The 72,089-nt window shown below is 45.1% G+C and overlaps 1 protein-coding gene across 2 annotated transcripts; it reads left to right on the top strand.

Annotated features, from left to right (window-relative positions):
• Nucleotides 1–43,107: 43,107 nt before the first annotated feature.
• Nucleotides 43,108–69,605, top strand: LOC120977118 (ficolin-2-like). 2 transcript variants are annotated; one of them, XM_040404891.1, is made up of 9 exons: nucleotides 43,108–43,246; nucleotides 43,377–43,469; nucleotides 44,745–44,789; nucleotides 44,978–45,013; nucleotides 63,148–63,186; nucleotides 67,203–67,330; nucleotides 67,703–67,832; nucleotides 68,501–68,635; nucleotides 68,715–69,605. In XM_040404891.1, the coding sequence occupies exons 1-9, from the start codon at nucleotides 43,177–43,179 to the stop codon at nucleotides 68,963–68,965; spliced, it is 927 nt and encodes a 308-aa protein (XP_040260825.1). In that variant the 5' UTR covers nucleotides 43,108–43,176; the 3' UTR covers nucleotides 68,966–69,605. The 2 variants fall into 2 exon arrangements, with proteins under 2 accessions (XP_040260825.1, XP_040260824.1); XM_040404890.1 differs by lacking the exons at nucleotides 63,148–63,186; nucleotides 67,203–67,330; nucleotides 67,703–67,832; nucleotides 68,501–68,635; nucleotides 68,715–69,605 and adding exons at nucleotides 45,136–45,174; nucleotides 49,187–49,314; nucleotides 49,698–49,827; nucleotides 50,497–50,631; nucleotides 50,711–51,104.
• Nucleotides 69,606–72,089: the final 2,484 nt, after the last annotated feature.

Raw genomic sequence — 72,089 nt, 5'->3', positions numbered from 1 at the left:
CCAAAAGGTAACGGGATCGACTGATATTTTGTATTAGCAAAGATTTTACTCTGAACTCTGTAGAATGTAACCAATAGTAAAGCTTCTAAAATATTTTCTTGCTTCTTGAACACAGGAGATACGGGAGATACGGGTTCTCCAAAAGCTGTGTCTGGTGAGTGAATGTAATCAATTTTGTCATGTCTTGCTTGGGAACTCCTACCATGAAGCTGGTAATTTAAAGCAACTCCAGGTCTTTGTCTACTTTTAGGGTTTGTGTGCAAATCTGAAGAAGTTTTAGGTCAAATTTATGCAGAAATATATAAAATTCTGAAGGGTTCACAAATTTTCAAGCACCACTGTAAAAACCATACTGTAACAGAACACAGGGGAACAGTTTAAAAGAGTTTTCAGTAGTCTTTATTGTGTTGAGGTTCTGTAATCAGTAAGTATGTAGTAGATGGGACGGCAAGGAAAAAGTCTTTGTTTTCTGTAATCAACTAATGTAAAAAAAGATCAGATGGGACATGGTGGAATTTTCATAAGCTCAATACAATAGTTCAGGTTTCAGCCTCTGTTTCTTTACAGGTCATCCAGAGACGTTACGATGGCTCAGTTGATTTTCAACGTGATTGGGAATCTTACAAGATGGGATTTGGCAGCCGTCAGTCTGAGTTCTGGCTGGGGAATGACATTATTCATAAGATGACTTCATCAGGTAAACGATCATCAGGCCTTCCTATGACTGTACCCATGGAAGGTGCCAAGTTTAATCAAGTTGACCCATCATTGGCAGTGCTGGGTCCTTATCAGGAAACCCATTCAAAATGGAACCTGATCCATGTATATTAGAATTTAATCTTGAAGAACTTGTCAGACTTATCTAACTTGTTAGCGTTGATGGGTTTATGTAATGTCTCGACCATGGGCCCTGTGTTTCGAAGGACTGAAGAAAAGCCAAAGCCATCATATATAAAGTGATGGTCCACCCTTAAAAACTTTTTTTTTTAAATAATATTAATAAATCATAGATCATTTTAATCTATCTCCATAGAGCTTCATATTACTCACACAGAGTTTGAAATCCACTATGTAGACACAAACTCAAATGGGTATGTAGGTTAGAACAGGATAACTCTTAGATCAGTCAAGGTCCGACTACTAGGACCCCTTACTGGTGAGGCACGTGTCCTCCATTTAAATGGAATGGCAGAACAAGAGTGTTTTCTTGTCATTTATGGGGTCCCAATGGTGGGGCCCCACAGATTAGACAATTGTTCACTATCCAGCTGATCGGTAGGGGTGCAGAGTGTTTGGCCCCTTCCAATTTAATATCAACGACCTATCCTGAGGATAGGTCATCAATGTCTAAATTCTGAAAACTCCCTTTTAAGTGCAAATCTTGCAAACTTATCATGGATGTCACTATCATACATTGTATCGTGCTCCAGGAGATTCTTTGTCCTCTCAGAATGGGATGATGTTCTCCACCGTGGACCAAGACAATGACGCTGATTCTAGAAGTTGTGGGGATTTGTACAAGGGAGCCTGGTGGTATAGTGAGTGCCACCGAACCAACCTCAATGGACAGTACCGACCTGGGAAAGATGAAACCTTTACTGTTGGAATTAATTGGAAGAAGGTAAAGGGTAATACAAACTCCTTCAAGAGTTCTGAGATGAAAATCAGACCTGCGGAGTGAAGGAAAGTGCTCAGAACACAAGTAGTTCTCTTCTCTGAAGGTCTAAAAAGTCTGTCTAGATGTTTCTTAGTTATCCGTTACTTAGAAAACTAACCTTGCCATCATTATATCTACTGTAGGGGCTGCCATCCAGCTGAATGTCATAATCTTCTTAGTTCTGCATCAGTATGGGAAAGATTACACTGATTTGCAATTTCTAAACTAAGGTAGAAAAAGATTGACAAAGAAGTGACCCAAGGCTTATATTTCCTACTGATTGTAAAGCCTCATTCACACGTCTGTGCTCAAATCCGTGAGCAGGTGGTCAGTGATGCATCCTTGAAGCTGTCCGTGAAGGATCCGTTTTGGATCGGTGTGTCCGTTTTTTGCTGTCCGTGTTGCATCCGTGTTTTACTGACACTGAACAGCTGAAAAATAATTTTCAAAGCATCTCTTCCTAATGATCCATGAAACACGGGTGGCATCCGTGGTTTTCACGGACCCATAGACTATAATGGACATGATTGACGGACAAAATAGAGCATGCCTCCGTTCTGAAAACACCCACCCACGGACCGTGCTAAAACACTGATGTCTGAACACGCACACTGAAATGAATGGGGACGCGTGCTGTCCGTGGAACACTGACGTGTGAATGAGGCTTAAGGGAAATACTTATTATTGGGGTTTTCAAGGAGGCAGCGAGTCCCACAAACCCATCTTTATTACACTAAGCACACACGTAGGAAAATGTTTGTGATATACTTACTGTTCTATAGTTGTGTGGATCAGCCTCTCAGGAACCCAGACACATACAGTCAGGTCCATAAATATTTTGGGTCTCAATTCTAACATTTTTGGCTCTATACACCACCACAATGGATTTGAAATGAAATGAACAAGATGTGCTTTAACTGCAGACTGTCAGCTTTAATTTGAGGGTATTTACATCCAAATCAGGTGAACGGTGTAGGAATTACAACAGTTTGCATATGTGCCTCCCACTTGTTAAGGGACCAAAAGTAATGGGACAATCGGCTTCTCAGCTGTTCCATGGCCAGGTGTGTGTTATTCCCTCATTATCCCAATTACAATGAGCAGATAAAAGGTCCAGAGGTCATTTCCAGTCTGCTATTTGCATTTGGAATCTGTTTCTGTCAACTCTCAAGATGAGATCCAAAGAGCTGTCACTATCAGTGAAGCAAGCCATCATTGGGCTGAAAAACACAACAAACTCATCAGAGAGATAGCAAAAACATTAGGCCTGGCCAAAACAACTGTTTGGAACATTATTAAAAAGAAGGAACGCACCGGTGAGCTCAGCAACACCAAAAGACCCGGGAGACCGCGGAAAACAACTGTGGTGGATGAGCGAAGAATTCTTTCCCTGGTGAAGAAAACACCCTTCACAACAGTTGGCCAGATCAAGAACACTCTCCAGGAGGTAGGTGTATGTGTGTCAAAGTCAACAATCAGGAGAAGACTTCACCAGTGAATACAGAGGGTTCACCACAAGATGTAAACCATTGCTGAGCCTCAAACACAGGAAGGCCAGATTAGAGTTTGCCAAACGACATCTAAAAAAGCCTTCACAGTTCTGGAACAACATCCTATGGACAGATGAGACCAAGATCAACTTGTACCAGAGTGATGGGAAGAGAAGAGTATGTAGAAGGAAAGAAGCTGCTCATGATCCTAAGCATACCACCTCATCAGTGAAGCATTGTGGTGGTAGTGTCATGGCGTGGGCATGTATGGCTGCCAATGGAACTGCTTCTCTTGTATTTATTGATGATGTGACTGCTGACAAAAGCAGCAGGATGAATTCTGAAGTGTTTCAGGCAATATTATCTGCTCATATTCAGCCCAATGCTTCAGAACTCATTGGACGGCGCTTCACAGTGCAGATGGACAATGACCCAAAGCATACTGCAAAAGCAACCAAAGAGTTTATTAAGGGAAAGAAGTGGAATGTTATGCAATGGCCAAGTCAATCACCGGACCTGAATCCGATTGAGCATGCATTTCACTTGCTGAAGACAAAACTGAAGGGAAAATGCCCCAAGAACAAGCAGGAACTGAAGACAGTTGCAGTAGAGGCCTGGCAGAGCATCACCAGGGATGAAACCCAGCGTCTGGGGATGTCTATGCGTTCCAGACTTCAGGCTGTAATTGACTGCAAAGGATTTGCAACCAAGTATTAAAAAGTGAAAGTTTGATTTATGATTATTATTCTGTCCCATTACTTTTGGCCCCTTAACAAGTGGGAGGCACATATGCAAACTGTTGTAATTCCTGCACCGTTCACCTGATTTGGATGTAAATACCCTCAAATTAAAGCTGACAGTCTGCAGGTAAAGCACATCTTGTTTGTTTCATTTCAAATCCATTGTGGTGGTGTATAGAGCCAAAAATGTTAGAATTGTGTCGCTGTCCCAATATTTATGGACCTGAATGTAACTCTCCTGTTCTGAAAATTCTGCTTCTGGCAACATCACATCTTTTACCAGGTTTCCGGCTGGGCTATGGATGGGTCGTTACTTCTGCTGTGGATGGATCCAGAACGTCTCCTGTCCCTGGCGCATGTGCAAATGAGGTGGATTCAGAACTTTGAGCATGTTCCAGAGAGGACAATAGTGCACAGCGGAAGTGATGTCCTGTCCCCATCCAGACCAGAAACCTGGCAAATGACAGGTTTCTGGTGACATCAGCCAGCAGAAGCCGGAGTTTCAGCGGCGTAGCTTCACATGATCGAATTCCTGAGTGGCTGATCTACCAAACTTTGAAACGGTGAAGTATATTACAAACTTTTTTCTACAGGCAAGAAACCTGCCGGATCCAGCAAAAACGCTAGTGTGAAAGTAGCCTAAGACACACCTGATGATAAGACGCACCCCAGGTTTTAGAGGAGGAAAATAAGAAAAAAATATTTTTCATCAGACCTAATATGAGATCCTCAGATCAGACCCCCAGATATCAGGACATCACATCAGACCCCTATCAAACCTCAAAGCAGCCCTCAATGTCGGACCCCCATCAGACCTCAGATCACCCCTTAATGTCAGACCCCCATCAGACCTCAGATCAGTCCTCAATGTCAGACCCCCAATCAGAGTTCCTTGACAGAAGGATTTGACAGACATCAGATCAGATTAAAATAAAAAACTTCTCTTACCTCTCCGGTGCCACGGTTCCTCTCCACGTCTGGTGGTCTCTGCAGAAATCACACTCCCCCGTCTTCTCCAGCTCGCACTGCACTGTCACCTGACTGCCTGCAGCGTCACATCATAGTGCATGCACTACGTCCTGACGCCATACGCAGTGCAGCAGAAGCACTCGCAGCACTTCACTCCCCGCTCCCGAAACCTAATGCATACTAGTGAGCGCTTCCTTAATGTAAACGATCATTAATATTTGCTTTATAAGACTCACGGCCACAACCACATAAATCATAGTGCAAGTTGAACCTTCAAAATGCAATAAAGTAGAAAGTTAATGGCTTTGGATAGTAGCAATAGGGCAAATGTCCCCAAACGTCCATTGTCCAAAGTACCCTTGCTCCAGAGCACTAACCTCATAACTCACTCTGTTCCCTGGAAAACAAAACCTGACGAGTCCCACGCGTGTACAGTGCCTCGGTAGATTAACATAAAGCTGAGGAATGATAGAGCGGGAAGACTCAATATTTGGTAGACCACCCGTTCTTCCTACATTATGAATGTAGCACTTGATGCAATCTATGAAACAGATAAGATGAGCAGTGTGATGTGCCCAAGATTCATGGCAGAAGGTAGAAACCAGGGTATAAGAGCTGTGAATGAAAAAGGACACAGACAACCCCAACAATTAATGAGCAGGTCGTCTATGTAACAACCAAACCACTCTAAATCTTAATAATGGGTTAAAGGCTATGGACACCTTTAGGAGCATTTTACTCATTTCAGGTTAAAAATCTTTTTTTCATTTGGTCTTTATTAAAAATGTTCAGCCATTTTTGAGATACAAGGGTTAAAAAAGTCAGTCTGTTTGCAGAGTATCACTTCTCAGTCCTATCCTGAAGCCTTATCGCTGACCTCCTAGCTGACCTCCTAGCTGACCTCCTAAACACTCCTTTAAGCAGTATTGGTATCAGTTTGATAAGAGTTTAGCTACCATGAGTGTTTATGAGGTCAGGAGGTCAGGGATAAGGCTTCAGGATAGGACTGAGAAGTGATACTCTGCAAACCGACTGACTTTTTAACCCTTGTACCTCAAAAAACGGTTTTGATTAAAAAATAAATTTAAAAAATTATTTGTAGCTCAAAATTAGTCAAATGCATAGGACAAATGCAACATGTCCTCAAAAAAACCCTTAAATAGTCGTATTCAGTGAAGCCCACTGTGGAAATCTGGATTCCTGGTTGGCCTACAAAATGAGGAATCACGGGCTCAAAATCCTCTGGGGTACACCAGACAAGTTCACCGGTAGGGGGCTCCAGTGGACTTATCTGGTGGGCCGGAAAACTAGTACGAGCCCCAGGGCGGCTCATACTAGTGTGGGCCACCGTGTCCCTGGCATGGGGGTCCCCTTGCTTACCTGGCGGCGTCTCCGCCGCTTTGGGGGCTCATTATCATCACTAGATGATGAGGAGGACGCGGATGACAAGAGGAAAGTGGGGTCATCCTCGTCCTCACTGGGGCTCTCGGAGTCGGAGGCAAGCTGGGCGTATGCCTTCTCGGCCGAGAACGTCTGGCGGGCCATAGGGGAGTGTGTCTGCGTGTGTGGAAAACTTTATTTAGTGTGCGTGTGTGTGGGGGGACGGGTGTTCGCGTACACTTATCCCTAAACCTAACAGAAAAAAAAAAAAATAACTAAAAAAAATGAGGGCCCAAAATTTTTTTAAAAAAGATTCAAACTCGCTGATCAGCGGTGGGGTGGGCAATGCGCTAACAGTGACCGGATGCTAAGAGTGCTGGCCACAGTCAGCGTACGCACAAAAAAAAAAAAAAAGCTTGCGCCCCCAAAAATGTGTGTGTGGGGGAGGGCAGGGTTTGGCAAGCTGCAGCACCCCTGGGGGTCTAGGGTCACACAGCTGAGTGTGCTGTGGACCCCAGACACCCGATCAGGGTGATGCTGGAAAAAAAACTCTCCCTAATCTCCCTGCCTAATCTAAGCTGTCCCTAAACCTGTCCCTAGGTAACTGTGGTGGCTCAGATGGGGGGTGTCGGGCACAGATGAGGGGTGCTGGGCACAGAGATCGACGAGGCTCCTCTCTCCACAGCTCCAGGACGCAGAATGGAGGAGGAGAGCAGAGCTGGGGGAGGGCAATCCCCCCGCCCGCCCGTGCAGCCAATAGGAAGCGATCCTGAGGTGATGTCACCATCACCTCTCAGGATCTAAGGATGGTGATTGGTGGTGTATTATCACACCACCGATCACATCCTATTTCGGGTTATCGGGTCACCAGAGATCCGAATAACCGGGAAACGTAGCAAACCACAGGTCTGAATTGACCTGCGGTTTGCTGCGATCGCCGATACGGGGGGGGGGGGGGGGGGGTCACAGGACCCCCCTCGGCATTGTCACAGAGTGCCTGCTGAGCCCGACGCGCAGCGGTGATCGGAAATACACAAGGCGTGCCTGTACGCCCTGTGTCCCCAAGAAGTTAAAGGTTTTCTTTGGGTGTAAAAAAGTAAAAAAAAAAAAAAAAACATTTAAAATCTGGCCCAAAATATGTGTCAAACTAAAATAGAAATGCTCGCCTGTTAAAGGGCTGGTGTCCACTTCTCTAGTTCTCCTCTATCCACAGGATCGGGGGATAACTAAGTGATCCGTGGGGGTCTGAACGCTGGAGCCCCCACTGATCCCCCTTCTTGACTGAGTGACAGGTGGAGCATATTCCCTGCCTCTCCATCCATTCTCTATGGGGTCACCGGAGATGGCGGAGTACAGCTCTGGCTATTTCCAGTGGTCCCAAAGAGAATGAATGGAGCAGCAGGGCGTATGTGTGGCCGGACACACCATCAAAAAGGGAGGACAGGACCCGTTCCTGGGATCAGTGGGGGTCTCAGCATCGGACCCCACTATTCATATAGTTATGCCCTATGGTGTGGAGAGGATAACTTCAAAACCTGGACAACCCCTTTAAATCCTCCACCACTCCACATGGCAGCAGTGATGCCTGTAAATACGGAATATCATCACTGCTGCCATGTAAACCGTACGTGTCAATACTGGAGAATGTGACGCACTGTGCAGAATTTTTCAGGCATAAGTCCAACCCCCTTTGCAGGTCACAACCTTTAACAAATACTGCCACCTAGTGGCTACAATAATTATCTCTCCTGAGAAACTAGAGAAATAATTACTCCTCCGTCTTATCTCCGGGCGCAGGAGACTGGGGGCCTACCGAGGAATCCCCCGCCTCCCCGGTGGGCCAGTCCGAGCCTGCGCACGACCTTGTGACTTCAGACAATCTTTGGCCATCTCTTTCCCTCAGGATTCTCTCCTTGTTCTCTTTCCTTCCTTTCAGCTTCAGTAAAGCTACAACAGCCAAACAGGTAGTCAACCAGGCTCTGAGGCTGTTACTTCTCACTAGAAGACCCAGACTGGCTGCCGCCTCTCTCTCTCAGGTTAAACTAAAACTGAAGTGGCAGATGCCATACTAGCTTGAAAACTCCTGCCTCAGAGGGGAAAGCTAGATCCTGTTATGGACTATTAATACAAAATGGATACTTGCTTGTTGAGGACTATGTTTAGCTAAGATGGCGGCCAGGCATTCAGCCAACACCTATAAACTAGAATCTTACTTTGTGTTTTATCATGTGTTTCTTTGTGGTTTCCGTTCAGCTCAAGCAAGCAGTTACAAAGAGGTTTCCGTTCAGCTCAAGCAAGCAGTTACAAAGAATAAGAAGTAACGGTATCTCCCACGAGCAAGGGGGGAGGGTGGAGGAATTTCTTCTTCTGGCCGTCAAGGTTACAGAAAAGCATAGAGTGTTCGTAGCCAATAGAAAAGATATACTTTATCTTTCACCCCCCCCCTCCCTGTCGTAAAACCTATGTATTGTGTGTTGTTTTCAGAAAATAAAGCAGAGATCCTGTTTAACTCCTTGCTGTGAGTTGTCTCAGTCTGATCTCTCCGTGCACGTACATTAATTAATTTGGAGCAGTACATCAACCGAACTGGCAGCTTGGCCAGAACCAGAACAATTTTGGTGCCCAAACGTGGGGCTCGAGGATTGGACCCTCTGTTCCCGTACCCCCGGAGACCAGACGAGGAGAGGTGCACTAACGGACACCGGGATCGCAACCCGTGATATGAGGTGAGAAAATTGAGTCATCTTGCCCATAAAGTGTCCCCTGGTGTAGCCTCTGGGAGTTCGTCTGAGGGAGGGGTGCGGAAGCAGTCTGGGACGTCCTCGAGGGCATGAAAGTAAGAACCCCATATGTTTTTTAAAGTCTTGATGTACTGTGTTGTGCCTATAAGTTGTGAAGACCCTGTTGACAAGTATCACTGACTGAGACACGGAGTTCTCCTGTGTGCCTGTATCGGAGTTCAGCCCGGTGTCTGACTCAAATCTCCATAAAGGGGACGATCACAGATGGGTGGAGAGCGGTTCGGGGTAGCCCAGAGTGTGCTGCCGGGACTCAAAGGTCTTCACGTCCAGTGATTACTTTATACAGAGGTCTTTAGGCGGCTCCAGTAGGTGCGAGAGACTATTAGACAGTACGCAAGGGTTCTTCCTTGATGTATTGTGGTTTATTGTTTTTAATGTGCGACTCTTTGTAACGGAAACACAGACTGATAGAAACCCAAAGGTCTCCTAAAGTGCCTGTGTCAATCGGTCACCCTGGTGTTGTGACCGAGAGGCGACAGAAGGGAGGAGACCGGCCAGTGTCTACCCAGAGTGTGTGGGACATTAGGCTCAACGTGTTATATCGGGTTTCTGTGTTGTCCAGAACAAGGTGAAGGATCCAGAAGATGGGAAATGAGGAAAGTGTCCCGAAGGGCTACTGTTCACCCGAACAGTACGTGGCGGACCGGAGAAGCAAACACCTTCAATTGCTTTTCAATGGCTTTTGTTTCAAGATAACATGATGATTTAAGAAATTTGAGTTAAGAGTTTAAGTGCTAACCCTGCTACATCTATATAACATACCAAAAGGTGGCACACTGCCCTGTTATGCGGCAGACGTTGTTGAATGAGAAAAGAGAGAAGTTAGAGGATGATAAATTGACAGACATGGTCCGTGTGTGGTTGGACTGTAGTAAAGAATTTGAACAGACGGGGGGGAGAACAAAATTTTGATGAGAAAAGACAGAGATATTTCTGTAAACCTGGTGTTGCATTGATACATGACTTGCCAACACCCTATAATGGCGCCGGGAAGAAAGCAGGTGGGTGGACCTGCAAAACATGTGGTCAACAGAATCCCTCCTCCCGTGATACGTGCCTTCACTGTGGGGCTCCCCACCCACAAAACCACACCTTGGTAACTACTCCCCGGCACGTCCCATCACTTCCCGTGTTAGCTACAGCACCATCTTGTCCCCAGGCAACGCCCATGAACGGACCTTTAATATCATTCGGTCCGGACCCCCCCGTCACTCCTATGTCACCCTTGCCCCTTCCTACTACCTTGTACCCCATGGTTAACCCGGACGGTACATTCATGCTACCACACTCACCTGCCACCCTTACTCCTATAATGGTAGGAGGGCAACCTGATGAAGCAGAACAGGGGGATGCAGACGGTGCTGCAGAATCCACAATGGACATACAAAATGCCCCGGGTAATATGCAGACTCCTTCGCGGGGTACCCCGACAGACTACGGTGATCCGCCAATTTTATCCCTGGCACCACAGTGGACTGTGCCCATGGTCGTGCGCCCATCACGACGCTCGCAAGATCAAATACTGCAGGGTCAGATTACAGAGTTACAAAAGAACTTACAGAAAATTGAGCAGGGAAACCTTGAGACACTGAAAGAAGCCCTAGCACTTAACCGGCCACAGGGACCACCAAAATATGTGTCTTTCACCCCACAACAGTTATTCACCATAGTGAATTTACTGCCTGACCCTGAGACCCATCCCATGCCCTTTTTCAGGAAACTGTCCCAAGTGCATCAAACCTATGGGTGCACATGGTCGGACCTGCAAAGTATAGTGGAAAACAAGACAGGTGAATACTCCACACTGATAATGGATCAAATCCACATCCCTAAACTTAAAGGTGCTAACTTTGACCCCCGGGATCATGAGTCTGGAGAACTCTTTATAGAACAACTGCAGAAATGGGCGAAAGCAAGATTAGCAGATCATTCCACCACATTGCAGGACAGCTACGGGGGATCAGTTGACCCCCACCTTTTTTCTTTTCACAGAACTGTTAGTTTCTGCTGTGTTAGTTTAAGATCCTCTTTCTGATAAGAAACTGTCTTGCTTCTTGGTCTTTGTGGTTTTCACTCAAATTATGTGACACCCACGGCTGCTGGATGTCTGACAATAAAATTCTGCACTGATTCATATGAACAAGGGGATTCGCTGCAAACCATTTTGCACCTCATCCCCGATACTCTCTGGACCAAAGGACCCCAGGATATCGGACGCCTCAACGTCCCACCGGTCACTGTGACCCTGAAGGATCCCAAGGTTCTGCCATACAAAGCGCAATATCCGCTTTCTATCTCACAACAGGATGCTATTACCCTCCAGGTGCAGGCCCTCCTGCAGAATGGGGCAATCAAGATCACTACTTCTCCCTGTAACTCACCCCTTTACCCAGTACGAAAGAAAAGGGAGAAAGGACAGCCTCCAACGTACCGCATGGTGCAGGACCTCTGAGCTGTCAATGAGGCTACTGTTCTTGAGACACCTATTGTCCCCAATCCGCACACACTCCTTGCTGGCATTCCACCCACTGCCACTACTTTCACTGTCATTGATCTGGCCAATGCATTCTTTTCTGTTCCCTTACATGAGAAATGTCAGTTTCTTTTTGCTTTCACACATGCAGGCAAACAGTACACCTGGACTGTTATGCCTCAAGGGGCTCAAAACAGCCCTTCCTGCTTCAGCAAGGCTATGTCCTCTGTTCTGCAACCCTGGCAAGCAGATCACCCGGATGTGGAACTCCTCCAGTATGTGGATGACCTTCTCCTCTGTGCGGTCTTTCCCCAAATCTGCATGACAAAATCTGTCTCACTTCTCCAGTTTTTAGCCTCTGCTGGATGTCGAGTCTCACAAGCCAAACTACAACTGTGTCTCCCCAAAGTTGTCTTCCTAGGTCATTGCATCTCTCAAGGTCACAAGCACCTAACTGAGGCGAGGAAGAAGGCTATCTCTGACATCCAACTCCCGGACACTCCTCATCAGCTGCAAACCTTTCTGGGACTCATCTCCTACTGCAGGCCTTGGATATCTGATGCTTCTGTCCTCATGCAGCCCTTATATGACTGTATACCTCGCAATGCTGCTACTCCTTTCCAGATGACAATGGAGGCCGGAGAAGCTTTTCAGTCATTGAAGGCCGCCATTGCATCTGCCCCTGCTCTTGGCATCCCCAACTACAACCTGTCATGGAACGCCAAGGTCACGCCACTGGAGTCCTCACTCAAACTCATGGTGGCCGCAATCGACCCTTGGGTTACTATTCTAAGCGTCTTGACCCGGTAGCCAGAGCTGCCCCTTCCTGTGTCAGAGCTATCCATGCTGCCAGCTCTCTTCTAAAGGTCACATCTGACGTTGTGCTGGGTCATCCCCTCACTATTCTGGCTCCCCATGACATTTCTGCCATCCTCCAGCAGACTCAACCTAAACACCTCACTGCACAGCGCCACCTCCGGCTTCAGTGTAGTTTGCTTCTGCCAGATAATGTCACCATTCAGAGGTGCCACATCCTCAATCCTGCTGCACTCCTTCCTCTTCCAAGGGGGGAGTATAATGGAGATTCTGAAGATTTTATTGATCTACATGCTGAAGAGGATCTTCAGGAAGAAGAACTATGGGCCTCAACCGACTCTCTTTACAAGGAACAAGACCATGATTGCATCACAATGATGGAAGCTGAAGTAGGGACACCACCATCAGTCCAAGACACTCCTCTGACAAACCCTCATTGGATTCTCTTTGTGGACGGCTCAAGGTACGCCGATGACAAAGGGAAGTTCCATACAGGCATGGCAGTCACAAGTGAACATGAAGTGCTGTGTGCAAGACAATTGCGCCCAGACCAGTCAGCACAAGAAGCTGAACTCATTGCCCTCACTGAAGCCTGCCTCATGGCAAAAGACTCTACCGACCAATATCTACACAGATTCTAGATATGCCTTTGGAGTGGTTCATGACTTTGGACTAATATGGAAGGCCCGGGATTACATCACAGCTGCAGGAACCCCGATTAAGAATGCTGCAGCAGTAGCAGCCCTAATGGCAGCAGTACTCCTGCCCAACCAAGTGGCAGTGATCAAAGTAAAGGCCCATACTCGAGCTGACACCCCTGAGGCCAGAGGAAACGCCCTAGCTGACCAAGCGGCCAAGGAAGCAGCAGTGAAAGAGGAAAGAGTCCAGTAAGACCAGATTAGGATAACACAGGAGGACCTGGAACAAGAAGAAATCACATGGGACCTACTGAAACAAATGCAGAAACAGGCCACTCCCAGGGAAAAGGAAATCTGGCTGAAAGAATCAGCCCTCAAAGAAGAATCTGGACTCTGGACACAAGGAAAGAGAGTCTGCCTACCCAGAGCTCTTTATCCCCTAATAGCCTCAGTGGCCCATGGGCCCACCCACCAATCCAAAACCATCATGAAAGAACTAATTGACAAAATATGGGTGGCCCCAGGGATAACCCCTGTCCTGGTGAGACATACCCAAGCGTGTCTCATCTGTGCAGAGTGTAACCCCGGCAGAACCGAGCCCACTCCCAGAAAATGTCTCCCGAAAGCCTTATATCCCTTTCAGAGGATACAAATCGATCATATCCAGATGCCAATGTGCTAAGGGTTTCAATATGTGCTAGTAGTGATAGACTTGTTCTCTGGGTGGCCAGAAGCCTACCCCGTCCGAAACCAGACAGCAACCACTACTGCAAAAAAACTGATGCAGGAGCTTGTCTGTAGGTTCGGAGTACCTGAGGTCATTGAGAGTGATCAGGGCCCAGCATTCACTGCTAGTCTAACCCAAGAGGTCTGGAAGATGGTAGGGTCACACCTGGCGTATCATACCCCATACAGGCCCCAAAGCAGCGGCAAAGTCGAAAGATTGAACGGGGTGTTAAAATCTAAAATGCTGAAGATGACCAGGGAGACAGGGCTTAATTGGGTTCAGTGTTTGCCTATAACCCTCTTTTCAGTTAGGCATACACCAAGGCCCCCACACAAACTAACCCCATATGAGATCTTATTTGGAACAGGGCCAAGAATGGGACAGTATTTCCCACAACAGTTACAAATGCATTATGAATCTGTTGCAAAATATGTGATAGCCTTGAGCAAGCAATTGTCTAATATACATGCACAAGTTTTCTCTTCCATTCCAGATCCTAACTCCCTGGAGGGAAGCCACACTCTCAAACCTGGAGAGTGGGTGGTGGTCAAGAAACACGTCAGAAGCACCCTCGAACCACGATACGAGGGACCTTACCAGGTGTTGCTGACCACCCCAACCTCTGTGAAACTCGAAGGGAGACCCACCTGGATCCACGCTTCACATTGTAAAAGAGTGAAGGCTGTCCCACCGTCCCAGGAACCATAAGCCATGAGGATTCACATACTGATCATGACTTTGACAGTGGGCATATCTGCAGTATTCACGCCACTGGGTGATGAATGGGACAATTCACTGATACGGCACCATCAAATTTTAGTCCAGGGGTTGAAGGAGACTGAAACTCTGAGAGATTGTTGGATCTGTACCCACAGTCCCGTGAGTTCAACCAGTATGCCTTATTTTGCAATACCCCTGGACCTTTCTGAACTGATTGACCTGTCTAATTCTACCATCTTTCTCACTAGTATACACCAAGTTAAATCCAGTACAAACAAGGACAGGGAAATAGCCTTACCTGTTGAAGGGTGGGCAGATGCCCCATGGCTCATGATAAACAGATCAGGACCCTCGGTAGATCAAAGCTCTACTCCTTGGCAAGAGGGACACTGGGCTAATGTCACATGTTTTCCTAGCTGGACACACTGTTATTGTCTCCAAGTACAAACCAAAGGTATGACATTTAGTCCACACATACACTCAGGTTGCAATGATTCAAAAACAGACAGCCACGTGCAGTGTATTGGTGTAGATGCTGTGAACGGAAAGGATCTGCCCTGTAACAACCGTACTGTACAGGATCTCCGGACAGGTATATTAGCTAACGACACCGAAAGTCAGTCAAAAGGATATGAGTTGGCGAAAGGGACACAATAAGCCAAACTAATTACCTGATTATTCAATGGCACAGCAGTAGCAGTTCCAGACGACATATACTTAGTGTGTGGACACAAAGCATACAAATGGTTATCCGAGAATGTCACAGGCTTACTCCTGCTACCTTTATAGTACCACACTCTGAAATTGACATAAATGCAGTACCTAAACACACCTTGTACCATAGGGCCAAAGATAACACACCCAGACCAAATGGCAAGCCACATGTAGTAGAGATGAGCATTACCAACAAAATTGTTAGTTCCATCTTCATATATCCCATGATAATGCAGATGTGGGATCATCTGGTAGTAGCAACAGACTACCTGGATGACCAAATATGGGAGGTGATGAGACTTATGAATACCTCAAACATTGTGCAAAACCAGTTAATCATTGTCACCAACCAACACACATTAGTTCTAGATTATGTTACAGCTAAAGATGGAGGTATGTGCCAGATTGTGGGACCCTCTTGTTGCCATTACATAGACCCGCAGGGTAATTTGCAAGTTAAGGTGGATATAGAGAAGATGGCGGATTTAAGAGATAAATGGCTGGATGCACATAAAGCTGATAAAGATACATGGTGGTCTGATACCTTCTCTTCCCTTAACCCCAATAACTGGTTCAAAGGTATTGGGGGTTGGTTCATGGGAATTGTCCAAGTAATATTGCAGGTAGCCCTAATAATATTGGTGATATATGTAGTGATTAAGCTCGTTCTTATTTGTGTGACCCGCTTTTCAAAAAGAATGAAGAAAACTGATGAACGACCTATTATGCTCCTCTACGATGAGGAAGGACAGAAGGAAACATCGTTCAACACAGCTCCCCCTCCTCACAATGATGCCTGGCTGAGATAGGGTGAGATGAATCCCAGGGTATTACCACAAGTCCAAGCAACCGAGAGCCTACCTATAAGGGGTAGGTTGTCGCCACTGCGGGTGAAGAGGATACGAATGGTATGCCCAGGGGATTCGCTAGGCGAAGGGAAAGTCTACAATCAAGTTTCCAAGGGGGGACTGTTATGGACTATTAATACAAAATGGATACTTGCTTGTTGAGGACTATGTTTAGCTAAGATGGCGGCCAGGCATTCAGCCAACACCTATAAACTAGAATCTTACTTTGTGTTTTATCATGTGTTTCTTTGTGGTTTCCGTTCAGCTCAAGCAAGCAGTTACAAAGAGGTTTCCGTTCAGCTCAAGCAAGCAGTTACAAAGAATAAGAAGTAACGGTATCTCCCACGAGCAAGGGGGGAGGGTGGAGGAATTTCTTCTTCTGGCCGTCAAGGTTACAGAAAAGCATAGAGTGTTCGTAGCCAATAGAAAAGATATACTTTATCTTTCACCCCCCCTCCCTGTCGTAAAACCTATGTATTGTGTGTTGTTTTCAGAAAATAAAGCAGAGATCCTGTTTAACTCCTTGCTGTGAGTTGTCTCAGTCTGATCTCTCCGTGCACGTACATTAATTAATTTGGAGCAGTACATCAACCGAACTGGCAGCTTGGCCAGAACCAGAACAATTTCTCTGCTGAGTCAGATCATAATTAACCCACAACTACAGACAGTTTATGGGAATACATACAAAGCATGAACAGATTAAATAACATCAAATCAAGAACAAATCGCAAGGACCCTGTTCTGGGGTACTGTATGTCCGATAGGTGCTGGCCTCACCTCTGGGACACACTACTATCTCGAGAATGGTGCCCTGTCATTTCCAGCTGGGAATGGAGAGGTGGCCATGTATGCACATCTGTCTCTGTTCACTACTAAAGCAAGGCCACCTATCCATTCTCACCCTGGAATGACAGGGCTGTGTTCTGGAGATAGGAGCCGGTCCCAGAGTTGGGGCCTGAACATATTAGAAATTTATGGTATATCCTGTGGATAGGTCAGAACTGTTCCAGGTTGGACAACCCCTTTAAGGATATTTAATTGTCTAGGCAAACACATGCTGGTGGTATAGACAATAAGAGCCTTCATCATCTCTGTATCTATTCATCATAGGCGTTGCTAGGGTCTCAAAAGATCCGGGGCCCAAGCCCCAATGCATATGGCCCAATTCTCTAAGTTGTCCAACCTACCCCTAAGCCTGCTATAGCTATACAGCTACAGTCAGGTCCATAAATATTGGGACATAGACACAATTTTAACATTTTTGCCTCTATACACCACCACAATGGATTTGAAATGAAACAAACAGGATGTGCTTTAACTGCAGACTGTCAGCTTTTAATTTGAGGGTATTTACATCCAAATCAGGTGAACGGTGCAGGAATTACAGCAGTTTGCATATGTGCCCCCCACTTGTTAAGGGCCAAAAGTAATGGGACAGAATAATAATCATAATTCAAACTTTCACTTTTTAATACTTGTTTGCAAATCCTTTGCAGTCAATTACAGCCTGAAGTCTGGAACGCATAGACATCACCAAACGCTGGGTTTCATCCCTGGTGATGCTCTGCCAGGCCTCTACTGCAACTGTCTTCAGTTCCTGCTTGTTCTTGGGGCATTTTCCCTTCAGTTTTGTCTTCAGCAAGTGAAATGCTCAATCCGATTCAGCTGAGGTGATTGACTTGGCCATTGCAGAACATTCCACTTCTTTCCCTTAAAAAACTCTTTGGTTGCTTTTGCAGTATGCTTTGGGTCATTGTCCATCCGCACTGTGAAGCGCCGTCCAATGAGTTCTGAAGCATTTGGCTGAATATGAGCAGATAATATTGCCCGAAACACTTCACAATTCATCCTGTTGCTTTTGTCAGCAGTCACATCATCAATAAATACAAGAGAAGCAGTTCCATTGGCAGCCATACATGCCCACGCCATGACACTACCACCACCATGCTTCACTGATGAGGTGGTATGCTTAGGATCATGAGCAGTTCCTTTCCTTCTCCATACTCTTCTCTTCCCATCACTCTGGTACAAGTTGATCTTGGTCTCATCTGTCCATAGGATGTTGTTCCAGAACTGTGAAGGCTTTTTTAGATGTCGTTTGGCAAACTCTAATCTGGCCTTCCTGTTTTTGAGACTCACCAATGGTTTCCATCTTGTGGTGAACCCTCTGTATTCACTCTGGTGAAGTCTTCTCTTGATTGTTGACTTTGACACACATACACCTACCTCCTGGAGAGAGTTCTTGATCTGGCCAACTGTTGTGAAGGGTGTTTTCTTCAACAGGGAAAGAATTCTTCGATCATCCACCACAGTTGTTTTCTGTGGTCTTCCTGGTCTTTTGGTGTTGCTGAGCTCACCGATGCGTTCCTTCTTTTCAAGAATTTTCCAAACTGTTGTTTTGGCCGCGCCTAATGTTTTTGCTATCTCTCTGATGGGTTTGTTTTGTTTTTTCAGCCTAATGATGGCTTGCTTCACTGATAGTGACAGCTCTTTGGATCTCATTTTGACAGTTGACAGCAACAGATTCCAAATGCAAATAGCACACTTGAATTGAACTCTGGACCATTTATCTGATTATTATAATTGGGATAATGAGGGAATAACACAGACCTGGCCATGGAACAGCTGAGAAGCCAATTGTCCCATTACTTTTGGTCCCTTACCAAGTGGGAGGCACATATGCAAACTGTAATAATTCCTGCACCGTTCACCTGATTTGGATGTAAATACCCTCAAATTAAAGCTGACAGTCTGCAGGTAAAGCACATCTTGTTTGTTTCATTTCAAATCCATTGTAGTGGTGTATAGAGCCAAAAATGTTAGAATTGTGTTGATGTCCCAATGTTTATGGACCTGGCTGTATACAGCAGCACATACCTCTCACATCCAGGGCCTCCAGGTGACATCTCCTCTGATGTAGATCTCCTCTGTCATCATCTTCTCCATTCCGTCCGGACAACTTCTCTCAGCCGCGCCTCGTCTCCACAGGGTGTGACACACAGACAACTTAGCTTCCTAATTTTTCTGTACCCCCAAATACTATCCTGAAGAAAAATGAGTGCCCCCCCCATAGTAATAGTGCTCCTCATAGTCCCACCAATAGTAATTCCCTTCTAGAATGCCCTCATTAGTAATACTGCCCCCTACAGTGCCCCCAACAGTGATAGTGCTGCCCAAGAGTGTCCCCATTAGTAGAAGAGCTCTCCAGTATTAATAATGCCCTTACAGAGCCCCTAGTAGAAATATGGCCCCCTATTGTTCCCCCAGTGGTAATAAAGCTCTCTACAGACCCCTCAGTAGTAATAAGACCCCCACAGTGTTCTTAATAGAAATAATGCGGATCTATAAGTCACTCCTGCAGAGCCCCCAGTAGTAATAAGAATGCCTAATGTCTCCTGGATTTAAAATGCCCCCACAGTGCCCCCAGTATTTATAATACCCCCTACTGTTATAATGCTCGCCCTGAATCCCTCCTAGTATTTATAATGCCCCCTGCAGTGCCCCCTGTAGTTATATTCCTCCATTTACTGTCCTCAAAAATTATAATTCCTCAGCCCCTCCACTATACAGTCCCATGTAAATAACATTATTTCCCTTCTCCGCCATAGAGTGCCATGTAAATACCATCACACCATCTCTCCAGCCCCCCTCCAATATACAGTCCCATGTAAATAACATCCCTTTCTATCTACAGCCCCTCTAAAATACAGTCCCATGTAAATAACATCACATCTCTCCTGCCCCCTTAATATACAGTCCCACGTAAATAACATTACCCCCTCCCCAGCCGTCTTCAACATACAGTCTCATGTAAAGAACATAACCCCCTCCCCAGCCGCCTTCAACATACAGTCCCATGTAAATAACATCACGCCCTCAATATTCAGTCCCATGTAAATAACATCACTTCCTCCTCCAGTCACTTTCAACATACGGTCCCATGTAAAAACCATCACCCTGCCCCAGTCACCTCCAACATGCATTCCCATGTAAATAACATCACTCCCTCAACTTTCAGTCCCATGTAAATAACATCAGTCCACCCCACTGTCCCATGTAAATAACTTCCCTCCCTTCAGCCCTAACATACAGTCCCAGTTAAATAACTACAACTTCCAACATTGCTCTGCCTCTCACACTGTGTAATCTACCCCTTCACTTACCTCTCCTCATGTAGCAGACCTCACCACAGCTTCTTCCCAGGACTTCTCATCACTGCTGAGCCGTCCTCTCCTGCACTGGTCACATGATGGTGACATCATCGCAGGTCCTTTTCAGCTACTGCATTTAACACTGATCACATGACCTGTGATGTCATCACAGGTCCTTCAGCTCTTGCAGGGCATTAGATTCAATTGTATTGCTGTCCTGAGGATGGCAATACAGTTGTATCTAGCAGGCAGGCAGTACATCCGGGGCCCAGGCCCCGAATGTTTTAACCTACCAACGCCCCTGCTATTCATCCATCCAATGTCGCCTTCCTAAAGTTGTAAGACCGAACAGACTTGAGATTCTTGAGGCAAGAGACAGCAGGTAGATAAAGTCCACTTCGACAATGCAGGGCTGTTTTTTTTATTTTTTTATTTGCAAAAATACTTTCTTTTTGTTTCAAAGCCATTCATAGCCATTGCTTAAATAACCACACAATAGTCCTCAGAATTTATAAGTGACCAAATAGTAGTGCAAGGTACTAATACATGACAGCACAGTAGAGCTAAATGTCCATAATGCCAGTTATTTATACGCACACAAACAGAAATACCAGGTAACCATAAGTGAGGAAATAGTAGTACAAGGCTGCTTAACTGATGTGCAAAAACAATTGTATGAACATTGCACATTGCATTAATGAGTAGGACATTATTTCCAATTCCTACTCAAATGATAGTTTCCTATGTCGTGGATTTTTCCACAGTTATAAAATATCTTCAAAGAGCAGATATATTTACTACAAAAATGTACTAGAAAATAAATACACCTAATGTTATTATTGTCTATTTAACCTTTATCTATCTTTGGACAACATGTCACAACCAGCATGGAGAAATCAAAGAAGAGTAGACGCTAAAGGTCATGTCTGGTTGTCTACACCTCGGTAAATTTTTTAGGCTTGTTTTTATTTATTTATTTATTTATTTTTTAGCTTTTCAACACTTTATTAATATACCAAGCCAATACACACAAAAAAAAGGTTAATATACTTATTTAATAGCGCTTTACCCTTCCCCCCCCCCCCCCGTATGGGCAGAGAGAGAAGGGGAAACCGGGAAGAGAGGGGAAAAAAAAAGGAAAAACAGTTAACTCAACACTTCCAGTCAGCCCAAATCTTAATCCATTCCTCTAGTGCATCTCTCTGCTTATAAAGAATCCATTCATAATTTTTTACCTTATTAACCAGGTTTATCCAATTATTTACCTCTGGAGTATGATGTGCGAACCAACTCTGACTAATCAAGGCTCTGGCCAGTAATAATATTCTACCTAGCAAGATCTTTTTATATTTGTAATTACCTAGTGAAGAAAAATCATTCAATAGAAACAATTGGGGATCAACAGGAATCCATATTTTCAATTTATGGATAAGAACATTATTAATACTATTCCAGTAGGCTCCAAGTTCTGAGCAAGCCCGGATCATGTGCAGGTAGTCCGCGCCTAGAGTGTCACAGCGAGGACATTTAGAAGTATCTCTTAGTCCGCACTTATTTAACCAACTGGGAGTAACATATAATCTATGGTAAATATTGAACTGTATTAAAACATGATTAAAGTTATGGGATAGTAGATAGAAGTTACTAAAAATACTTCCCCACCCTCCCGATTGTATATTTGGACAGTCCATCCCCCAGGCCCTCTGTCCCGGCAATTGTGTCTCTCCAAAACGTGACTTAAGTAGTAATTTATATATATTTGAAATCTTCATTCTTTGTGATACATTCCCTGCCCACCCGTTTAACAGAGAAGCACTATCAATTTCTAAAAAAAATTTATCATTCACACTAAGAAGTGCCGACCGAAGCTGGAAATATCTAAGCCATGAAAGATTCCCTATATTATGTGATAGTTCCACAAACGACTTAATCTCTCTATTCTTAACAACCTGTGTAATATAAAAAAATCCCATTCTTTTGCCAAAATTGATCCCTTTCTATACCTTCTAAGGTCTGTAAGTGAATATTATACCAAAGAGGCGTGAATGTAAGTGATCCCTTTACCCCCAACCATGCTCTAGTAGTAGCCCAAGTTTTCAGTAATAGTTTTATAGTCTCTTTATGGCCCTGATCTCTATTGGTCGATAACCCGGATTCCAAGAGAGTAAATATGTTATTATACGCTGAACTTCTCACTAACCTACAAACCGGATTCCAAAAAAGTTGGGACACTATACAAATCATGAATAAAAACTGAATGCAATGATGTGGAGGTGCCAACTTCTAATATTTTATTCAGAATAGAACATAAATCACGGAACAAAAGTTTAAACTGAGAAAATGTACCATTTTAAGGGAAAAATATGTTGAATCAGAATTTCATGGTGTCAACAAATCCCCAAAAAGTTGGGACAAGGCCATTTTCACCACTGTGTGGCATCTCCCCTTCTTCTTACAACACTCAACAAACGTCTGGGGACCGAGGAGACCAGTTTCTCAAGTTTAGAAATAGGAATGCTCTCCCATTCTTGTCTAATACAGGCCTCTAACTGTTCAATCGTTTTGGGCCTTCTTTGTTGCACCTTCCTCTTTATGATGCTCCAAATGTTCTCTATAGGTGAAAGACCTGGACTGCAGACTAGCCATTTCAGTCGCCGGATCCTTCTCCTACGCAGCCATGATGTTGTGATTGATGCAGAATGTGGTCTGGCATTATCTTGTTGAAAAATGCAGGGTCTTCCCTGAAAGAGATGACGTCTGGATGGGAGCATATGTTGTTCTAGAACCTGAATCTATTTTTCTGCATTGATGGTGCCTTTCCAGACATGCAAGCTGCCCATGCCACACGCACTCATGCATCCCCATACCATCAGAGATGCAGGCTTCTGAACTGAGCGTTGATAACAACTTGGGTTGTCCTTGTCCTCTTTTTAAATCAGATCATTTTTATTAAACATTTTACAGTGTAAATACACGTTTTTTCACAATACATGCAAGGATGACATATAGACATATTGTCCATAGGACTAATAACAAAAAGGACACCAAACTATGTGTATTAATCCAGTTTCAATCCAACCTCCCCCATCCCACCCCATCCCACCCCACCCTAACCTACAAAATACAAAGGCACATTGTTAAACATTTCTATTCAGACGTCGAAACGACAGCCATGGATCCCACAATTTTTCAAATTTCGCTGGGCATCCACGCTTCTGGTACACCATCCGTTCATAGCTCAGCATCGTGTCAACCGCACTTAGGAATTCACCTAGGATTGGCGGAGCTGTCTGTATCCAATGTAGGGCTATTAACTTCCTAGCGACATATAACATTCTCCCTATAGCTATTTTATGCACCTGCCCAGTGGCCAATTCAGAGACATATCCTAACACACACACTTTCGGATCAGAGGGTATTCGTACTTTGTAAACTTCCTGTGTTGTCTGACGTACCAACTCCCAGTATCTCCCTAACCTCTCGCACGTCCACATCATATGCAACAGATCTGCAGACACCACAGAACATCTTGGACACTCATCCGTAGGTCTGAACCCTATACGGAACAAAAAAAACGGTGTTTTGTAGACCCTATGGACAATAAACAGCTGCGAGAGTTTACGTCCTTCACTCAAGGAAGAGAGAGGTATCGCCTCCAGCATGTCAGACCATTGGTCATCAGTTAATTCGCCAACATCTTTCTCCCATTTACTTTTAGCCGTAAGCGGATGCGACATTAGAAACTTATCAAGCAGCAGCTTGTATATACAGGAAATCATACCTCTCCTCGCCCCCCTGGACAGAATCTGGTGCAATGCAGCATCTCTCCCTGCCACCTCAGTCGTACCTTTAAATGTGGAGTTGTATGCATGTCTCACCTGAAGGTACTTATAAAAGTGAGTTCTAGGCAGCTCATACTTCTCTTGAAATCTGGCAAATGACATGAACTTCTTTTCCTCCAAAAGATGCCCCAACCTCAGAATACCCTTCCTTTTCCATGCCCCAAACTCAGACAGGGAGAGGAATTCCGGCAGCACAGGATTGCCCCACAGTGGAGTGTATTCCGTTTTGCCGAAAACCCCCCTCAGGAGCTTGACCTTATTCCATACGGACTGCATCAAGTGTCCCAAATCGCCCATCAGACCACTCTTTCCAGCCCCCTTAGTCTCAAGGATCAGCAGTAAGTCATTAGAGGACAAGCAATGTTTAAGCAACTGACACGACATCTCACTCGACTCCAGTTCCATCCACCCCTTAAAATGTTGGCATTGTGCAGCCAGGAAGTACACCCAGGGGTTTGGCACTGCAAGGCCCCCTTCTGTTTTAGGATATTGCAACGTTTCAAGCTTAATTCTCGGTTGCCCCTTCCGCCATATGAGCTCCCTGAAAGTAGCATTGATAGGAACAAATTTGGATTTTGACAGCCAGACCGGGGAGTTATGTAGAACATAGAGTAGCTGGGGCATCAACACCATTTTAATGAGATTAGCTCTTCCCGCCACCGACAGATATAGTTTACACCATGCCTTAGTCTTATTACGAAATTTGATAACCAACGGGTCAAAGTTAAGGCGCCCAAAGTCTCGGACTCTCGGAGATATATGGATACCCAAATACTTAAAGGTCGCTACACATGGAATATTTCTGTCTCGCACTGTCTGTGATTGCACTTGCCCGTCAAGCAGCATAATCGCCGACTTACTCCAGTTAATAGTCAGACCCGACAGATCCCCGAAGCAATCAATGATTTTCATAGCCGCTTCCAACGATGGACCAGTATCTCCCAGAAAAAGCAAGGTGTCATCTGCATACATCGCCACTTTATTATTAACTGTCCCATATTGAAACCCCCGGATGTCCATTGATTTACGAATTGCCATGGCTAATGGCTCAATCGCAACTGCAAATAGCAGAGGTGACAACGGGCACCCCTGTCTAGTACCCCGGCCCAGACAGAACTTGGGGGACACCCCTCCATTCGCCCTGATACATGCCTCAGGTTTAGAGTATAGCACCCGGACCCAGGATATATACTCATCTCCAAATCCCATATACGCCATAACTCTCCACAAGAATCGCCACTCAATGCTGTCAAAGGCCTTGGCCGCATCCAAAGAAAGGATAGCTCTATCTCCAACATTATCAGCTGGAAGTTGAATACTGGCAAACACTCTTCTAATATTAATTGACGTTGATTTCTGAGGCATGAAGCCAGTCTGGTCAGAGTGTATGATAGACAAAATCACCTTAGACAGACGCATGGCCAAGACCTTTGCAAGCAACTTAACATCAGTGGAGAGTAACGATATCGGTCTATATGAGTCAGGGAGAGAGTGATCCTTGTCCGGCTTAGGAATGACTACTATTACCGCCTCCTGCATAGACGGAGGAAGCTCCCCCCTCTCCTTGGAATAATTGAATACCTTCAGAAGTTCCGGGAGCAACACTTCCGTAAAGGACTTATATACTTCCGCCGGAAGCCCATCCAAACCTGGAGCCTTGTCATTAGCCATAGCAGCCAATGCCGCCCTCAATTCTTCTAGCTCAATCGGCTCCTCTAACCGCATACTGTCCTCCCTGGAAAGCTTAGGAAGATCTAATGTGGCCAAAAAGGTGTCAATCTCTTCATCCGGGCATGTCACCCTGGAGGCATACAGAGAGGAATAAAAATTATTTAGTATATTTAAAATGTTATCCGTATCACGCCTGAGGACGCCGCCAGCATCTAACAGGCCAGATATACATTGTGATCCTTGCTGCGCTTTTGCGATAACAGAGAGCATATGGCCTACACTCTCGCCTTCAGTAAAAAATTGCTGCTTGTAAAACAGTCTCTTCCTCTCTGCTACCTCCAAGAGGTGACACCTCAACTCTTCCTGCCTAGTCTTCAAGGTATTGCTTGTCATGAAGGATTTAACACAAAAGCTTCCTCCGCTATCTTCATATTGTCATGTTTCTGCCGATCAAGCTCTCTAGATTTAGATTTAATCCAACTGACTGTTTTAATAAAGGATCCTCTGAGGAAGGCCTTCATCGCTTCCCAGACGACTAACGGAGACGCAGTCCCTTCATTTATACAAAAATATTCCCTAAGGGATTGAAGCATATCGGACGGGTCACTCATCAGTTTTAACCAAAAGGCATTTAGTCGCCAGTACCTAACCCCCGGCCTGGCTGTCACAGATATATCAAGGGTGATGCTAAATAAGGAATGGTCAGATAGGGTCCTAGAAAGATACTCTGAGGTCTGTACAAACGGGAACATATGAGCATTTACCAGACCCAGATCTATACGCGACAGGGAGCCATAGGTCGAGGAGCAACACGGGTACTTCCTGTCCAGGGGGTGGGTCTCTCTCCATACATCCATCAGACCTACTTCCCTCAGTATTCTTGCAAACGAGGTTTCACCCGTATTGCTACCGCTAGGTGTGATCTGGCATCTATCAAGCGAACTGTCAAGTACATTATTGAAATCTCCCACTATTAACATTGGAAGTTCAGAAAACTCTGCCATGAATTCTATCAGCTTCCTCAAAGGTACCGAGGAAAATGGTGGGGGTATATAGATTGTCGCTAACACCATTCTCATCCCTTGGACCACACAATGCATTCCTATAAACCTTCCCTCTTCATCCACACATACCCTCAGGCATTCAAATATGATATTCTTATGAAGTAGGATACTAACCCCCCTGGAATGCGAGGAGAAGACGGAGTGCACCGAATAACCCAACCACGGCTTTTGCATGACATGTATAGATTGTTTGGTCATATGCGTTTCTTGCAGGCATATTATTGCTGGCTGATATCTAGACAGGTAACGGAACAGACCGTGTCTCTTTGTAGCATCCGCCATTCCCCTCACATTCCAGCTAAGTATTCTCGTAGCAGGTCCCATAAGAATGCTTACATATATAAAAGTACATTTGAGATCTACAACTTTCCATCTCCCAGCAGCCGCAGGGAAAAACAATTTTAAATACCAGATTACAGATTCCCATCTCTTCCCTCTTTCCCCCCCGGACAAAATATACCAGGACTGTACGTTTCAGCATTTTAGAATTGCCATCATTAGCACCTTTGACGATAATGACCCCCGCTAATCCCATCCCCCCTCCCTCCCCCCCCCCCACCCAACTATCCCTCCCCAGACAATAAACATATGCAGCATAATTAGCATCAGTACTGAACTTGGGACCAACATTGTGAACCTGGCCCAACAGCGCCTGAAGCAGCACAGCATCCAGCACGATACCGTACGCAGGCACATTAGAAAGGTGGGGAGCAACCTCGGGCGTATGCTCTACCCACAAAATTTCTTTAGCAACCGGCTAAAGAAAAAAGAAAATGTCCACAACGGTGGGTGGACGGTCCAGTGGACATCAGAACTTCAATCAGGAGCAGGAATGTCCAACAGTCTCAGGTGTCTGTTGATGGAATCCTAAGGCGACGCTCATTTTGATCCAGCCACTTGACCGCAGCGTCCGAGTCCTCAAAGAACACCGCGGATCCAAACGCCACCACTCTGAGCCTGGCCGGGAACATCATGGAGTACTGTACTTGCAAATCTCTCAGCCTCCTTTTAATCTCCACAAAGCGAGCTCTTTTTTTCTGTACATCCGACGAATAGTCAGGGAACAGAGACACCTGAACCCCATTGATTTTTAAATCAGGATGAGATCTTGCAGCCCTCAGTATAGTGTCTCTGTCTCGATAGTGCAGGATTTTAGCCAGTATTGGACGTGGCGGACGTCCTGGCGGCAAAGGCCTGGTGGGGACCCTATGTGCTCGTTCCACAGCGTAAAGTGCAGAGAGTCCACTATCACGGAATTTTTCCGCAAGCCATTTTTCGATAAAATCAGTATCCTCTGGGCCCTCAGATTTCTCAGGGATGCCCACCAGCCTAATATTATTGCGGCGAGAGCGGTTTTCGAGGTCGTCGGTTTTAGCATAAAGCGCCGCTATATCCTTTGACGCAGCCAGGCTCTCTCTCTGTAGGGTAACAGCCCCATCTTCCAGATCCGAGACCCTCCTCTCGACTTCTGAGGTGCGTTCAGCCACCTTATGCAGGTCATGACGGATAATGGACATGTCCGCTTTTAGACTTCCAATATTAATATTCATATTCTGGAGGGTGGCGTTACAGCTAGCAATAGCTGCCATCACATCTTTCAAGGTGGGCTCAGGGGCATTGACCACTGGCAGACATTTTTCAGTGCTGCACAGGTTAGCACTCGCCCCCCCCCTCCTGCTGAACTGGGGATTGCTGATCATCATTACAGGGGCCATCTTGCTCCCCTAAGCCTTCCTCCACTTGTGCCAGGGTGCCCTCTCCTTCTCCCCATACATGGCTGGGGGACTGGTGTGACTTGTGAGCGAAGCGCTCTAGCCGCGCTGCCGCTCCCTGACTCACCGCCGCCCTCAGGTCAGGCCACTCTTCCTCCTCAGCGCCATCTTGGGATCGTGCCTCTCTCTTTGCAGGCATGATGTTTTTTCCTTCCACCGGACCGCTTCCTGGCTATGTCCCCCGCTCCTACGGATGTTTTAAAGGTATATCGCCACCGTTGTAGATGTATTTAGACAGGATTCTTGCCGGGGCTAGTGCGGCGTGCGTCCTACTCCATGCGCCGCTAGGCTCCACCCCCCGTCCTTGTCCTCTTTGGTCCGAATGACATGGCGTCCCAGATTTCCAAAAAGAACTTCGAATCGTGACTCGTCTGACCACAGAACAGTCTTCCATTTTGCCACACTCCATTTTAAATGATCCCTGGCCCAGTGAAAACGCCTGAGCTTGTGGATCTTGCTTAGAAATGGCTTCTTCTTTGCACTGTAGAGTTTCAGCTGGCAACGGTGGATTGTGTTCACTGACAATGGTTTCTGGAAGTATTCCTGAGCCCATTCTGTGATCTCCTTTACAGTAGCATTCCTGTTTGTGGTGCAGTGTCGTTTAAGGGCCCGGAGATCACGGGCATCCAGTATGGTTTTACCGCCTTGACCCTTACGCACAGAGATTGTTCCAGATTCTCTGAATCTTCGGATTATGTTATGCACAGTTGATGATGATAGATGCAAAGTCTTTGCAATTTTTCGCTGGGTAACACCTTTCTGATATTGCTCCACTATCTTTCTGCGCAGCATTGTGGGAATTGGTGATCCTCTACCCATCTTGGCTTCTGAGAGACACTGCCACTCTGAGAAGCTCTTTTTATACCCAATCATGTCGCCAATTGACCTAATTAGTGTTAATTGGTCTTCCAGCTCTTCGTTATGCTCAAATTTACTTTTTCCAGCCTCTTATTGCTACTTGTCCCAACTTTTTGGGGATTTGTTGACACCGTGAAATATTGAATCAACGTATTTTTCCTTTAAAATGATACATTTACTCGGATTAAACGTTTGATCTGTCATCTACGTTCTATTACAAATAAAATATTGACATTTGCCATCTCCACATCATTGCATTCAGTTTTTATTCACAATTTGTTTAGTGTCCCAACTTTTTTGGAATCCGGTTTGTACTTAGGAAGGTACTATCTTGCCATTCATGGCACATCCATAGCTGAGCGGCAATAAAGTACCCCTTAAAGTAGGGGAGATTTAATCCCCCCTGCTCCAAGGGTTTGTAGAAATATTCCAATTTGAGGCGCACACGTTTCCTTCCCCACACTAGGTCGTTAATTATTCTTTCCATAAGTTTAAAATATTTATCCTCTATCCAGGTAGGTGTGTTCCTAAGAACATAGAGGACCTGAGGTAGAATCACCATCTTGACCAGTGAGACTCAATCCGCCCTAGATAGAGGAAGTTTCAACCAAATCCCCATTTTTGCCCTAATTTTTGTTATCAGTGGGATCAGATTGAGTTGAACGCAGTTTTCAACCTTGGGAGATATAATCATACCCAAGTATTTAATGGTGTCAACGACATCTAGCTGGGTAGTCAGGGACTCCTTCTGGAAAACCGGGTTTAGTGGCATCAAACTTGTCTTTGACCAGTTTATGTCTAGGCCTGATACCTCACCAAATAGTTTCACCATCCGCATAATTCTTGGTAGAGTTGTTTCTGTACTATCTATAAAAAAGAGGACATCGTCTGCATATAAAGAAATGTGATCCTCCACACCTAATATTCCAAATCCTTTAATTTGGGCGTCCTGCCTAATAGCCAGAGCCAAAGGCTCAATATAAATGTGAAATAGGAGTGGTGATAGTGGACAGCCCCGACGAGTACCTCTATTTAGGTTGAAACTCCTAGTAATGCTCCCATTAAGGCTCAGCTTGGCCGTGGGGGATATGTACAGAAATGTAATCATTTTTATGAATCTCTCCCCAAAACCCATCCTGGTCAAAACCCTCCACAGGAATCGCCACTCCACCCTGTCAAAGGCCTTGGAGGCATCCAGTGACAGGATGGAGCGAGCAGACCCCCCAGGTGCCTGTATATTGGCATAGAGCCGGTGAAGATTGTGGTGAGTACCCTTATTTGGGATAAAACCATTCTGATCCGGATGTACAATAGAAGAGATAACCCCAGCGAGTCTTGTAGCCAGCATTCTCACCAGGAGCTTTACGTCCGCGTTCAACAGTGAAATAGGTCTATAGGATCCCAAATCTAAGGGATCCTTGCGTTTTTTTGGGGATTAATATTATCACAGCTCCCGACATTGAACCCGGTAGGGTCCCCTCCTCCACCGAGTCAGCGGAGACCCCCAGCAATTTTGGAAGAATAGAATCCTTGTATTTATTATAAAATTCATATGGGAGTCCGTCTGAATCGGGAGTAGAGTTACCCGAACAGAGTTTGATGGCCCCTTCAAGCTCCTGAATTGAGAGATCGGCGTCGAGTACCCTCCTTTGAGCCGAAGTAATAGTGGGAAAAGTAATACCGTCAAGGTAGACATCCATCATTTCGTCCGTTATCCTAGAATCGGCTCTATAAAGATCTGAGAAATAATCCAAGAAAACTTTCTCTATAGGGTTTTGTCCAGTAACTATCCTCCCGTTAACCAGTCGGATGCTATCTATATTTTTCTTGGGTTCCTGATTCGAGATAACTCTAGATAGGAGTTTACCCGGTCGCCCCGATTCTGTGAAATATTTTTGACCTTTAAAAAATAAACTCTGTTGAGCCTTCTCCAGTAGAAAGTTGGAGTATGATTGTGTGGTCTTATGCATATTTTCCCTGTTTTCCTCTGTCCTATTTATATAAAAGTATTGTGTAGCTGAGGAAGCTAGTTCTTTTAAATTTTCCTCCTTTTCCCCATACTCCTCTCTCAGGTTGGCGATATTACTAACCATTATTCCCCTTCATGTAAGCCTTGAAGGTATCTGTAACGGACCGTTTCAGCAGACAAGGGGTTAAAATCCGTTTAGGCGATGTGCCCCTTTCTGAGAGACAGGCACAGCTACTGCAGAACACCAAACTCCTGAACTGGATACAAAATAGCACTCCAAACTGGAACCTCACGAATAGCTGCTAGCAGACGAACAGGAATCAGCTTACACTCCTGGCAATCAGTCTCTAACAGCATACAGCGGATCCCCCCAATAACGAGACAAGGCTCCGTGTTGAGGGTCAAGCAGTGGTCTGAGGTGCTGGCACACCCAGCCTGGTTTTTATTACAGTTGTTTGCTAATACAGGTCCGCCCACAGGGAGGTATAAAACAACCAAGCCCATCTGGTGTACACGCCCCTATGGGACCAGAATGAAGACTGTGACATAGGACAGATATGCAGCACTGTACGATACACAGAGACAATACATCCCCACAATGCATCATGGTTTCCTCTTCTCTGCCCTGGAGACACCCGAGGCGTAATCCAATTATCTCTCAAGACAAAGAGAAATCACCAATACACATGTGCAGACAACAGGACAGACATCACCCTTTAAACACACAATGGGACAATGGCACAACAGAAACACACCCAGCATTTTCCTCCCAAGCTGACAAGTTACACTTATTATAAATTGTTACAACTTTGTGAGTTTACATTGGCCATACATATAACTTACATCAATTTAAACAGTATAACTTGGGGACAAACCTATCCAAAATTCACTTGAATAGGTTCAGGGGTTTAAAAGTTAGTATGGGCCATAATCCTGAGGCAAGAGGCGGATAAACAGGCCTCTCCAAAACCCAGTGGCGAGGTTGGTTTCGCCACACATCTCCCCCCCCCCCCCCCCAGGGAAGACTAACCAGGTACCTGAGCTCACGCCGGTCGGTACCTGAGTTAGTCTGGCAGCCCACCCACAACCCAATACTGGACCTGTTGCATTTGGTAGCCTGTCTCTGTCCAGTGAGTCCACCAAGGTTATGTTGGAAGCTGGTACTCCCGGTCTCTGTGTTGCTCCCTGGCTTAGAGTCTGGTTGTTGGAGGGGGAGACCGACTGTCTCTACCCCCTGTGCTGTAGGTGCAGAGACCACGGTCCCATCTGCACTGTTGTGGGGGTTACTGTCTCCCCCGGTGCGTTAAGCTGCCGCTGGGGAGAGGGGGTAACGAGTTCCTCTCCCATACATACTTCCAGCCGCTGGGGAGGGCGACCGACCGTCTCCGCTCCCAATACAGTGTCCTGCTGCTGGGGAAAGGAGACTGGGCTCTCTATTCCCTGCTGGACACTCTGCCGCTGGGGGACAGGACCGACTGTCTCTGCCCCCTGTAACTCCGCCTGCCGCTGGGGAATGGAGACTGGGCTCCCAATTCCCAAAAAATCACTCTGCTGCTGGGGGGCAGGAACAACTACCTCTGCCCCCTGTAACTCAGCCTGCCGCTGGGGAGGGAGGACGCTGCTCTCCTCTCCCTGCATTTAACACTGCCTTCCCGGCATATCACTCTGCTGCTGGGGGGTAGGAACAACTACCTCTGCCCCCTGTAACTCAGCCTGCCGCTGGGGAGGGAGGACGCTGCTCTCCTCTCCCTGCACTTCACACTGCCGCTGGGGAATGGAGACTGGGCTCCCAATTCCCTGCAGGACCGGTGGAGAGACCTCGGTCCCATCTCTACCGGCCACCTGGGGTCCTTCCCAGTAACACTACAATATCTGCCCAGCTGAATGGGTTTGGATCTGGGTCTGTCACCTTACCGTCCTGCTGAGCCTTCTCAATGGAGTGGAAGAGATCTTGGTAGTCCTGCTCCAGTTCCCACTCCAGGGTTGCTAGGTGAGTGTCACGGATGGTGTACAGGAAACAAGACAATACCATATAAACAATGTCTCTCTGGATCCACAACTAAGGAACAAAGGGAGACCCCTGCAATAGACCTGCCGCTCTCCCTCACTGCTCAGCCTATGCGAACACCCCAAAGGTGGATGGCCGCATATCCACGTTCCTCGGCTATCTATTACCTGAAGACCCTACAATAGTGAAGGGACACGACCACCGGCTCCCTACACTGACACGGAGGGAGTCAGGGTCACCTGGATTCAGAAAAGACAAAATCATAAATACATAAACAGCACTTATCTTGCAGACGACTGAGGACTGGGAACTGGGAACAGCATGCGCACACACACTCCAGGAAGTTGTATCAGCCGCACACTACTGCATTATGGGGAGGAACTTAAAGGGTAGCAATCAGTCCAACTGCATGACAGCTGAGATAGACTAACGAGATGAGAAACTAAACCAAAACAAAGAAATTCAAGGAGGAGGATCTGAGAAGCTCCTGTGAGCGCTTCTCAGCTGTCTGGCTGTGACAGTGAGCCAGGTCTTGCTCTACCTCATGGGGGGTTATCCCACTCATGCCTAGCCTCCCTCTCATAGAAAATGTCCTGAAGTCTGGACTGTGCAGGGCTCCCGAAGTCAGGCTCTGCAAAGGACTCCCGTAACAAGCCAGGACCATCAAACGCCTCTCCCTCTGGCTTGTCATGTTCGGCTGTCCAGGGTATATACTGTGCCATATACCACCAAAGCGCCTGGTAGGCATCCTCCAGCCATAGCTCCTGCCATACCCGGTGCTCTAGATCCTTCACCCATTCCTCCAGGGGCTGCTCTCCCAGGAAGGGCATCCGCAGGGCCACTTGCTTCTGCAACCGCTGCTCTTCACTGGGGAGACTCTCACCCCGCTGGTATTGTACACTATCCAGGGCCTGGTACCAGATGCCTTTCCTTAATGCATCCCGGCCATCCAGGTCCTCCTCCTCGTATAACACTGCTGGTTCCATCCTGTTGCTTTTAGGGTCGCTGTACTGGGACATGCGTTGCCTTTAAATTGTAGAATCCAAAGAAATGGTGTCTCCTGTAGCTGTCCTTCTGGCTGTAGGAACGATCCCACTGCTGCCACCAATGTAACGGACCGTTTCAGCAGACAAGGGGTTAAAATCCGTTTAGGCGATATGCCCCTTTTTGAGAGACAGGCACAGCTACTGCAGAACACCAAACTCCCGAACTGGATACAAAATAGCACTCCAAACTGGAACCTCACGAATAGCTGCTAGCAGACGAACAGGAATCAGCTTACACTCCTGGCAATCAGTCTCTATCAGCATACAGCGGATCCCCCCAATAACGAGACAAGGCTCCGTGTTGAGGGTCAAGCAGTGGTCTGAGGTGCTGGCACACCCAGCCTGGTTTTTATTACAGTTGTTTGCAAATACAGGTCCGCCCACAGGGAGGTGTAAAACAACCAAGCCCATCTGGTGTACACGCCCCTAGGGGACCAGAATGAAGACTGTGACATAGGACAGATATGCAGCACTGTAGGATACACAGAGACAATACATCCCCACAATGCAGCATGGTTTCCTCCTCTCTGCCCTGGAGACACCAGAGGCGTAATCCAATTATCTCTCAAGACAAAGAGAAATCACCAATACACATGTGCAGACAACAGGACAGACATCACCCTTTAAACACACAATGGGACAATGGCACAACAGAAACACACCCAGCATTTTCCTCCCAAGCTGACAAGTTACACTTATTATAAATTGTTACAACTTTGTGAGTTTACATTGGCCATACATATAACTTACATCAATTTAAACAGTATAACTTGGGGACAAACCTATCCAAAATTCACTTGAATAGGTTCAGGGGTTTAAAAGTTAGTATGGGCCATAATCCTGAGGCAAGAGGCGGATAAACAGGCCTCTCCAAAACCCAGTGGCGAGGTTGGTTTCGCCACAGTGTCCCATACTACTTGTGTTTTTGCTGAGGTGTAATTAGCCTCCCAAAATTGGTTAATTTCCTTTTGTATTGTTTCATGATTCTTTATTATTGATAACCAATAGGGGTTGAGTCTAAATGGAGACCTCCCCGTTTGTTTATCATGGGACGGGCAAAGTTCAAGGAGTAGGGGGAGATGATCCGAGAGTGACCTAGTCTCATACTTCATACGTTTAACATATTGAAATATTTTTTATTAATCAGAGCACGATCTATTCTGGACATAGATCTTCCTAATTTACTGATACATGAAAAAGCCCTTCTCCCCTGTCCCAAACTTCCCCAAACATCCTCGAACCCGGCCTCTAGGCAAAAAGCGTGCCAAGGGGGATCCCTGAACAGAGGCATCTCCCCTGCCCACCGTAGAGACCCTGTCAACCAGGGGATTGATAACACAGTTAAAATCTCCCATAATCAATGTAGGACATTCTGGCCATTTTTCCATAAATTTTAGCAGAGAGTTGAGGACTAAAAAGGCAAATGGAGGTGGAATATAGACAAAGGCCAGAATACACATCTTCCCCGCCAATTTACAGTATAGGAAGACAAATCTCCCCTGGTGGTCAACAGCGGATGCCTCGCACTTAAAATCAATCGTTCTATGAATAAAAACAGTCACTCCCCTAGAATGACTAGAGAAGGTAGAGTGGTAGGTGTGCACAGCCCATCCCCTGGTGGCCACCCTGGAGGTCTCCCCGGTAAGGTGTGTTTCTATCAAACATACGATGGCTGGGAGGTGTAAGCGCATCAGATCAAAAACCGCTTGACTCTTTCTCCTATCCCCCAGGCATCTGACATTCCAAGTGAGAATTCTAATTGACATTATAAAGAATAGTTAAAAATAAAATAAAATGCAGGGCTGGTTTTATAGACGAATGGCCCCCACCTGTACTTGTTAGGGTTTTTTTTCTTCATTAGTCATATCTATCTATATTGTGGTGATGTGTACGGTATAAGTGCTGGAAGGTGTGTATATCCCACCCAGATACCTCAGCTGGGTGAGATAAATAAAATACAGAAAGCTGCAGGGGTTTCAGCAAAGCGTAGTTTGCTGAGACAGTTTTGTTTACATTTAGTTCTGGGCTGGATTTAATTTGGACTGGTGGATAGGTTTGGTAGTGGGATCTGCCAGTTCACACCCTTCCAGTACGGGTGTTGCCTTGTGCCGGAGGTGATCGCAGGTGAAGCCTGCTATGATCAAGGAGGGATAAAACCATCCCTCTCTGTGTCAGTCTGGGGAGAGAAAACTTGGAAACAGTGTCCTGAAGTTTGGGGGGCACCAGCGACGCCTGCGGAAAGTGGGTCGCACTGTCAGTGTCGGGACGACGTCTGGACCATAAAGCCCCAAAGGCTCTGAGTGGTCTCAGCCAGGAGGGCTGTGTGGACTTATGTCTGATGAGCAGACCTGCTAAGGCTTGGAGCCTGAAACCCTGTCTATAAGCTGTGCTAGAGGTGAGTCAGGGAAAAATACTGTGTATTAGGGTCCATTCACACGTCCGCACTTTGGGCCTGGATACAATTATGCAATTATGCGGAACGGGTACGGACCCATTCATTATCAATAGGGACGGAAAAGATGCGGACAACACACAGTGTGCTGTCCACCTCCTCATTTCCGGTCCGCGGCTCCACAAAAAGAGAGAACATGTCCTATTCTTGTCCGCAGCTGCGGACAAGAATAGTCATTTCTATTGGGGTGCCGGCCCGGTGTTTTGCGGATTCGCAAAACACTGCGGACGTGTGAATGGACCCTTAGTTAGAGCCCAGACGGGCAGGTGTTTGTTTTGCTGATTTGTGTGTGCTGGTGCCAAAATACATGACCAATTTGGACTTAAAATCCATTGTCTGCAAAGAAGTCTGTCACTGCGTCCCTTACAATATAGAATATAATTATTAACAAACAATAGGATCCCACAGGAGGTTGCCACGCTGTTAATTGGAGAGGAAAGAGAAATAAGGTGGTCTCTAGGACCTTAGCGTGTTTCTGCAACCTCACTGACAATATATTAAAACTAAGTCTTTATTATGAATACTAAAATGACATATAAATCTCTTGGGATCGAGTGCTTAAAACTCTCAGGAATGGGTAGGTTGCGAGATATAATCTCTGGTACTAAGTGTCATTCACATGTGGATTCATGTGATCCCCAAGGGATAGAGCTGCACTCTATATGTTTGAATACATTTATTGGAGATCGCCAGCTACCATTCCTGCCTAAAATCTGAATCCTGCTTCCCTACATGTTTCGCCGAGCGATTCGGCGTCTTCAGGGGAAACTACACAGGTTCTGAGTTGGGGGCGGGGTCTGGGAATTTAAGCCCTCGGTTTACTTCGCGATTGGCAGCAGCCAATCGCTGTTGCCTGCCTACAGGAGATTCATGTCTGCGTCACCTAGGACCTCCTACCGCAAGGCCGGGGTCCGTTCCGGTCATCGCTCGGCGCCTGTGACATCACTGGGTGTGCGCGACGCATGCGCCTTCTCGGCGCTGGTATCAGTATTTGATTGAGCTCTCCTGCGCATGCGCAGTACTCCTTCCTCTCCCGAGGCTGTTTACATTCTATGGCGCATGCTCCGGGTCATTGTTCCTCGTTCGCCGTGAGTATACTGCGCATGCGTCCGAACTTGAATTTTTCAAAAGACCGTATTGTCCCCTCAGCTGCTCCCCAGGGATAGATGGAACACAGGGATAGATCAAGATGCCAAGGATGCCTTGCATCCCTTGATAGGTGATTTCTGTGTCAATGTTGCATTAGATTTATTAGAGCATTGTATGTATATTACAGATTTTCTGACATATATATTCATGTCAACCTTAAAAGTCCACCACAACCTGGGGGTGGGTTGGTGACACCTGTATTACTATGTCACTGCATATAGTAGTGTATTGGTCGTATAGCTTTAATCGCCATTCCTGAATTCCATATATGTGTCATCTTAAACAGTGTTCCCCAAAACTGTGTCTTATCTTTATGTCCAGTTTTGGTTGGTTTATTAGTGCACATATGTCACTTGTTTAAGAAGGATTATAGTGATCAGTAGCTCTTTATAATTATGGCCTATCTATCCATAGGACTGTTGATCAGGAGAACTCGCCCCACATCACCGGGACCTCCAGCGGGACAAAGTGGCTTCCCCAGGTAAGTGGTGTCAACATGGCTGCCTAGACTGCTATAATTAGTATATACCTTTTAAACCCCCTTTTTTAATTTATTTTTTAGAGAATTAAACCCCTACTCCCAGTGTTTTCAAGGGAGTGAACTAAACTGATCCCTTCGGTTATCTTATTAGTAATTATCTTAGTTGCCTTAAGTTCTTTTTTAATTTTGAAATCACACCGGTTGGCTTAAATTTACAAGAATGAAGTGAAGGTAAAACCTTCATTCAGCCCATTAGGGGCCAGTGAGTGGAGACGGTATATCCACCGCGCCTCCTCTTGCTGTAGCTTGCGGTCCACGCTGCCCTGCCTAGGAGAGCTCCGCATCTTCTGTATCCCCCAAACCTTCAGGCCATGTGTCTTGCCATCATGGCATTCCTGTAGGTGTCCGGATAGTGACGTCTCCTCACTTGTATTAAGTATACTGAAATGTTTGGAGAGCCTCCTCCTCAATTCCTGAATGGTTTTGCCAATATACAGTTTATCACACTCGCATTGTATACAGTACACTACCCCAGTGCTTTTGCAGTTTATGAATTCACGAATTTTGAATGTTCGCCCATCTTGTGGATTAATAAACTCTGTTTTAGGAGTCATGAATTTACAAAAGCTGCATGCTCCACATGGGTAGGATCCTGTGGTTTTGAGCCAAGTTCTCTTACTCTTAGATGTTCTCTGGAAAAGGCTTCGGACCAGCATTTCTTTTAGATTCGGGCCTCGTCTATACGTAATGCTTGGATTGTCAGGGAGTATCTGTTTCAGATCTTTATCCATCTTCAGGATATGCCAGTGTCTTTTGAGGACCTCATAAACCTTTTTGCTTTGCACATCAAATGTGCCTATACATCTCACGACTTTACCTTCATCTGCTTTTCCTCTCTATCAGTGTTAATGGCTCTATTATAGGCTCGGTGCAGCACCTTCTTGGGATAGCCCCTCATGAGAAATCTGGAGTATAAGGCCTTGCTCTCTTTTTGGAAGGCCTCGTCATCCGAACAGTTTCGTCGGGCCCTCAAATATTGGACTACAGGAATGTCTCTTTTTAACGGTAACGGGTGATGGCTTTGCCAGTGTAAGAAGCTGTTTGATGCCGTAGGCTTTCTATATACCTCAGTTTTAAAACCTCCTTCCCCATCCAAGGTGATTTTGAGATCTAAGAAGCTAATGCTCTCCATTTGAATCTCCATGGTAAAGAGTAGGCCTAGCTGATTGCTATTTAGCTTGTCTATAAATTCAGTGAACTCTGTGATCGTGCCATCCCAGAAAATTAAAATGTCGTCTATATATCGACCCCAATAAGAAATTAAATCCGTGTACTGTGCATTCTCCTCAGTGAAAACGTGTTGGTCTTCCCACCACCCAAACTTGGTGCGCAAACCGTCCCCATTGCCGTGCCATGTGTCTGCAAATAATAAGTGACATCAAACATAAAATAATTGTGAGTGAGTAGGAAGCGTAGTAGGTGAATAACAAAATCATTGTGATTGTAGAAATGTGTACCTTTAGTGTACAGATAGTGCTTTACTGCACATATCCCCTTTTCGTGTTCTATACTTGTGTATAGGGCCTGGCTGGCTATCAGTGTGGTGGGGCCTATTTGGATGTCCTTTAATTTTCTTACTAGGTCTAGTGTATCTTTTATATATGATAGGAGGATTTCGACGAAAAGGCCTTATGAATAGGTCCACATATGTGCTGATTCCTTCGCACATACTATCATTACCAGACACAATTGGTCTGCCCGGAATGGGATCCCAAGAAACCAGTTAGATCCAGAGTGTACCAGCCACCCCGGCTAGGGGAAGGCTGTGTTAGTAGGAGCTCCCAGAAACAGGGATCCCAAGACAGGATCGAGTCTCGGCTGAGGCCAAGATCACTCTTCCCAGCCTGAGCCATCAGCCTCAGCTGGTTGACAAGAAAAGCAGCCATCTCCAGCCTCCAGGAAGAAGCATTACCTGTGAGCCAAGCTGTGAGTACATATCCAGAGACCAGGAGAAGCCAAATCCCTCCTCAGCTAGTCAGGCCCATATCAAGCAGAAGACAGACAGAGCAGAAGATAGATACCTGCCAGATTCTCCAGGCACATAGTATAGGAGCATAAGAGGCATTAACCCCTGCCATACATTGCCAATACCTACTGGGACCTAAAGACTATTGCTGTACTCATATGGATTTATGCTGCACCCATTAAGTAAAGACAAGTTGGATTATATCTCAAGTCTGGATCTCATTTACTCCAACTAACAGCACTCAATTTATTGCATGTGAGCCAGGATCCAGTAGTCCGGCCGTACCAAGGTAGGAGACACCGTTGACATAATACCTACTACACAGAGACATTATCCCCCTATGGCATTCCTCACTTGGTACGTGAGCTATAACATCTTAAAGGGCCCTGTTACAGTACCTGCGCAAGCTGCAATTGGCGTCACAAACTAAAAACTATTAATTTTGCGCCAGTGTGCATCTGTCCCAATCCGGCTTACTGCACTTGTGCATTGGAAAGGGGAATATCGTCTGAACGGAGTTGTGTGCTGAACGGTCCGTTACAATTGGTGGCAGCAGTGGGATCATTTTCATGGCCCAGAAGGACAGCTACAAGGCATCACCAGTTCCTGGATTACAAATTGAGGGCAACGCTAGTACACGTACAGCGCCCCTATCTACAAAGGAACCAAAATCAGCAGAGCAAGCATGGAGCCCTGCTACACTCAGGAGGAGTTTGATAGAGAGGTTAATGGGGTACTGTCTCTCTTGGGACCCAACCCCGCGGAAAACCTCGTACAGATCGTGAAGTGGAGGATCAGAGAGTACCTGCAGGCCATGGCAGCGGTAGACAGGAGGGAGATACCCCAGCGGCCGAGCAAGTTCCCGGGAGCTGAAGGTGCCGTCTCTGCTCCCCAGAGTCAGTGTAAGTTACAGGGAGATGAAGGTGCCGTCCTTCCACCCCAACGGCCGAGTATTGTATTGGGAGCAGAGACAACCGGTCTCTCTCTCCAGCGGCAGTGTGTATCCTTAGGAGAGGAGACAGTTGGTCCCTCTCCACAGCAGCCAAGTGATCCACAGGGAGCTGAAGGTGCTGTCCTTCCTCCCCAGCGGCAGTGTGTCCTGCAGGGAGCAGAGATAGTTGGTCTCTCTCCCCAGCAGCCAAGTGAGTCCCAGGGAGCTGAAGGTACCGTTCTTGCTCCCCAGCGGCAGTGTGAGTTACAGGGAGCGGAAGGTGCCATCCTTTCTCCCCAGCGCCAGTGTGTATTCATGGGAGAAGAGACAGTCGGTCCTCTCCCCCAACAGGGACCAGAAGTACCGGAGGTCGCGGACCTCATAGACTGGTCCTGGGAGGACTCCCAGCAGGCAGGGGGAGATGGGACCGAAGTCTCTCTACCAGCCCTACAGGGATGCTGGGCAGTCGGCCCAGATCTCCAGTGGCAGTGTGAGTACCAGGAGGAGGAGGTAAGCGATCCCTACCCTCCACAGCTAACCCCTACCGAGGTACTGAGGTCAGTAGAGGAGCCATTAGCTTCCTCGGACCCCCTCCCAGCAGAAGAGCTGGCATCTGGGCAGAGCGCCGCTGGCCTCTGCCCTAACTTTACCTTTGTCACCGGGCAGGACTATACCCTCTGCCCTCCTTTGTCCCCTTGTCCCAGGCTTGTCTATCTGCAGGTCCCCCCAGCTGAAGCACTGGCACCAGGGCAGAGTACCATCGGTCTCTGCTCACTCAGCGACCCACAAAGCCAAGAGACCAGTGCCCAACACAGCCATGGTGAAGCCATGGGACCGAAACAAGCTACAAAATTCCCCGGGTGCAGTAACCAAGTGTTGGGGGGGGACTGCACTGCAGATTGTATATTATTGTGAGGGGGCTGCCTTGTTCATTGTAATTTACTGTGGGTGGGTGACTAGACTAACTCAGGCACTGACCGACAGAAGGTCAGCTACCTGGTTAGTCTCCCCCCGAATGGGAAGATATGTGGCGAAAGCCACTTCGCCGCTGTGTTTTGGAGGGGGCTGTTTGCCAGCCTCCTGCCCCTGGATTACGGCCCTTTAAGATACTTTTACTAACTTTTAAACCCCTGAACCTATTCAAGTGAATTTTGGATAGGTTTGTCCCCAAGTTATACTGGTTAAATTGATATAAGTTATATGTATGTACAATGTAAACTCACAAAGTTGTAACAATTTATAAGAAGTGTAACTTTTCAGCTTAGGAGATAGTTGTGTAGATACAGAAATTGACTCAATTATCTCCTAGACAGAGGGGAGGAATATGCTGGGTGTGTTTCTATTGTCCCATTGTTCCATTGTCCCATTGTGTCCGATTGGCTGCTTTACTTACATTGTATGTGTTGTAATATATTGATTGGTTGTATTTCAAAACCCTGTGGGCAGTACTATGTTTGTGGATTGTAAATAAAAGAGGCTGTATGCCCCAGGACAGTCAGTTCTGCTTAACCCTCAAGCAAAGTGTCGTCTCGTTATTGGGGGGATTGGATTGTATGCTGATTGCCAGGAGTGTAAGCCGATTGTATGCATTTCCGCAGACTGGTGCTTGCAGTAGCTGCCTGTGCATTGGAAAGGGGAATATCGTCTGAACGGAGTTGTGTGCTGAACGGTCCGTTACAATAAGAAATTATTCTCATAAGATTTCATCAGCGCATAAATAGTGAACTTACCTTATTAAAGACCAAATTCTGGGCCAGATAGAGAGCTCAAGTTTGAAGCTGAGATGGTCTCCTCAACATGCATGGTCTTTTTCTTGGTCCTCACCCTGAGTAATGCAGAAGACACATGTCCAGGTAAGTTAGAGGCCACAGTCTGCAGGGGATAACACTTTTTAGAAGTTCATAGTCCATGTGCACAGTTATATATTATATAAAGCCAACATATATCAATATATGAAGACTGAGATATTTTTGTTATTTACAGGTGGCGGAGAGCAATTGACCATACTTCGAGGATGTCCTGGAGCCGCAGGTGCCCAAGGAGATAAAGGAGAACGTGGATCACCAGGAGAGAGTGGTCAGTGTCATTAATACTGGCTGGACTGACAACTGATAGTTCTAAAACAGGGATAAAACAAAATCAAAACTTACACAACTTATGTCTATGGTTTGTATTGTAGATCAAGTACAAGAAAGTTGAGGGTGCTGATTTAACATTAAGAAATGTATAAATTCAGGGGCATGTGGTAGGTATGTCCATATTGACAGAAAACGGCAACACAATTGGAGATGCCTGCAATATCGTAGAGCAGTACAAAATACCGCCCCAGCTGAACTACATATCAAAGTGGAGCACAATATACTGCCACCCTCGCCACAGCATGCAGCCGCTGGCCAGGTGCATAAGTACCTGATGCCCTTAGCATTAATTAATGCTGAGAGCATCAGATGGTAACGTACTCAGCTGGCAGCCGTGAGAAGGGTTTGGGCAGCAACCTAGGAATGGCTTCATGTAGCATCTACTGAAACTTATTCATGAAATATTTACTGACATTTCTTCAGGTAGTATTTACTGAGACTTTTTCGGGTAGTATTTACTTAGACTTCTTCATGAGACTTCTCCAGGCAGTATTTACTAAGATCGCCAGGTAGTATTTACTTAGACTTCTCCAGGAAGTATTTGCTGATAATTATTAAAGTAGTATGTATGAGACTTCTTCATGTAGTATTTACTGAGACTCCTTCAGGTGGTATTTACTGAGACTTCTTCAGGTAGTGTGTACTGAGACTTTTTCAGGTAGTATTTACTGAGACTTCTTCATGTAGTATTTGCTGAGACTTTCCAGATAGTATTTACTGAGACTTCTTCATGTAGTATTTACTGAGAATTGTTAAAGTAGTATATATGAGACTTCTTCATGTAGTGTTTACTAAGACTCCTTTAGGTGGTATTTACTGAAACTTCTCCAGGTATTATTTATTGAGACTTTTTCAGATAGTATTTACTGAGACTTCTTCATGTAGTATTTGCTGAGACTTTCCAGGTAGTATTTACTGAGATTTATTCAGGTAGTATTTACTGAGACTTCTTTATGTAGTATTTTCTGAGACTTCTCCAGGTAGTAATTACTGAGACTTCTTTGTGTAGTATTTTCTGAGACTTCTCTAGGTAGTATTTTCTGAGACTTCTCTAGGTAGTATTTTCTGAGACTTCTCTAGGTAGTAATTACTGAGACTTCTTTATGTAGTATTTTCTGAGACTTCACCAGGTAGTAATTACTGAGACTTATTTGTGTAGTATTTTCTGAGAATTCTCTAGGTGGTATCTATTCTGTGTTTGTTTTTTATTCAGGTCCTCCAGGAAGTCCAGGAACTGCTGGGCCACCAGGGATAAAGGGTGAGCTCGGGTGTCTGTCTTCTTAGTGCATAGATAATTGCTCCAAAACCCTACAACCTACCAGCTACTGCTATAATCATATTTATTCCTTTCTCCATTTTGATGGCTTCACCCAGTCTACTTTCCTTCTTCTCTGTCACTGTTTAACCACATCATACTCCTCCATTTTATGTCTTGTACCTTCACAGGAGACCCAGGTGCTCCAGGGCTTCAGGGACCAAAAGGTAAAGTGATAGACTCTGATATTTTGAATTTCCAAGGTATAAATTTTTTTGGAACTATGCAAGATGTAAGCAATATCAAACTATGAGAGGCTCCTAAAATTTTTTTTTTTTTTTGAACACAGGAGATAAGGGGGATCCAGGCTCTCCAGAAGCTTTATATAGTGAGTGAGATTTCTTTGAGCATTAGTCCTTATACATACAAGTAAATTGCATAATAATTTTGCCATGTCTTTGTATTCGAGGATCTGTTGGTTGTTCCATCACATTTGACAGCAAGAACACTGCAGGACGTAGTGCTATTTTTGCTATAAAAATGATTGACTGTACATTATAAGTCAATGGGGTCTGTTAGGTAGCGTTTTTATCCTTCATATGACACAGTGACATGGTTTTAGAGCTGGATCCATCTCTAGAGTCAGAATGTTTCATGATATACAACTGAAAATATGTGCTCTGGAAATAGCAGCCCTATGCTGCTACAATGTAGAAACCATACTGAAACACAGAATGCAAGGGAACAATCTAAAAGTGGAGTTTTTTGTGGCCTTTATTGTCAAAACGTAAGGCAGATGAGCTTTAGCAATCAGTAAGTATGAGCAATAAGCCGGACCGTGGTACGGTTACACGGACGCCAAATTATGCAGTGGGTCAGGAAGGATATGTGCATAATAGTCTATTGTTTGTTCGTGACGCCAATTTCAGCGTGCGCAGGGTACAGTCTCAGGGCCCTTTTAGGCTACATTCACACGTCAGTATTTTTCTATATCCCGATTTTCGGTCCTTTTTTTTGCGGATCCGTTGTTCCTGAAAATGTTTCCGTATGTCATCCATTTTTTGCGGATCCGCAAAAAGCAGAAACATGTATAAATTTCAATAAGCAAATAAAGTTGTTTGGATTTCTTTTTAAAAAAAATGAAAAAAAAAGTGAATAAAAGTTTATAAAATAAAAATGTAATTTCCAGGAATGGAATCCGCATAAAACGGATGACATATGTAATGACATACGAATGTCTTCCGTTTTTTGCGGATCCATTGACTTTGTATTGTACCAGGATCCGATTTTTGCGGAAAAGAATAGGACAAGTTTTATATTTTTTCGGACATGCGGAACGGAACAACGGAAACGGACAGCACACATTGTGCTGTCCGATTTTTTCCAGGACCCATTGAAAATGAATGGGTACAGAACTGGTCCAGATCTGTTCCGCATAAAACGGAACAGATCAGGAAAGAAAAAACGGACGTGTGAATGGACCCTTAAGGTGCTGTAACTCACGTACCAGGTTAGGGATGCCAGAGTGGTATAATGTCTCTGTGTGGTAATGGCAATAGTGTCAACGGTGTCACAAATGATAGACAAAAGGACGGCACTCACCGCTGATGCGCTGAAAAAGGTTATTTTATTCTTTCATTTCTGGTAGAGAGCGGACATCATACAAAGAAATGCTCCAGCTGAGTTAGGCGACGGCCGTTTCGCACCTCAGTGCTTCGTCTGGCCCATAATCAGGTGGAGTAATTCACCTGCTCTTAAAGAGACTCAGGCTGTGACGCGATGGTACCTTAACCTTAAGGCCACTTTTTTCATAGCCTGGTTTAACAGTTTCAAGGGGTACCCTCTGGCCAGGAGTCTGTTTTTCAGTTCTAATTGGAACTGAAAAACAGACTCCTGGCCAGAGGGTACCCCTTGAAACTGTTAAACCAGGCTATGAAAAAAGTGGCCTTAAAAAAACCCCATAAGGTTCGGGTCCCCCCCGTTAATGATCAAGCAGAAGAAGTTGGAGACAGTGGCAGCTCCCACCCTTTTGTCTTCTCTTTCAAGTATGGACCCATGGCCGCCCAGATCAGGAGGGTCATAAAAGAAAATTGGTCCATACTTGAAAGACACGAGTTTCTAAAGGAAATTAAAAATGTGGCACCTATTATAGCATTCAGGAGATGCCACACACTTAAGGATAGGTTAGTCCGCAGTAGATTTCAGGGGGAAAAAAAACATGACCTGGTTGGAAAACTGGGGACCAAAGGGTAATCGCAGATGTGGGCATTGCTCGTGCTGCAGGTTAAACCCCCAATGGAATACGCTCAGGTTTGGGGGTATCGAACATAGGGTAAATACCCTCATTACCTGTAAGAGCAAGTATGTGGTCTATCTTATCAAATGTAGATGTGGGAGGTTCTATATAGGTAAGACGATAAGGACCCTTCAGGAAAGAATTAGGGAGCATATTAATTCACTTACCTCAGGCAAGGGTTGCATGCGACTGATAGAACATGTGAGGAACGAACACGCAGGAAACCACCTTATGCTTAGTTTCGCTGGTATAGAGGTGGTACGCAGTCCACCACAAGGGGGAGACAGACACAGGGATCTCCTTAGGCGAGAAAGCAAGTGGATCCTGCGGGCGGGCGCAATTAGGTCTAAATGATAAAATTGATATGGGGGTATTCTTATAGCTGTTTTGACCCTCTCCGGATTATGTTGGAGTAAGAATCATGTTGTTTATAGTATCACTCTATATGTTGATTTTATTGTTTATCTTTTCCTGTGACGCGATCTGTCTCTGACGCACAGGTGGGCGCCGGCATTACGTGCTACCTGGTGGGCGCGGAGGAAATCGCGTCACAGCCTGAGTCTCTTTAAGAGCAGGTGAATTACTTCACCTGATTATGGGCCAGACGAAGCACTGAGGTGCGAAACGGCCGTCGCCTAACTCAGCTGGAGCATTTCTTTGTATGATGTCCGCTCTCTACCAGAAATGAAAGAATAAAATAACCTTTTTCAGCGCATCAGCGGTGAGTGCCGTCCTTTTGTCTATCATTTGTGCAATTTTATTTGGAGCCATAACTGCCTGGTTACACGTGGGACAGAGCACCGCCGGCATCGCTTACAGTATAAGCACACCTGACCAGTACCCCGGTTGACGTTTTGTTGCTATAAAGGAATGAAGGGGTTGTTTATATAGTGCAGTGCCACTCTATATCTTTTTCTGCAACCGTAAGTGTCAACGGTGTGTCCTACCTGGGTACAGCTGGACTCCTGGATCCTGGCTCACTTGCAATAAATTGAGTGTGGTGCTAGTAGGAGTAATAGAGGGATTTGCAGCAGTAATTGAGATCCAGACCTTGGGTAAAGTTCAAACTTATCTTTACTAGTTGCAGCTTTCATCCAAGCGAGGTACAGCATTAGTCTTTGGTCCCAGCAGGTATTGGCAATGTGTGGCAGGAATATATCTTCTGCTCTAGCATGTGCCTGGAGCTTGCAGGAAAAGGACATCTGCTTATTAGCTCTGTAATGTGGCAGGAATTTGGCTTCTGCAATATCTATCTTCTGCTGTCTTGGGGACTGACTAGCCGAGGAGGAATATGTCTTCTCCTGGGGTCTCTCTGGACGGTACTCACAGTTATTGTAACAGAGTATGCTTCTTCCTGTAACTGGAGGTGGCTGCTTGCTTTCTTCCAGCTGAGGCTGCAAGGCTCAGGCTGCGGATGATGATCAATGTCTCAGCCGAGACAAGATCCTGGCTTTGGATCCCTATATCTGGGAGCTCCTACTCGCACACCCTACCCCTAGCAGAGGTGGGTTACACACTCACCTAACTTCCTTCTCTCCCCATGAGGCAGGACATGGGCCAGCCCACTTCTGCTCATAGAGAGGGGAGCTGAACTGGAATGAACTATTCCAGTTCAGAAACACTAAACTGGTTAAGTCCTTGCTGAACACATTGCTGCCACCTGCTGGTGAACATAGAAACTACAGCAATATATATGTACCAAGGATTTACAATGCAAATTTGTGAGAATATGATGTGAAATTACACTTAACAGGTTGTAGCGGGGTAAAAGAGTTTAGTAACACAACTCTGGGGTGTTACATATGTAGTAGGGTTCTCCTTCTTGGTGGGAACTTCTTGGTGGGAACTCCAGGGAGGGGAAAGTGTTGAAGGTGAGGTGGATAGTGGAGATTCTGGTTAGGTTAGAGATTATTGAAAAGCAAATTGGATGTAAGGATGATGAGAGAGCCAAGATGGTGGAGATGATTGTGTACAAATCAAATTCTTCATGTGTCTACTGCCAAACCAAATTCCAAACTACCTTCAACCCTGTTAGAGAACTGACATATAACATATTGCTTTCTCATAGCTTGCACCTCTTCCTTTTACTTCTTGTGTTTTACAGCTGCACGGGACTGCAAAACACTGCTGGAGAAAGGTTTTACCTTCAGTGACTGGTACATCATATATCCAGATGGAAACCGACCGCTAGAAGTCCTATGTGATATGCACACTGATGGAGGCGGCTGGATTGTACGTCTTAAATTTTCATGAATTGTTGGGTATCTTTTCTATAAATAGAAATTACATTTATTGGAACTGTTAGTTAGAGGGGAGAGAGTAAGAATTGGGGCTGTCCTATAAGTGGGGCTGTGCTTCTTCTGTCTACCATCAAAGTCGACATCAAAGTCGTTCTTGGCCAACCACCAAATAGGAACGAACATTACCACCATCCAAAGATGAGATAGTCAATGCTTCAGATGCTTTCTGTACATCATGAGCCCATGGTGGGCGCTATCTATGAACCGGTAATCTTAGTTTGGTGTAATCAAACAATAAAAATAAAAAAAGGTTGGACATAAAACTTCCATAAACTCGATACGATTGTCCAGGTTTCAACCTCTGTTCCTTTTCAGATTTTCCAGAGACGTTACGATGGCTCAGTTGAGTTTCAACGTGATTGGGCGTCTTTCAAGATGGGATTTGGCAGCCATCTATCTGAGTTCTGGCTGGGGAATGATAATATTCACAAGATCACTTTATCGGGTAAAGGATCATTAGGCCTTCCTATGACTATGCCAGTGGGAGGTGCCAAGCAGGGTCAAGATGCCCCATCATTGGCAGTTCTAGGTCCTTATAATTATACCCATTAAAATGAAACTTGAAGAATTTGCTAGACTTTATCTAATTTGTTAGCATTGATGGATTTATGTAATGTCTCGATCACGGACTAGAGTCCCTATGTTTTCAAGGACTGAAGAAAAGCAGGAATCATCATATCTAAAGTGATGGTCCACCCTTGAAAGTATTTTTAATCTTAATAGATCATATCTCCATTGAGCTCCATTTTTCTCATACAGAGCCCGTAATCTACAATATAGACACAAGCCTAAATGGTTATGCCGGTCAATACAAGATAACTGTTATATCTGTGGGGGTCTGACTGCTGGGACCCCCCACTGACCATGAGAACAGAGGCACGTGTCCCCCATTTCAATGGAGCAGCAGAATAAGAATGTTTCTTGTGATTTATGGATGTCCCAATGGTAGAGCCCCATAGATGAGACAGTTGATCAGTGGGGGTGCAGAGTGTTTGACTCCTACTGATCTCATATAGATGACCTACCCTGAGGATAAGTCATTAATAGGTAAGTCCCAAGAAAACCCCTTTAAGTGAAATGTTTTTGTAAATTAATTCTTCTGCTTTCGTCACAGGTAAATGGGAGCTGCGTATTGATCTGCAGGACTTTGATAGTGTAAACTATTTTGCTAAATACAGCTCTTTTAAAATCATGGGAGAGACCGAGAAATACAAGCTGGTACTTGGAGATTTTACCAGTGGTAACGCAGGTGAGGAACCGTGATATAATAATGCCTATGTGGTAGACTTGTCATGGTTGTCACTATCATGTATTGTACCCTGCTCCAGGAGATTCTCTGTCGTATCAGAATGGGATGATGTTCTCCACCGTGGACCAAGACAATGACGCCGATACTAGAAGTTGTGTGGATTTGTATAAGGGAGCCTGGTGGCATAATCAGTGCCACCATTCTAATCTCAATGGACTGTACCGACCTGGGAAACATGAAACCTTTGCTGATGGAATTAATTGGAATTCAGGAAAGGGTTATAATTACTCCTACAAGAGATCTGAGATGAAAATCAGATCTGTGAAGTGAAAGAAAGTGCTCAGAACTTGAGTTGTCCTCTTTTCTGAACGTCTAAAAAGTCTGTCTAGATGTTTCTAGTTTATCTGTTACTTCGGAAAGCTGGGTGACAACTAACATGGCCATTGTTATATCTACTGTAGGGGCTGCCACCCAGCTAATTTCATCAGCTTGACAAAGGGGTGAATCAAGGCTTGTATTTACTGCTGATTATAAGGGAATTACTCATTAATGAGGTTTTCAAGGAGGCAGCGAGTCCCACAAACCCATCTTTATTACACTAAGCACACACGTAGGAGAAAGTTTGTAATATACTTACTGTTCTATAGTTGTGTGGATCAGCCTCTCAGGAACCCAGTAACATAACCGGGGAAAATCCTGCTCCTGCCAACTTCACATCCTTTACCAGGCTTCCAGACTTCCAGCTGGGCTACGGACAGGTCGTTACGTCTATGGGTCCAGAACTTTTCCTGTCCCTGGCTCTTGTGCAGATGAGCCAGATTGGGAAGTTTGAGCATTTTCCAAGGAGAACAATAGTTCTGGCCCCAACCAGAGCCAAAGGGATCCTGGCAAAAGGCATGATATCAGCCATCAGAAACAGGAATTTCAGAGGAGTAACTTCTCATGTTCGATTTCCTGAGCGGCCGATCAACGCAACTTTGAAATACTATATTACAAACTTTCTTCTACAAGCAAGTTATGTGTAATTAAGGAGAACTTGTGGGACACGCTGGAACCTGGAAAACCCCTTTAATCTACAATCTATTTAATATTTACTTAAGCCAGTATATTGCGCAGACACCTCCTCTGTATAGATCTGATTGTATAATATATATATATATATATATATATATATATATATATATTATCTGTGAGCATTCTTCTGCAGAAATAAATAAAAATAAATATATCATCACAAACCTCTTTTCTAATTACTGTAATCTCTAAAATCAACTCCTTCGCCACAATCAGTTATTCTAGCTTTATTGTCACTTCCAGGGGACTACTTAAAAGTAGAGCCACTTCTGTCATGCCTTCTGTACTGCACAGGAGACCAAAAAGAGTACACACTATGTAAAGTACCGGGCTGCTTTCAGATGATTGGATGAGAGGGATCACCTGGCCTCCTCTATTGGAAATTAGTAATATTGGTACTTAGGATACGCTACAATGAGGGGTGGCAGGAGGCAGGGAGATGCCTGTGTAGAATGAGCCCGACAGAAAATGATTTTACACAGTATATAAAAACACAAACAAGCATCAATTCTAATTCAGCAGGGACAGTGTAGGAACAGAATTGAAAGAAATAATTGAGGGACTTTGATCAGGGAAAGCTTCGATGGAGGGAGGGAGGGGCTGGGGCGCAGTGCTTAATAATACAGCTGCTGCAGAATCTCACATGACACAAGAGGAGCAGATCGGTGCTGCTTCCTGTGATTGGCAGCAGCAGTCACACGTCCCCCTATCAATGGATATTATTTTCAGAGCTGCAGGGAGAGGAAGGGCAGGGCCAACAGACACCAAACCCAGCGGCGCAGAGAAGGTAAGTATGATACCCACCATAGGTCGGACAATCTGGGAGATCTATATTAGTCTTGGATAACCACTTTAAACAAAAATAACACAGTAGGCAGAAATCTTACTCACACCAATACTGCAATATTCCCAAAGTAAATTTTCAATATCAGTGTTCAGTGTGTTTGTAGAAGAGGAAGGACATTTAATTACACCTCTGACTTTAAATTACAGAAAACACACTTGCAGTTTGACTATAACATTCCATAATTTGTGGGGCTGTGTTCAAAACCCTTTACATTTCATTTAGGAATATTGTGAGTTTTCATTTGGCCTCATAATAAAGCGTCTGTAATACGGAAGAGTTGAAAGACCTAGACCTTGGCCAACCAGAGCTGGAATGTATTAGTAGTAGTAGTAGTAGTAGTAGACCGCAGTTCTCCCTGGCTTCTGAAAGGCACAAAATTATTATTATTATTATTATTATTATTATTATGGACAAATAGGATGAGATTGTGGATTGGATGGATCATTCCTCCTCTCAGTCACAGCAGGATGAGGTGGATGCCACTTCTTAGTCTGACACCGTGCCTTGGAGCCAGGGATCACAGCATTCCTCCTTGCTGCCCAAGAGAAGCCTTATAGTGGCATCCTCTTTGTCTTCACTGCCCCTTCCTAGTGGTGTACCTTTTTTTCTAAGAAGAGGCAACAAAACCCCACCATGCACTACGGCAAATAGTCAAGGCAGTCTCTATTTTGATAACTTGTGTGATAGCAGTCAGCATTTGGACTTCCATTAGGAGGAGGTTTCAGAGGAGATGGGGGACCCCATGCATAGCTGTGTTGGTGGTAGTGGTGATGGCCCTTGTAGCCCCTTTGGTGGAGTTAGGGGCAGTGGTAGCTACAGTGCCACTCTGTGCAGGTAAAGAGAAGAAAATCGGGAGGGGGGCAAGGAGTCCACCATGAGATATCATAGTCTGATAAAAGTGGTTGGGGTGGTGAGAACTGTGGCAATGATTGTGCATTGAACAGAACTTTGGAGCCAGATTGGGGTGGATTGGAGGAGGAGAGACATCAGAGGTGAAGGGTGGTGGCCACGGTGGCAATGAAGAGTGGAGGCAATGCACGGCCAAAACCCCTAAAACAATAGGCAGGGCCAGATCTGCTTCTATTGTTGTCAGCTCAGGAACTCGTAATGCCTCTAATACTGTGGGCACCGTGTCCCAGACCTAGGTCAAGCTCAGCTGCATCTGACTGTGCAAGCCATGTGCAAGATCTGCAGGATTAAAATAAGCCGTGGGCATTCAAACACAAACACAGGTACCAGGACTCTATTGCAGCACACACGGCATCATCACTGAATCTTGTAAGAAAATAGAAATGGCCAGCATTCTCAATGAGAACAAGTCTGTCTCATGGTCTTCTTTGTGGCAGCCAGCCCACATCTCCAAGCAATACAGTGTTCTTGTCATGAACATCAGCTGCTTCTTCTTCTACTCAGACTCCTTCTCCTCCACTCCATTGCAAATCATCTGTAATGGAATGTGTGGCCATGAGAAAACTATTGACGACTAGCAATTAGCTTATGTGCAAGCTGAATCCCACCTGGCCAAGTTGCTGACAGTTCAGTTGTGGTAAATGTGCTGCACTTCTGTGCCTTCACCCAAATTAAATTTTTTTAGGCTCTGGCTAGGGCGGTGTCGTGGAACTTTTCAACGGGAAAGCTTGAGTACCACTGCATTTAGAAATAATTGGCTCTCGTTGATATGCAAATGTGGTGCACTTCTGCGTCTTCACCCAAATCTAAGTCACCCGTTTCCAGCTGCCTCTACTACAAATAGCAGAAGATACTTTTTTACATGAAAAGTACAAGGTTTTAGTGACGCATCTAGGAACGCTTGACATGATCAGCGCAGAATATCACATTATATTATCATCACTTTTACTCCTGCTCACGACATCTATTTGTATTGATTTAAGATTCTGGTTGCTGCCATCAATAAATCTCGGAAAATTACAAAAATTGGTGCACTACATTGGTAAATGCAATTGACAATATATGGCTAAACCCTCACTCTGATATTAAAAATGAGATTTTCACCAATATATTCTTATATCAAGAACATACTGGAGCCCGCGCACCTCGTCAAGGTCTCTCATAGTGGCACGGAACTTAACGCTAACCTACCTGTGCCGTATGGGCAATTACAGGGGCATAAGGTCCGACACACAGCAAACAACCCCCAGTTACCTCCAGCATGAAATCACACATACAACGGGAGGAGAGAAGAGGCTGTGAGTCTCACTTATCACTGACTCATGTGACGCAGGCCACACACGTGCACCTGGATAATACTCAACCTGGAGTTGCCACACCTCCAGAAACACATATACAAACAAAATAACAGAATAAAGTGGTCTTAAGAGGGAGAAAAATGCTCAAATCCCCAAATGCTGTTGCGCATTTCTAGCTGGGGGGGCAAATCCTGCACGTGTGATCTGTTGCTAACAGCAATCCCCAGCAAAAATGCATACAATGGAGGATGCCCGCAACAGACTGTCACAGGGCGCCAAAGGCGCACTCAGTCTCCCATCAGCCGCAGACCTGCTGCTTAGCTTCGGGAGCGAGGATCAGTGTTTGGCCTCGTTCCCAGGGCGGCTTTGCTAGCTGGGAGGCTCCCTGCTCCTAGGTCTGCCTTGAGCGCCGAGCTGATCACTCGGTGCTCGACTTGTCTGTCTGTTGGTCATGTGACGCTGGCCACGTCACATGACCCTTTAGACCCCACTATAAATACAGGCAGCCTGCTGGCCACAGGTTGCCTGTTAATTCTAGGTTCTGTCACGGAAGGTGTACAGCAAATTATAAGACACAAAAGGAAGATCCGACTGACTGGATCCGAAACCAAAGGGATAGCCCTGCAACAGACCTGGCTCTCTCCCTAACTGCTCAGCCTATGCAAAATTCTCAATGGTAGAAGATCGCATATCCTCGTACCTCGACTGTATAACCCCTGAACACCCTATAATAGTGAGGGGACACGACCACCGGCTCCCTACACTTGATACGGGGGGAGTCAGGGTCACCTGAGATCCAGCAAACAGGAAAATACAAATGAATGAACAAAACTTATCTGTAGAAGACTCAGTAGTAGCATCCAGCATGCATACACTCCGCAAAGTGATGCAGTATGGGAAGGGATTTAAAGGGATGCAATCAGTGCAACTACATGACAGCTGAGAGAGGCTAACGAGATGAGGAAACTAAAGCAAAACAAAAGAAACCTCAAGTGGGAGGTTCTGAAGAACGTCTGTCAGAGCTTCTCAGATGTCTGATGGTGACAGTACCCCTCCTTCTACGAGTGGACTCCGGACACTCAGAGCCCACCTTCTCAGGATGGGACCTATGGAAAGCCCTGATGAGACGAGTGGCCTTAATGTCCGTCATTGGGACCCACATCCTCTCCTCAGGACCATAACCCTCCCAATGAACGAGGTACTGGAGAGAACCGCGGACAACACGAGAATCCACAATCCTAGAGACCTGAAACTCAAGATTACCATCAACCACAATCGGAGGAGGAGGCAAAGACGAGGGTACAATGGGTTGGACATAAGGTTTTAATAAGGACTTATGAAAAACATTATGGATCTTCCAAGTCTGAGGAAGATCAAGACGGTAGGCAACAGGATTGATGACGGACAAGATTTTGTAAGGCCCAATAAACTTAGGACCCAACTTCCAGGAGGGAACCTTCAATTTGATATTCTTAGTAGACAACCACACCAGATCACCAACATTCAGGTCCGGACCAGGCACACGTCTCTTATCCGCCACACGCTTATATCTCTCACTCATGCTCTTTAGATTATCCTGAACCTTTTGCCAAATAGATGACAAAGACGAGGAGAATCTGTCCTCATCAGGTAAACCAGAAGACCCCTCTCCAGAGAATGTCCCAAACTGCGGATGAAACCCATATGCACCAAAAAATGGTGACTTATCCGAGGACTCCTGACGACGGTTATTTAAAGCAAACTCAGCAAGGGACAAAAAAGAACACCAATCCTCCCGATTCTCCGCCACAAAACAGCGCAGATATGTCTCCAGATTCTGATTGACGCGCTCTGTCTGGCCATTCGACTGCGGGTGGAAAGCAGAAGAGAATGACAACCAAACCCCCAAGCGAGAACAGAAAGCCTTCCAGAATCTGGAAACAAACTGCGTGCCCCTATCAGAGACTATGTTTGAAGGAATACCATGCAATTTGACAATGTGATCAATAAATTCCTGCGCCAGCGTCTTAGCATTGGGCAAGCCAGGAAAAGGAATGAAATTTACCATTTTGCTAAAACGGTCCACCACCACCAGAATCACAGTCTTCCCCGAGGAACGAGGCAGGTCCGTAATGAAGTCCATGGAGAGATGTGTCCAAGGACGGGAAGGAATGGGTAACGGAAGAAGAGGACCTGATGGCCGTGAATGAGGGACTTTGGCACGAGTGCAGGTCTCGCAGGCTGCCACAAAACCCTCAACTGACTTACGAAGCGCCGGCCACCAGAATCTCCGAGCGATGAGATCCACTGTGGATCTTGCCCCCGGGTGCCCAGCAAGAACAGTATCGTGGTGCTCCTTAAAAATCTTGTGTCTTAAAGCGAGAGGCACAAACAACCTCCCAGGAGGACAAAGATCAGGAGCCTCTGACTGGGCTACCTGAACCTCTGTCTCCAATTCAGGATAAAGAGCAGAGACCACCACACCTTCAGCCAAAATGGGACCCGGGTCTGCAAAATTCCCACCTCCCGGAAAACAACGTGACAGGGCATCCGCCTTCACATTCTTAACCCCAGGGCGGAAGGTGACAACAAAATTAAACCTTGAAAAGAACAAAGACCATCTGGCCTGTCTCGGGTTCAGACGCTTGGCTGACTCCAAGTAGGCCAGATTCTTATGGTCAGTAAACACGGTAATAGGGTGTCTGGCTCCCTCTAGCCAATGGCGCCATTCCTCAAAAGCTAACTTGATGGCCAACAACTCCCTATCTCCCACATCGTAATTTCTCTCTGCGGAGGAGAGTTTCTTCGAGAAAAAGGCACACGGTCGCCATTTGGCAGGAGAGGGACCCTGAGACAAGACCGCACCCACACCCACCTCAGAAGCATCAACCTCAACTATGAAGGGTAGAGAGATATCAGGTTGTACCAAGATGGGAGCGGAAGCAAAACTCCCCTTAATATTAGAAAAGGCCTTACGCGCCTCTACCGACCAGGAGGAAAAATCTACCCCCTTTTTAGTCATGTCAGTGAGTGGTTTAACAACAGAGGAATAATTCAAAATAAACTTCCTGTAATAATTAGCAAAACCCAGAAAACGCATCAGCGCCTTCTGATTTTCAGGAAGCTCCCACTCAAGCACAGCGCGGACCTTCTCGGGGTCCATGCGAAAACCAGAAGCGGAGAGAAGAAACCCCAGAAATGGAATTTCTGGAACCGCAAACACACATTTCTCCAGTTTAGCGTACAATTTATTCTCCCGCAGGATGAGCAAGACCTGACGTAAATGTTCCTTATGAGTTTTGAAATCAGGAGAAAAAAATCAAAATGTCATCTAGATACACTAATACAAATTTCCCCATTAAATGATAAAAAATGCTGTTCACAAAATGCTGAAAGACGGCTGGGGCATTCATCAAACCAAAAGGCATAACCAAATTCTCAAAATGGCCCTCAGGGGTATTGAAGGCCGTCTTCCATTCGTCTCCTTCTCTGACCCTGACCAGGTTGTATGCCCCTCTTAGATCCAATTTGGAAAAAACTTTAGCCCCCACAATCTGGTTAAACAGGTCCGGGATCAGAGGAAGTGGATAAGGATCACGAATTGTGATACTGTTCAGCTCCCTGAAATCCAGACAAGGTCTTAAAGAACCATCTTTTTTCTTAACAAAGAAAAAACCAGCGGCAACAGGTGACTTCGAGGGTCGGATGTGTCCCTTTCTCAGGCTCTCAGAGATATAAGCACGCATAGCGACCCTTTCAGGTTGGGAGAGATTGTATAAACGAGATTTAGGCAGCTTGGCGCCTGGGGTGAGATTAATAGGGCAATCGTACTCCCTGTGAGGGGGCAATTCCTAAACACCACTCTCAGAGAACACATCCGAAAATTCAGAGAGAAAAGATGGTACAGTCTTAGTAGAAACCTCTGAAACAGATGTCGTGAGGCAATTCTCTCAGCAAAAGTCACTCCAACCATTTATTTGCCTTGCTTGCCAATCAATGGTGGGGTTATGTTTAGTGAGCCAGGGTAGCCCCATCACTAGAGGAGTAGGCAACCCGTTTAGGACGAAACATGACACATCCTCAACATGAGTATCACTCACAATCAAACGGATATTGTGAACTATGCCCTTTAACGATTTCTGAGAAAGTGGAACGGAATATCCTTTCCCAAAGTGCATACCTGGAAACCATGAGTTATAGCAAATTGATTATCAATAAGATTGACAGCTGCTCCACTATCTATAAAAATCTCACCAAAAATATTCTTGCTCTCTAGCGCCACCCTGCAGGTAGGACAAAACGGGAACTACAAGCAAACTGAAAACCTTCAATTTCCGCATCAACCTTGCCAATAGTAACAGATGGAACATTTTTAGAGGATTTTTTTCTTTTTGTTTCTTTATTACTCTCAAAAAACTGCCTGAATCTCCTAGAGGGACAAACATTTGCCAAATGATTTATACCTCCACAACAGAAACAAACCTTCCCATGAGAGCTGAATCCTCTATTGTCAGAGGCAAGCAAACCGAGCTGCATGGGCTCCTGCTCAGAAGGGATTGAGAGCGACTGAGACCCCTGTGCACTGAATGAGACCGCTGCACTGTCCTTGGACTGAGTATGACAGGAAGGAGTGATCTCTCCTCTCTCTCTAAGACGCCTGTCAATAAGAACGGCCCGAGACATGGCAGAGTCCAAGGAGGTAGGTCTCTCATGAAAGGCAAATGCATCTTTCAATCCCTCTGAAAGACCATGGCAAAATTGACTTCGGAGTGCAGCATCATTCCAACCAGTATCAGCTGCCCATCTCTGAAATTCTGAGCAGTATATCTCTGCGGATTGTTTACCCTGGCATAAAAGACGTAGTCTAGACTCAGCCAGAGCAATATGATCCGGATCATCATATATCTGACCCAGGGCTAAAAAAAATTCATCCACTGAACGGAGAGGCTGTGCCCCCACCGGCAGCGAAAAAGCCCAAAACTGAGCGTTATCCCTGAGCAGCGAGATGATGATCCCCACCCTCTGCTCCTCATTACCAGAGGAATGGGGAAGTAAGCGAAAATGGAGTTTGCAAGCCTCTCTAAAACGAACAAAATTCTCACTACCCCCGGAGAACGTATCCGGAAGCGAGATCTTAGGCTCAGAACAAACTCCATGAACGCAAGCAGAAACGGTCACCTCAAACTGAGAGACAGTTTTCCGGAGATCTACCTCCAGTGAAAGACCCTGCATGCGGTCAATCAAGGTTGAAACCGGATTCATGCTTAAGACGGTTTTGGCGGTTTATAATGTCACGGAAGGTGTACAGAAAACTAGAAGACACAAAATGAAGATCCGACTGACTGGATCCAAAACTAAGGAACCAAAGGGATAGCCCTGCAACAGACCTGGCTCTCTCCCTAACTGCTCAGCCTATGCAAAAATCTCAATGGTAGATGATCGCATATCCTCGTACCTCGACTGTATAACACCTGAACACCCTATAATAGTGAGGGGACACGACCACCGGCTCCCTACACTTGATACGGAGGGAGTCAGGGTCACCTGGGATCCAGCAAACAGGGAAATACAAATGAATGAACAAAACTTATCTGTAGAAGACTCAGTAGTAGCATCCAGCATGCATACACTCCAGGAAGTTGTATAAACCGCAAAGTGATGCAGTATGGGAAGGGATTTAAAGGGATGCAATCAGTGCAACTACATAACAGCTGAGAGAGGCTAACGAGATGAGAAAATGAAAGCAAAACAAAAGGAACCTCAAGGAGGAGGTTCTGAAGGACGTCTGTCAGAGCTTCTCAGATGTCTGGTGGTGACAGCCGTTAGCTTCCTCGGACCCCCTCCCAGCAGAAGAGCTGGCATCTGGGCAGAGTGCCGCTGGCCTCTGCCCTAACTTTCCCTTTCTCACCGGGCAGGACTATACCCCGGTTGCTCCAGCGGAAGAGCTGGCAACTGGGCAGAGCACAGGTGGCCTCTGCCCTACCTGGTTAGTCTCCCCCCGAATGGGAAGATATGTGGCGAAAGCCACTTCGCCACTGTGTTTTGGAGGGGGCTGTTTGCCAGCCTCCTGCCCCTGGATTACAGCCCTTTAAGATACTTTTACTAACTTTCAAACCCCTGAACCTATTCAAGTGAATTTTGGATAGGTTTGTCCCCAAGTTATACTGGTTAAATTGATATAAGTTATATGTATGTACAATGTAAACTCACAAAGTTGTAACAATTTATAAGAAGTGTAACTTTTCAGCTTAGGAGATAGTTGTGTAGATACAGAAATGTACTCAATTATCTCCTAGACAGAGCGGAGGAATATGCTGGGTTTGTTTCTATTGTCCCATTGTTCCATTGTCCCATTGTGTCCGATTTGCTGCTTTACTTACATTGTATGTGTTGTAATATATTGATTGGTTGTATTTCAAAACCCTGTGGGCAGTACTATGTTTGTGGATTGTGAATAAAAGAGGCTGTACGTGCCAGTAGAGTCAGTTCTGCTTGACCCTCAAGCGAAGTGTCGTCTCGTTATTGGGGGGATTGGATTGTATGCTGATTGCCAGGAGTGTAAGCCGATTGTATGCTTTTCCGCAGACTGGTGCTTGCAGTAGCTGCCTGTGCATTGGAAAGGGGAATATCGTCTGAACGGAGTTGTGTGCTGAACGGTCCGTTACAATAAGAAATTATTCTCATAAGATTTCATCAGCGCATAAATAGTGAACTTACCTTATTAAAGACCAAATTCTGGGCCAGATAGAGAGCTCAAGTTTGAAGCTGAGATGGTCTCCTCAACATGGATGGTCTTTTTCTTGGTCCTCCTCACAATGAGTAATGCAAAAGACACATGTCCAGGTAAGTTAGAGGCCACAGTCTGCAGGGGATAACACTTTTTAGAAGTTCATAGTCCATGTGCACAGTTATATATTATATAAAGCCAACATATATCAATATATGAAGACTGAGATATTTTTGTTATTTACAGGTGGCGGAGAGCAATTGACCATACTTCGAGGATGTCCTGGAGCCGCAGGTGCCCAAGGAGATAAAGGAGAACGTGGATCACCAGGAGAGGGCGGTCAGTGTCATTAATACTGGCTGGACTGACAACTGATAGTTCTAAAACAGGGATAAAACTAAATCAAAACTTACACAACTTATGTCTATGGTTTGTATTGTAGATCAAGTACAAGAAAGTTGAGGGTGCTGATTTAACATTAAGAAATGTATAAATTCAGGGGCATGTGGTAGGTATGTCCATATTGACAGAAGACGGCAACACAATTGGAGATGCCTGCAATATCGTAGAGCAGCACAAAATACCGCCCCAGCTGAACTACATATCAAAGTGGAGCACAATATACTGCCACCCTCGCCACAGCATTCAGCCGCTGGCCAGGTGCATAAGTACCTGATGCCCTTAGCATTAATTAATGCTGAGAGCATCAGATGGTAACGTACTCAGCTGGCAGCCGTGAGAAGGGCTTGGGCAGCAACCTAGGAACGGCTTCATGTAGCATCTACTGAAACTTATTCATGAAATATTTACTGACATTTCTTCAGGTAGTATTTACTGAGACTTTTTCGGGTAGTATTTACTGAGACTTCTTCATGAGACTTCTCCAGGCAGTATTTACTAAGAATTCGCCAGGTAGTATTTACTTAGACTTCTCCAGGAAGTATTTGCTGATAATTATTAAAGTAGTATGTATGAGACTTCTTCATGTAGTATTTACTGAGACTTTCCAGGTAGCATTTACTGAGATTTATTCAGGTAGTATTTACTGAGACTTCTTTATGTAGTATTTTCTGAGACTTCTCCAGGTAGTAATTACTGAGACTTCTTTATGTAGTATTTTCTGAGACTTCTCCAGGTAGTAATTACTGAGACTTCTTCATGTAGTATTTTCTGAGACTTCTCTAGGTAGTATTTTCTGAGACTTCTCTAGGTGGTATCTATTCTGTGTTTGTTTTTTATTCAGGTCCTCCAGGAAGTCCAGGAACTGCTGGGCCACCAGGAATAAAGGGTGAGCTTGGGTGTCTGTCTTCTTAGTGCATAGATAATTGCTCCAAAACCCTACAACCTACCAGCTACTGCTATAATCATATTTATTCCTTTCTCCATTTTGATGGCTTCCCCTAGTCTACTTTCCTTCTTCTCTGTCACTGTTTAACCACATCATACTCCTCCATTTTATGTCTTGTACCTTCACATTTACATGGCTCTATGCAGATATCATTTATAATGTATTTTTTAATGCAGGAGACCCAGGTGCTCCAGGGCTTCAGGGACCAAAAGGTAAAGTGATAGACTCTGATATTTTGAATTTCCAAGGTATTAAAAATTTTTGAACTATGCAAGATGTAAGCAATATCAAACTATGAGAGGCTCCTAAAAAATTTCTTTCTTTTTAAACACAGGAGATAAGGGAGATCCAGGCTCTCCAGAAGCTTTATATAGTGAGTGAGATTTCTTTGAGCATTAGTCCTTATACATACAAGTAAATTGCATAATAATTTTGCCATGTCTTTGTATTCGAGGATCTGTTGGTTGTTCCATCACATTTGACAGCAAGAACACTGCAGGACGTAGTGCTATTTTTGCTATAAAAATGATTGACTGTACATTATAAGTCAATGGGGTCTGTTAGGTAGCGTTTTTATCCTTCATATGACACAGTGACATGGTTTTAGAGCTGGATCCATCTCTAGAGTCAGAATGTTTCATGATATACAACTGAAAATATGTGCTCTGGAAATAGCAGCCCTATGCTGCTACAATGTAGAAACCATACTGAAACACAGAATGCAAGGGAACAATCTAAAAGTGGAGTTTTTTGTGGCCTTTATTGTCAAAACGTAAGGCAGATGAGCTTTAGCAATCAGTAAGTATGAGCAATAAGCCGGACCGTGGTACGGTTACACGGACGCCAAATTATGCAGTGGGTCAGGAAGGATATGTGCATAATAGTCTATTGTTTGTTCGTGACGCCAATTGCAGCGTGCGCAGGGTACAGTCTCAGGGCCCTTTTAGGCTACATTCACACGTCAGTATTTTTCTATATCCCGATTTTCGGTCCTTTTTTTTGCGGATCCGTTGTTCATGAAAATGTTTCCGTATATCATCTGTATGTCATCCGTTTTTTGCGGATCCGCAAAAAGCAGAAACATGTATAAATTTCAATAAGCAAATAAAGTTGTTTGGATTTCTTTTTAAAAAAAATGAAAAAAAAAGTGAATAAAAGTTTATAAAATAAAAATGTAATTTCCAGGAACGGAATCCGCATAAAACGGATGACATATGTAATGACATACGAATGTCTTCCGTTTTTTGCGGATCCATTGACTTTGTATTGTACCAGGATCCGATTTTTGCAGAAAAGAATAGGACAAGTTTTATATTTTTTCGGACATGCGGAACGGAACAACGGAAACGGACAGCACACATTGTGCTGTCCGATTTTTTCCAGGACCCATTGAAAATGAATGGGTACAGAACTGGTCCAGATCTGTTCCGCATAAAACGGAACAGATCAGGAAAGAAAAAACGGACGTGTGAATGGACCCTTAAGGTGTTGTAACTCACGTACCAGGTTAGGGATGGCAGAGTGGTATAATGTCTCTGTGTGGTAATGGCAATAGTGTCAACGGTGTCACAAATGATAGACAAAAGGACGGCACTCACCGCTGATGCGCTGAAAAAGGTTATTTTATTCTTTCATTTCTGGTAGAGAGCGGACATCATACAAAGAAATGCTCCAGCTGAGTTAGGCGACGGCCGTTTCGCACCTCAGTGCTTCGTCTGGCCCATAATCAGGTGGAGTAATTCACCTGCTCTTAAAGAGACTCAGGCTGTGACGCGATGGTACCTTAACCTTAAGGCCACTTTTTTCATAGCCTGGTTTAACAGTTTCAAGGGGTACCCTCTGGCCAGGAGTCTGTTTTTCAGTTCTAATTGGAACTGAAAAACAGACTCCTGGCCAGAGGGTACCCCTTGAAACTGTTAAACCAGGCTATGAAAAAAGTGGCCTTAAAAAAACCCCATAAGGTTCGGGTCCCCCCCGTTAATGATCAAGCAGAAGAAGTTGGAGACAGTGGCAGCTCCCACCCTTTTGTCTTCTCTTTCAAGTATGGACCCATGGCCGCCCAGATCAGGAGGGTCATAAAAGAAAATTGGTCCATACTTGAAAGACACGAGTCTCTAAAGGAAATTAAAAATGTGGCACCTATTATAGCATTCAGGAGATGCCACACACTTAAGGATAGGTTAGTCCGCAGTGGGTTTCAGGGGAAAAAAAACCATGACCTGGTTGGAAAACTGGGGACCAAAGGGTAATCGCAGATGTGGGCATTGCTCGTGCTGCAGGTTAAACCCCCAATGGAATACGCTCAGGTTTGGGGGTATCGAACATAGGGTAAATACCCTCATTACCTGTAAGAGCAAGTATGTGGTCTATCTTATCAAATGTAGATGTGGGAGGTTCTATATAGGTAAGACGATAAGGACCCTCCAGGAAAGAATTAGGGAGCATATTAATTCACTTACCTCAGGCAAGGGTTGCATGCGACTGATAGAACATGTGAGGAACGAACACGCAGGAAACCACCTTATGCTTAGTTTCGCTGGTATAGAGGTGGTACGCAGTCCACCACAAGGGGGAGACAGACACAGGGATCTCCTTAGGCGAGAAAGCAAGTGGATCCTGCGGGCGGGCGCAATTAGGTCTAAATGATAAAATTGATATGGGGGTATTCTTATAGCTGTTTTGACCCTCTCCGGATTATGTTGGAGTAAGAATCATGTTGTTTATAGTATCACTCTATATGTTGATTTTATTGTTTATCTTTTCCTGTGACGCGATCTGTCTCTGACGCACAGGTGGGCGCCGGCATTACGTGCTACCTGGTGGGCGCGGAGGAAATCGCGTCACAGCCTGAGTCTCTTTAAGAGCAGGTGAATTACTTCACCTGATTATGGGCCAGACGAAGCACTGAGGTGCGAAACGGCCGTCGCCTAACTCAGCTGGAGCATTTCTTTGTATGATGTCCGCTCTCTACCAGAAATGAAAGAATAAAATAACCTTTTTCAGCGCATCAGCGGTGAGTGCCGTCCTTTTGTCTATCATTTGTGCAATTTTATTTGGAGCCATAACTGCCTGGTTACACGTGGGACAGAGCACCGCCGGCATCGCTTACAGTATAAGCACACCTGACCAGTACCCCGGTTGACGTTTTGTTGCTATAAAGGAATGAAGGGGTTGTTTATATAGTGCAGTGCCACTCTATATCTTTTTCTGCAACCGTAAGTGTCAACGGTGTGTCCTACCTGGGTACAGCTGGACTCCTGGATCCTGGCTCACTTGCAATAAATTGAGTGTGGTGCTAGTAGGAGTAATAGAGGGATTTGCAGCAGTAATTGAGATCCAGACCTTGGGTAAAGTTCAAACTTATCTTTACTAGTTGCAGCTTTCATCCAAGCGAGGTACAGCATTAGTCTTTGGTCCCAGCAGGTATTGGCAATGTGTGGCAGGAATATATCTTCTGCTCTAGCATGTGCCTGGAGCTTGCAGGAAAAGGACATCTGCTTATTAGCTCTGTAATGTGGCAGGAATTTGGCTTCTGCAATATCTATCTTCTGCTGTCTTGGGGACTGACTAGCCGAGGAGGAATATGTCTTCTCCTGGGGTCTCTCTGGACGGTACTCACAGTTATTGTCTCAGGGTATGCTTCTTCCTGTAACTGGAGGTGGCTGCTTGCTTTCTTCCAGCTGAGGCTGCAAGGCTCAGGCTGGGGATGATGATCAATGTCTCAGCCGAGACAAGATCCTGGCTTTGGATCTTTACATCTGGGAGCTCCTACTCGCACACCCTACCCCTAGCAGAGGTGGGTTACACACTCATCTAACTTCCTTCTCTCCCCATGAGGCAGGACATGGGTCAGCCCACTTCTGCTTATAGAGGGGGGAGCTGAACTGGAATGAACTATTCCAGTTCAGAAACACTAAACTGGTTAAGTCCTTGCTTAACACATTGCTGCCACCTGCTGGTGAACATAGAAACTACAGCAATATATATGTACCAAGGATTTACAATGCAAATTTGTGAGACTATGATGTGAAATTACACTTAACAGGTTGTATCGGGGTAAAAGAGTTTAGTAACACAACTCTGGGGTGTTACATATGTAGTAGGGTTCTCCTTCTTGGTGGGAACTTCTTGGTGGGAACTCCAGGGAGGGGAAAGTGTTGAAGGTGAGGTGGATAGTGGAGATTCTGGTTAGGTTAGAGATTATTGAAAAGCAAATTGGATGTAAGGATGATGAGAGAGCCAAGATGGTGGAGATGATTGTGTACAAATCAAATTCTTCATGTGTCTACTGCCAAACCAAATTCCAAACTACCTTCAACCCTGTTAGAGAACTGACATATTGCTTTCTCATAGCTTGCACCTCTTCCTTTTACTTCTTGTGTTTTACAGCTGCACGGGACTGCAAATCACTGCTGGAGAAAGGTTTTACCTTCAGTGACTGGTACATCATATATCCAGATGGAAACCAACCGCTAGAAGTCCTATGTGATATGCACACTGATGGAGGCGGCTGGATTGTACGTCTTAAATTTTCATGAATTGTTGGGTATCTTTTCTATAAATAGAAATTACATTTATTGGAACTGTTAGTTAGAGGGGAGAGAGTAAGAATTGGGGCTGTCCTATAAGTGGGGCTGTCCTTCTTCTGTCTAACATCAAAGTCGTTCTTGGCCAACCACCAAATAGGAACGAACATTACCACCATCCAAAGATGAGATAGTCAATGCTTCAGATGCTTTCTGTACATCATGAGCCCATGGTGGGCGCTATCTATGAACCGGTAATCTTAGTTTGGTGTAATCAAACAATAATAAAAAAAAAAAGGTTGGACATAAAACTTCCATAACCTCGATACGATTGTCCAGGTTTCAACCTCTGTTCCTTTTCAGATTTTCCAGAGACGTTACGATGGCTCAGTTGAGTTTCAACGTGATTGGGCGTCTTTCAAGATGGGATTTGGCAGCCATCTATCTGAGTTCTGGCTGGGGAATGATAATATTCACAAGATCACTTTATCGGGTAAAGGATCATTAGGCCTTCCTATGACTATGCCAGTGGGAGGTGCCAAGCAGGGTCAAGATGCCCCATCATTGGCAGTTCTAGGTCCTTATAATTATACCCATTAAAATGAAACTTGAAGAATTTGCTAGACTTTATCTAACTTGTTAGCATTGATGGATTTATGTAATGTCTCGATCACGGACTAGAGTCCCTATGTTTTCAAGGACTGAAGAAAAGCAGGAATCATCATATCTAAAGTGATGGTCCACCCTTGAAAGTATTTTTAATCTTAATAGATCATATCTCCATTGAGCTCCATTTTTCTCATACAGAGCCCGTAATCTCCGATATAGACACAAGCTTAAATGGTTATGCCGGTCAATACAAGATAACTGTTATATCTGTGGGGGTCTGACTGCTGGGACCCCCCACTGACCATGAGAACAGAGGCACGTGTCCCCCATTTCAATGGAGCAGCAGAATAAGAATGTTTCTTGTGATTTATGGATGTCCCAATGATCGAGCCCCATAGATGAGACAGTTGATCAGTGGGGGTGCAGAGTGTTTGACTCCTACTGATCTCATATAGATGACCTACCCTGAGGATAAGTCATTAATAGGTAAGTCCCAGAAAACCCCTTTAAGTGAAATGTTTTTGTAAATTATTTCTTCTGCTTTCGTCACAGGTAAATGGGAGCTGCGTATTGATCTGCAGGACTTTGATAGTGTAAACTATTTTGCTAAATACAGTTCTTTTAAAATCATGGGAGAGAGCGAGAAATACAAGCTGGTACTTGGAGATTTTACCAGTGGTAACGCAGGTGAGGAACCGTGATATAATAATGCCTACGTGGTAGACTTGTCATGGTTGTCACTGTCATGTATTGTACCCTGCTTCAGGAGATTCTCTGTCGTATCAGAATGGGATGATGTTCTCCACCGTGGACCAAGACAATGACCACGATATTAAAAGTTGTGTGGATTTGTTTAAGGGAGCCTGGTGGCATGATCAGTGCCACCAATCCAATCTCAATGGACTGTACCTACCTGGGAAACATGAAACCTTTGCTGATGGAATTAATTGGAATTCAGGAAAGGGTTATAATTACTCCTACAAGAGATCTGAGATGAAAATCAGATCTGTGAAGTGAAAGAAAGTGCTCAGAACTTGAGTTGTCCTCTTTTCTGAACATCTAAAAAGTCTGTCTAGATGTTTCTAGTTTATCTGTTACTTCGGAAAGCTGGGTGACAACTAACATGGCCATTGTTATATCTACTGTAGGGGCTGCCACCCAGCTAATTTCATAATCTGCTTAGTTCTGCATCAGCTTGACAAAGGGGTGAATCAAGGCTTGTATTTACTGCTGATTGTAAGGGAATTACTCATTAATGAGGTTTTCAAGGAGGCAGCGAGTCCCACAAACCCATCTTTATTACACTAAGCACACACGTAGGAGAAAGTTTGTAATATACTTACTGTTCTATAGTTGTGTGGATCAGCCTCTCAGGAACCCAGTAACATAACACGGGAAAATCCTGCTCCTGCCAACTTCACATCCTTTACCAGGCTTCCAGACTTCCAGCTGGGCTACGGACGGGTCGTTAGTCGTTACGTCTACGTTGGATGGGTCCAGAACTTTTCCTGTCCCTGGCTCTTGTGCAGATGAGGCAGATTGGGAAGTTTGAGCATTTTCCAAGGAGAACAATAGTTCTGGCCCCAACCAGAGCCAAAGGGATCCTGGCAAAAGGCATGATATCAACAATCAGAAACAGGAATTTCAGAGGAGTAACTTCTCATGTTCAATTTCCTGAGCGGCCGATCAACGCAACTTTGAAATACTATATTACAAACTTTCTTCTACAAGCAAGTTATGTGTAATTAAGGAGAACTTGTGGGACACGCTGGAACCTGGAAAACCCCTTTAATCTACAATCTATTTAATATTTACTTAAGCCAGTATATTGCACAGACACCTCCCCTGTATAGATCTGATTGTATCATATATATATAATCTGTGAGCATTCTTCTACGGAAATAAATAAAAATAAATATATCATCACAAACCTCTTTTCTAATTACTGTAATCTCTAAAATCAACTCCTTTGCCACAATCAGTTATTCTAGCTTTATTGTCACTTCCAGGGGACTACTTAAAAGTAGATCCACTTCTGTCATGCCTGCTGTACTGCACAGGAGACCAAAAAGAGTACACACTATGTAAAGTACCGGGCTGCTTTCAGATGATTGGATGAGAGGGATCACCTGGCCTCCTCTATTGGAAATTAGTAATATTGGTACTTAGGATACGCTACAATGAGGGGTGGCAGGAGGCAGGGAGATGCCTGTGTAGAATGAGCCCGACAGAAAATGATTTTACACAGTATATAAAAACACAAACAAGCATCAATTCTAATTCAGCAGGGACAGAGTAGGAACAGAATTGAAAGAAATAATTGAGGGACTTTGATCAGGGAAAGCTTTGAGGGAGGGAGGGGCTGGGGCGCAGTGCTTAATAATACAGCTGCTGCAGAATCTCACATGACACAAGAGGAGCAGATCGCTGCTGCTTCCTGTGATTGGCAGCAGCAGTCACATGTCCCCCTATCAATGGATATTATTTTCAGAGCTGCAGGGAGAGGAAGGGCAGGGCCAACAGACACCAAACCCAGCGGCGCAGAGAAGGTAAGTATGATACCCACCATAGGTCGGACAATCTGGGAGATCTATATTAGTCTTGGATAACCACTTTAAACAAAAATAACACAGTAGGCAGAAATCTTACTCACACCAATACTGCAATATTCCCAAAGTAAATTTTCTATATCAGTGTTCAGTGTGTTGGTAGAAGAGGAAGGACATTTAATTACACCTCTGTCTTTAAATTACAGAAAACACACTTGCAGTTTGACTATAACATTCCATAATTTGTGGGGCTGTGTTCAAAACCCTTTACTTTTCATTTAGGAATATTGTGAGTTTTCATTTGGCCTCATAATAAAGCGTCTGTAATACGGAAGAGTTGAAAACGAAAGACCTAGACCTTGGCCAACCAGAGCTGGAATGTGGGTAGTAGCAGCACCAGCCATCTGGCCAGAAGTAGTAGTAGTAGTAGTAGTAGTAGACCGCAGTTCTCCCTGGCTTCTGAAAGGCACAAAATTATTATTATTATTATTATGGACAAATAGGATGAGATTGTGGATTGGATGGCTCATTCCTCTTCTCAGTCACAGCAGGATGAGGTGGATGCCACTTCTTAGTCTGACACCGCGCCTTGGAGCCAGGGATCACAGCATTCCTCCTTCTTCTCCTCCTTGCTGCTCAAAAGAAGCCTTTTAGTGGCATCCTCTTTGTCTTCACTGCCCCTTCCTAGTGGTGTACCTTTTTTTTCTAAGAAGAGGCAACAAAACCCCACCATGCACTACGGCAAATAGTCAAGACAATCTCTATTTTGATAACTTGTGTGATAGCAGTCAGCATTTGGACTTCCATTAGGAGGAGGTTTCAGAGGAGATGGGGGACCCCATGCATAGCTGTGTTGGTGGTAGTGGTGATGGCCCTTGTAGCCCCTTTGGTGGAGTTAGGGGCAGTGGTAGCTACAGTGCCAATCTGTGCAGGTAAAGAGCAGAAAATCGGGAGGGGGGCAAGGAGTCCACCATGAGATATCATAGTCTGATAAAAGTGGTTGGGATGGTGAGAACTGTGGCAATGATTGTGCATTGAACAGAACTTTGGAGCCAGATTGGGGTGGATTGGAGGAGGAGAGACATCAGAGGAGAAGGGTGGTGGCCACGGTGGCAATGAAGAGTGGAGGCAATGCACGGCCAAAACCCCTAAAACAATAGGCAGGGCCAGATCTGCTTCTATTGTTGTCAGCTCAGGAACTTATAATGCCTCTAATACTCTGGGCACTGTGTCCCAGACCTAGGCCAAGCTCAGCTGCATCTGACTCTGTGCAAGCCATGTGCAAGATCTGCAGGATTAAAATAAGCCGTGGGCATTCAAACACAAACACAGGTACCAGGACTCTATTGCAGCACACAAGGCATCATCACCGAATCTTGTAAGAAAATAGAAATGGCCAGCATTCTCAATGAGAACAAGTCTGTCTCATGGTCTTCTTTGTGGCAGCCAGCCCACATCTCCAAGCAATACAGTGTTCTTGTCATGAACATCAGCTGCTTCTTCTTCTACTCAGACTCCTTCTCCTCCACTCCATTGCAAATCATCTGTAATGGAATGTGTGGCCATTCACGACCAGCAATTAGCTTATATGA

The sequence above is a fragment of the Bufo bufo genome, chromosome 8, assembly GCF_905171765.1.
Source record: "Bufo bufo chromosome 8, aBufBuf1.1, whole genome shotgun sequence".
NCBI lineage: Eukaryota > Metazoa > Chordata > Amphibia > Anura > Bufonidae > Bufo > Bufo bufo.
This window is presented reverse-complemented; position numbering and strand designations above follow the sequence as displayed.

Excerpts from the sequence above, each read along its gene's own strand:
- LOC120977118 (XM_040404891.1), top strand. The coding sequence starts at position 43,177 with ATGGTCTCCTCAACATGCATGGTCTTTTTCTTGGTCCTCACCCTGAGT. Across the intron at positions 43,470-44,744 it reads TGGATCACCAGGAGAGAGTG|GTCCTCCAGGAAGTCCAGGA; the intron begins GTCAGTGTCATT and ends TTTTTTATTCAG. Across the intron at positions 45,014-63,147 it reads AGGGCTTCAGGGACCAAAAG|GAGATAAGGGAGATCCAGGC; the intron begins GTAAAGTGATAG and ends TTTTAAACACAG.